At 44.8% G+C, this 72,089-nt stretch overlaps 1 protein-coding gene across 1 annotated transcript; it reads right to left on the bottom strand.

The window, feature by feature from the left end:
• Positions 1–35,536: 35,536 nt before the first annotated feature.
• LOC100384339 (uncharacterized) lies at positions 35,537–37,370 on the bottom strand. Its single transcript, NM_001176890.1, is given in 1 exon segment — positions 35,537–37,370. A coding segment is annotated over 1 exon segment (870 nt). The 5' UTR covers positions 36,495–37,370; the 3' UTR covers positions 35,537–35,624.
• Positions 37,371–72,089: the final 34,719 nt, after the last annotated feature.

Genomic DNA, 72,089 nt, shown 5'->3' with positions numbered 1-72,089 from the left:
ATATCCCGAAAATATCTCCCCCTCATGTTTTCAAGGTGACTTTGCCCGATAGTTGATTTCCCGAAGACTGAATGGCTTGGTCGCCATGGCCGATCTTCGGAATCTTCACCCCCACTATCTGCGTCATAACTGTCACTATCACCAGTATCTTCAGATAAACCTTCTAAAATCTCCCTTGTAATCTTCTCCATATTCGTCTTCGCTATTGACTCAAGAAAACCCAGATGCATCTCTTCAGAGAGGCTCAGCTTCATTTCGGCAGCAACCTTCTTCTCCTCAGACATCTCTTCGGAATTCTTGCCTCTCGTTTCCGAAGCTTAAAACTAAGGAGAAAACCAAATATTTGTGGGCAGAAAGCTTTTTGAGCAGGCAAAACAGATGGAAGGAGAGCGTGCCAAATAAATTGTGGCGAGCCCCTATTTATAAACCCATTATGTCGGAGACTGGAGGGTCCCATTTGCCAATGACTGTTGCTATTCTAGCAAGAGGAAGGTGTTTTTTCGGACCTTCGGTGTGGCAGAACCGCCCGAATTATTCCAGCTTAAGTGCCTAAGTCACGCCTCAGGGGCCGTAACACACTTAAATCGGAATAACCCGTCAGTCCCTCAGATCTAGTCTGATGAAGCCACTTAACCAGGATCAAATCCCACAATCTCACTCGAAGGTGAGTCACAGAAGAAATACAATAAAACAGGAAACCTCAAATTAAGTACTGAGTTATTACATAAATCGGAGTTTTTGAGTAGCGAATAAAGTTCATAAATTAAAGTGCAGCGGATAATCGATGTTGTCGGTAATGAGGAAATGGGCAAGGCCTAGCCCACTACTCCTCATGCTCCTCTCCTGCCGGAGCAACATCCCACTCGACCGTCCAACCCGGTGGCAGGGTGGTAGGCCAAGTCACACCATCAACCAATTCCTGCATGGTACCTGCAAAAATTGTGCCACAAGCAAGGCTAAGTATACTAATACTCAGCTAGACTTAACCGGTGTGAGGAGTCTACTCCTCTACCTCTAGACTATGCAGCTGTTTGGCTGAGGGGTTTGGTTTGCCAAAAGCACTAGCTGTTTCTAAAATCAATTTTTAGCTTTTTAAGTTCTACCATCATTAACTTAGCTAGATTTGCTCCTTCTAAGCATTCATGGTAACAATCAATTAGTTCAACCAACAAGTTATCTCATATAACCACATTTCACTTCTTACTCGATGTAGTACAAGGAATCAAGCAGTCTCATTTGCTGCGAGAAGCAGACGATTCGAATCGAGTTTTAAACCTTGCAAGGTAAACCTAAACACACGGCATGTCAGGGTACTCCGACCCCACACATGACAACCGTCCCCATCGATTCCCCGTTCGCGTCCAGGCCTCACCGCCTTGGCATACAATGCTCCACTGACCCCGGCTGCCGCCGTGCAGTGACCGCACTTGTACCCACCATAGCTAGCATGGGAGACCCTGTCTCAGGTCGCATGAGGGATAAAGTCCGCGCCCGGCTTCACTCAGGTACTAGGTTTACCGGTTACCATTTTTCCCGGCATGTGCTTAGTACGTTCAAAAGCTTGACTCAGGTATCCACACATTAATCCTTAATTCATTTTTCCCGTCTCCTGGACAAGGCATCCTCCCTGGATCCAAGTCCATAGACCAACATATATCCCATTATCAAGATGAATACAATCAATTCCTGACCTCGCGCGAGTGCTAGAAAAATCACTCGACTTCTACCGAGATCCTGATTAGCAAGTAGCTACTCGACCTAGCATACTAGTATTCATCTCAAAAGGAATCCTAAGTTCATGCAACTAGAGGTTTCAAGCAACTCCTACACTTAAGTGCACATTACAGTCCTACAAGCATTAAGTGTAGTAAAGTAGCATATATTAACATGGTTATGCATAAAACCGGGGCTTGCCTTCAATTGCTGGGGCTGCGGGGAGATCCTCAATAGCAGCCTCTGAAGCCTGCTCCTGGTCCTCCTCTTGGACAGGTCCTTGCTCGGGGATGAGCACGTACTCTCCGTCGGCAAGATTACAATCTAATGAATGCAATGCGTAAGATATATGCATGATATGATATGTGCTTTTAGAAATTACAACTTTAAAGGTGTATGATCTTTTGAGTTAAAACAAGTTAACTTTACTTATGTAAAACCCTTTAGTGGTATACTTGGTAAATTGGGTTAGTCTTATTGAGATGAGGTTTATTCCTTCTTCTCTTTTCTTTTATTCTCTTTAATGTTTTGGAATAGGTTTGAACTACAAGTTGCTTTTAGAAAATTCCAAAAATTCTGCAAAAATTACAGTGGCTTGTTACTGGTGTATGATTCTCTGTCACAAAATTTGGGGTTCAGAAAGTGAATGGTTTTCTCTGGACAAAATTACCATATTTTAGGGCAGAAGGGGTACTTTGAACTACAACTATTATTTAATAGTGGGTAATTCTCAAAAACTTATTTTTGCTGGCTTTTAGGTGTCATAACATGACTTGATACAAATTTCTAGTCATTAATACCCTTTAATTCTTTCCCTAAGATTTTCTTAAGGTTTGTAGCCAAAGGGGTGCTTTCTACTACCACTATACTTGAAAAACATCAAACAACAGAGTTCTTATTTTTCTTAGTTGGTATTTTGTGCAAGAGCAATCATTCTGAAGTTTGGCTTCCTTTTGCTTAAGGGAAGGGGTGGTTTGCATTATTTGAGCTAAATGGCCTTTCTCACAAATTACTAGCAAAAGGCATAGGTTCACCTCTTTTTCATGGGTTTGTATTTTTCTCTGGTGGTTTATCTCATCATGGACTTAGCAAATTTTTGGTTGCCCATTATCACATTATTTGGGGTTGCTCATGATTTAGTGGGAAAATGCCTTATTATCATTCTGTATTTATTTTCCCTACTTAAAAAGTTAGGCTGGGGTGCTCTGTATTTTTGTAGTGGGGCTCTAGTGGTTATAAGTCCACTAGATTTTTATTAACCACTCTGGTTATAGTTTTGCAATTCTAATAATTGATTTTCAGTCTATACGAGGCTAAACAAATTATCTTAATTTAAAACTGGTCCAAACTAAGGGTCTCTGTATTTTTCCTAGGTTCTCTGTTGCATAAGTAAACTAGGAAAAATATTATTAATCACTGTTCATTAATTTCTAAGGCCTTTCTGATTTTCTCTAAGTTTTGGACAAAATGGCTTTAAATGAATAACTACATCATAATCTCTAATGCTGGGGCTCCTACTATTTTTAAACAGTGTCTAATTAAGGTATAAGCATCTACAAATTTTCTTAAGCTCAGCACAAAAGAAAAACTAATTTTCCTTAATTAAACAAGGTTTATGGGGTTTCTGTTTTTAATTTTAAACTCTAAAATTTAGAACAGAAAGCATATGATTCACTATTTTTAAATGATAGGTCATAATATTCCAGAGCTAGCAAAATTGGTTTGACAGCTTTTCATTAAGATTTCATCAAGTTATGGATTTTCTAAGTTCTCTGGTCATTTAAAAAAGAATAACAAAATTGATTAAATGGAAATCCACTTTGCACTGGGGTCCCTGGCGGTTTTCTAAGTTTTCCTCGCGAATCAGTCCTTAGGTTACTATTCACATGAGTCGCTGGCGTTACAGAAAACCCCTCGGGTTCTACAGAACCTAACCCGAGGTCCTTCTTCTACCTTAAACAGTAGCCGCGGCGAAGAAAAGGGCGGAGGGGCTTACCGGCGGCGAGACTGTTCCGGTGAAGTGGTCGAGGGTGAAGGGGAGGTCGCGGGGATCACAACGGTGTGCGGAACGCCGTCGGAGATGGCCGGAGTTGGTCGGTCCACGCGCGCAGGCGGGGATGCTCGTCGGCGGCGAGGAGACCGGCCTGGTCACGGCGAGATAGTTCAATCAAATAGGTCAGGGAGGTCCACGGGATGCCAGAGAAGACATGAGCGAAAGGAATCGGGCGGAGACTCACTGGATAGCTCGGTCCACGCGCGGCGGCGGAAGACCGAAGTCCGGTGAGGTTGATCTCGGGCCTCCGGTGAAGTCCGGCCGGGTCCGAGGGCTTGGCAAGCTTCACGGGCTACTGGTGGAGCTAGCCGAAGCACTGGTTTGGGCTGGAGGGTGGCTGGAGTGGGCTGGCCACGGCGGCCGTAGCTCTGGCGGCAATGGCGGGCGGAAATGAGCTCGCCGGAGCTAAGGAACGGTGGCTGGCCGGTGAGGGTGAGTGCGGGGCGAAGAGAGGTGCGCCCGGGGAGGCTTTATAGGCGCGGGCGGGCACGGCCGAGGGCGTGGGCGCGCGGTGGACTTGACCGGACGCCGGGGCGAGCGCGCGCGCGGGTTGGGCGAGCTCTGGCGTGCCGACCAGGGTCGAACACGTGTGCCCGTGCGTTCTGCCCAAGTTCTGGCGCGTGTGGTCGCTCATCCGAGCCTGCTCTCGCCTTGGTCAGTGCACAAAACCTCTTCTCCTCCCTACAAGCTACCATTCTTGTGTGGGGGTCATAGGATTTTGCCTACTGGTTGTAGAGATATGGAGCCAGGAAATCTGGTCTGTCTCCCTGCCCAAACCCGAGGCAAATCCCAAGTTTTGTCGTGTCTAGGGCTCGCGTCCCAATGCCATCTTCTGGCACACGACAGAGGGGTTAGTTAGACACAATTTTGTCAATGGGGCCATTAGGATTCGAGTTAGGGATCAAGGTGAACATCCCTGATCTTTGGCTCAAGGTCTGAATTTCAGAATTCTGAAATTCAGAATTCCCAATGAGTCCCAACAAAAGAGGCTTGATTTGGGGTTTTATTTGGATTATTTTGGCTAAGCTTTCTCAATCTTTCTTGTTGCTTATCAAATATACTTTAACTTATATAATTGGCTCAACTCAAAATTTTAAACTTTTCATTCCCTTTTTCTTATTTTCTTGAATTTTGCTCATGGGGCTCACTTAGGGTTTTTAATTAGGGTTGAAAAATTTTATCTTTCAAGAGACTCAATTGTTTTGATCCTGACACTTTTAAGTATAAGCTTGGTGACTTCTTTATTACTTAAGTTATTTTGGTATTCATGCCTACTTTAGTTCACATAAAATAATGGTCCTTGGTTTGGCTTTTTTAAGAGAAACCCTAGGTGACACTGGGGTGTCACAGCCTTCCCCCCTTAAAGGAATCTCGTCCCGAGATTCGGGCCAGAGTCCTTCCGAGGTGAAGCGAAGGGTGAGACTGATAGGAAAAGGGTGGGGATTGTTATTATTAGGGCAAAACTGCTCTTCGAATGTCATTCTCTTTGCAACTTCAGAAGGAAGTCCTTTTAAGTTTTACTTTATAGTCACTTCATTCTGAATTAAGATCATATTTTTGGAAATTAGATTCGAAAGGCAGGAGGAGGGGTTGGGGGTGATTACATACCAGCTTCCTTAGGTAGGTAATCGGGAAAGTTGGATCTCAGGAATTCCTCGGTTTCCCAAGTAGCTTCCTCCTCTGAGTGATTACTCCACTGGACCTTGAACATCTTGATCGATTTAGCCCGAGTTGATCTTTCCTTGCAATCCAGAATCTTGGAGGGGTACTCTTGGTACGATAGATCTGGCTCTATTTCCAATTCTGGCTCTGCTATGATCTCGGTCGGCAATCGAACACACTTCTTCAGCTGAGATACATGGAATACGCTGTGAATGGCAGACATCGTCGAAGGTAACTTCAGCTTGTATGCCACGGGTCCACATGCTTCTATGATCTCATAAGGTCCAATGTAACAAGGGGCTAGCTTGCCTTTGATCCCAAACCTCTGCACTCCCTTGGTGGGTGATACCTTGAGGTATACAAAACTTCCCACCTCGAACTGGAGAGGTTTCCTTCTTCTATCATGATAGCTCTTCTGCCTGGCCTGAGCAGCTTCTAGATTCTTCCTGATTAGCTTGACCTTCCTTTCGGCTTCAGTCACTAAGTCAGGTCCAAAAACTTCTCTTTCACCAGGCTGAGACCAATTGAGTGGTGTCCTGCACCTTCTTCCATAGAGAGCTTCGAAAGGTGCCATCTTTAGGCTGGATTGATAACTATTGTTATAAGCAAACTCTGCCAAGGAGAGGTGCTTATCCCAGTTCTTGCCACAATCGATCGCACAAGCTCTCAGCATATCCTCCAGAATCTGGTTTACCCTTTCCGTCTGACCATCAGTCTGTGGGTGGTAAGCTGAACTCCTGATTAGCTTGGTTCCCAAAGACTCTTGCAATTGTTCCCAAAATCTGGCAACAAATTGGGCTCCTCGGTCAGAAACGATGGTCCGAGGTAATCCATGCAAACACACGATTCGGTCAATATACAATTCTGCATACTTCTGAGCCTTATCAGTGGTGTGCACAGGAAGAAAATGTGCCACTTTCGTCAATCGGTCCACAATAACCCAAATTGAATCATGATGACGAGAGGTGTTGGGTAGACCCACAATGAAATCCATGCTGATGTCGTCCCACTTCCACGAAGGTACGGACAGTGGTTGCAAAGCTCCAGCGGACTTCAAGTGGCTTGCCTTTATCCTCTGACAGGTGTCACACTCTGATACATACTGGGCTATCTCCCTCTTCATTCTGGTCCACCAGTACAAAAGCTTCAAATCATGGTACATCTTGGTGCTTCCCGGATGCATAGAGAATTTGGAGAGATGAGCCTCATCCAAAATTTTCTTCTTGAGATCCTGGTCCTTAGGAATTACCAATCTGCTTTTGAACCATAACACACCTTTCTCATCCTGGCGGAAACAATTATACTTCTCAACCTTCTGATGGAGATTCTTCTTGATAATCTGCACTCCCTTGTCACTGAGCTGGGCCATGATAATCTGGTCTTGCAAAGCTGGCTCAACAGCAATTTGAGACAAAGAACCAGAAGGAATCACTTCAATTTGCATCTTGCTCAACTCATCACACAAGGTGTTAACACGAGAATCCATCAGAATACAGTTGCACTGCAACTTCCGACTCAAGGCATCTGCTACCACATTAGCTTTCCCTGGGTGATAATGTACCTCCAGGTCATAATCCTTGATCAGCTCTAGCCATCTTCTCTGCCTCATGTTGAGATCAGCCTGAGTAAAAATGTACTTAAGGCTCTTATGATCAGTGAAGATGTTGCAGTGGGTTCCCATTAGATAGTGCCTCCACATCTTCAATGCATGAACCACTGCTGCTAACTCAAGGTCATGAGTAGGATAATTTTGCTCATGAGGCCTGAGTGCTCTTGAGGCATAAGCAATGACTCGGTTGTCTTGCATCAAGACACAACCTAGCCCGGTGCCAGAGGCATCACAATACACATCAAAAGGCTTGCTGCTGTCGGGTTGCGCCAATACTGGGGCTGTGGTCAGATGCTGCCTTAATGCATGGAAGGCATCTTCGCACTTCTGACTCCACACAAACTTGACTTCTTTCTTCAGCAACTCAGTAATAGGCTTCGCAATTCGAGAGAAGTCCGGAATAAATCTTCGGTAATAACCAGCCAATCCCAGAAAACTCCGAATTTGGCGAACAGTCGTTGGTGGCCTCCAGTTCATCACTTCTTGCACTTTATCAGGATCAACAGCTATTCCATCCTGAGAGATAGTGTGACCCAAGAATTTGATTTCCTTTAGCCAAAAATCACACTTGGATAACTTGGCATAAAGGTGGTGCTCTCGCAGACGTTGAAGTACTACATGCAAATGCCCGGCATGTTCTTCTTCGTTCTTTGAGTACACCAGAATATCATCGATGAAAACCACCACGAACTTGTCCAATTCCGGCATGAAAACAGAATTCATCAGATACATGAAATATGCTGGTGCATTTGTCAGCCCGAATGACATCACCAAGAATTCATATGACCCATATCTGGTTGAGAATGCCGTCTTCGAAATATCACTTGCTCGTATTTTGATCTGATGGTAGCCAGAGCGAAGGTCTATCTTGGAAAACACCTTGGCCCCGACCAACTGGTCAAAGAGAACATCAATACGAGGCAAAGGATACTTGTTCTTGATAGTTACCGCGTTAAGAGGGCGGTAATCTATACACAGCCTCAAGCTTTCATCCTTCTTCTTCACAAACAGTGCTGGACATCCCCAAGGCGAAGTGCTTGGGCGAATAAAACCCTTATCCAGCAACTCTTGCAACTGCTTCTTTAACTCTGCCAACTCAGCGGGTGGCATTCGGTAGGGCCTCTTGGAAATTGGGGCCGTTCCCGGTTGCAACTCGATGGCGAATTCAATATCCCGGTCCGGTGGCATTCCTGGCAATTCATCAGGAAAGACATCTGCATACTCACAGACCACTGGGATCTTCTTCAGGGGTAACTTCGTCATAGAGAAAGCACATGACTGAGAAGAACCTTGACTAGGCAGAATCAAAGTGAAATTCCCGCAGAAGGGAGAATTAACTTCCACGGTACGACTGGCTACATCAAGCACAACTTGGTGCAAGGTCATCCAATTTGCTCCTAGAATAATGTCCACATTTTCCAATCCCAACACAAGAAGTGTGGTTTTGATAATGTGGCTTCCCAGTTGAATAGGCACACTTTGGTTTAATTGATTAGTTGCAATTTTACCCCCAGGTGTGACTATCATGAATGACCCTTTTGAGTGAGAGAATGGCAGTTTGCAATTAGCACTGAACTTTTGGCTAATGAAACTATGAGATGCACCAGAATCAAACAGAATTAAGGCAGGTTGATTATAAACTGAAAAGGTACCGGTCATGATAGGAGCTCCTTCTGGCACTTCCTCTAGAGCAGTGAAGTTGAGCTTCCCTTGCCTGACTTGCACCTTCTGCTTTCTTCCCTTGTCTTGATTTGGTTCTGGCATCTGCCTCTGCTGGTTCCTGGGACAATTCTTGGCATAGTGGCCCACATTGCCACAAGTGAAACACTTGTTCCCATTGCCCTGGCGGAACTGCTGCTGCTGCGGAGGCTGATTGTTTCTTGGGGCGGGAGCTGGATAGCGGTTGGGTGCCGGCTGCTGCTGCTGCTGCTGAGGTGGCCTGATCACCCATCTGCCTGCCTGCTGCTGAAAACCCCTGCTCTGATTGTGAGAAACAATCCGGAACCTCTGAGCCTGAGCGGATGGTGCTGCCATTGGTGCCTTCCTCTTCTTCTCTGCCCGGTGAGCAACAATGCAATCCTCCTGAGAGATGGCCATGTTGACCAACTCATTGAAGCTATCAGCTCGGACAGTGTTGAGTCGTTCCCGCAGCTTGGTATTGAGACCCCTGCGGAAGCGATCCCTCTTCTTTTCATCAGAATCAGCATGATACCCTGCATACTGGCATAAGTCGTTGAAGGCTTGCGCATACTGCAGTACCGTGCGGGTTCCTTGATTGAGGGCCAGGAATTCGTTCAACTTCCGATCAAGAATGCCAGCTGGAATGTGGTGTCCTCTGAAGGCAGTCTTGAATTCCTCCCAAGATACCTCACGATCAGCGGGGAGCATAGCACGAAAGTGGTCCCACCAAGTCCGAGCAGGGCCGCGAAGCTGCTGTGCGGCGAAGCGAGCCTTGGCCTCATCAGGGCAGTCTCCTGTGAGGAGGGGAAACTTGGACTCGACGACGCGGAGCCACACGTCGGCGTCCAAAGGATCCTCTGCCTTGGTGAACAAGGGCGGCTGCGTGCTCAGAAACTCCTGGTATGTTGCCATAGCCGGAGGTCGCTGATGCTGGCCTCCACCATGATGCTGTTGGTGGGGCTGGCGCTGCAAGAGCTATCGCAGAATTTCATTCTGCTGGGCCATCAGCTCCTGCACCGTGGGAGCTGGAGGAGGTGGCGGGGGAGCTTGCTCATTTTGCCCGCGACGCTGCCTCGCTGCCATCTGAAAACAGAGATTGTCACCATTGTTATCCCAATTCACATTTCCGAACGACAAAATATCATCTCATATGGAAGGAAAATGCCATAATCATAATATTAGGTTCGAAATGAAGATAACATGGTGACAAAGATCCCACAGATATCAAAAGTTTACAGGGTTACATTAATCAGGGGAAAGTACCCACAAGCCTAGTCCAAAATGTGATACTACTAAGCTCGCATAGGTTTCTATCCGCCTAAAAATGTCAAAGCGACTGCTTAACCTTGAGCGGTGGAAGCGACACTGGATATGGGTGAAGGAGGTATCGCGGAGGTAGTCCCATTGGCACCAGGGGCTGGTCCTAGCTCCTCGGGAGCCTCTTCTCCCTCGCTTCCTGCTTCATTGGCCTCCATCTCCAGGTGGTGCATGTCCAAGTGGTCATTTGCTTCCTCGAGTTCCCTCTGCACGTCGTGAAGCTGGTTCTCCAAGACATCAATAGTGTTATCTCGGATCTCCACTTGCTGCTCCAGGGTGGTAATACGCTGGTTCAGCCTCTCCACCTGCAGATCCTTCTCCACCAACTCTGTGGATAGGTCGACCACAAAATCTTCCCGACTATCGAGAGTGAGCTTGGCAGCCTGAGCGGTGTTAGCAAGAAGTGTCATAGCATCGCTCTGAAGGGCCTGAAGGCGGTACAGCGCACTCATGCACTGAACAGTGACCCTCCCAACCAAGTCAGGATACATTGCCCACACATCCTTCACATGGCTCACGCGGTTACACCACATGGGATCATCCTTCTTCTCAGCAGGGAAGAGTCCCAAGGGGTGCATCACCATCTCCAGGGGATGGTAGCCACAGAAAGTCGTCAGAGTCTTCATGGCTGCTGCCTCAACGGTGTCGTCCGTCCTGAGTCCAATCGTCTCAGAGTCAAGAGAACGCCAACCCGGCTGAAGGGGATGAGCCTCCAAAGTTAGCCAGACCCGACAACGAGGTACCCAATGCTCCTCATACAACTGCACTGTGTACAAAGGGGGCGTAGGGTAACCGGCGGAGTTAAGCACTTCCCACAAGATGGAAGGAAAACCATCGCGAGAAAGGAAGTCAGAACTGAAACGAGAGTCTCCTCCACTGGCGGGGGTGGGTGAATTCATCTGCGGAAGGGAATCAAGGATAAAGATTATGGTGGAAGGAAAAAGAAAAAGAGAGCCGGATGGTTCGAAGAAAAGGGGTTAGCTCAAATTTTAATTCCTCCTTGTGTTTTATAATGCATGCATGCTGAAAGAAACGTTGCCTCTCAAAAGGAAAATAGGGTGCCTTTTTAGGGCATCCTAAAATATAAGTATTGGCCCACAGGGCCTAATTAGTTAGCCACCTATTTCTCCCTCTATGCCTAAGGCCTTTCGTCCTAGGTCTAGCGGTCTAGTCCTGACGATCCGTAGTAGCTTCTAGGCAAGTTTTAGATTTTGAAAATTGGTATTCATGGTTTATTGCCCTTCTCTGTGGTGGAATTTGCTCCGATACCAGCTGTGGCAGAACCGCCCGAATTATTCCAGCTTAAGTGCCTAAGTCACGCCTCAGGGACCGTAACACACTTAAATCGGAATAACCCGTCAGTCCCTCAGATCTAGTCTGATGAAGCCACTTAACCAGGATCAAATCCCACAATCTCACTCGAAGGTGAGTCACAGAAGAAATACAATAAAACAGGAAACCTCAAATTAAGTACTGAGTTATTACATAAATCGGAGTTTTTGAGTAGCGAATAAAGTTCATAAATTAAAGTGCAGCGGATAATTGATGTTGTCGGTAATGAGGAAATGGGCAAGGCCTAGCCCACTACTCCTCATGCTCCTCTCCTGCCGGAGCAACATCCCACTCGACCGTCCAACCCGGTGGCAGGGTGGTAGGCCAAGTCACACCATCAACCAATTCCTGCATGGTACCTGCAAAAATTGTGCCACAAGCAAGGCTGAGTATACTAATACTCAGCTAGACTTAACCGGTGTGAGGAGTCTACTCCTCTACCTCTAGACTATGAAGCTGTTTGGCTGAGGGGTTTGGTTTGCCAAAAGCACTAGCTGTTTCTAAAATCAATTTTTAGCTTTTTAAGTTCTACCATCATTAACTTAGCTAGATTTGCTCCTTCTAAGCATTCATGGTAACAATCAATTAGTTCAACCAACAAGTTATCTCATATAACCACATTTCACTTCTTACTCGATGTAGTACAAGGAATCAAGCAGTCTCATTTGCTGCGAGAAGCAGACGATTCGAATCGAGTTTTAAACCTTGCAAGGTAAACCTAAACACACGGCATGTCAGGGTACTCCGACCCCACACATGACAACCGTCCCCATCGATTCCCCGTTCGCGTCCAGGCCTCACCGCCTTGGCATACAATGCTCCACTGACCCCGGCTGCCGCCGTGCAGTGACCGCACTTGTACCCACCATAGCTAGCATGGGAGACCCTGTCTCAGGTCGCATGAGGGATAAAGTCCGCGCCCGGCTTCACTCAGGTACTAGGTTTACCGGTTACCATTTTTCCCGGCATGTGCTTAGTACGTTCAAAAGCTTGACTCAGGTATCCACACATTAATCCTTAATTCATTTTTCCCGTCTCCTGGACAAGGCATCCTCCCTGGATCCAAGTCCATAGACCAACATATATCCCATTATCAAGATGAATACAATCAATTCCTGACCTCGCGCGAGTGCTAGAAAAATCACTCGACTTCTACCGAGATCCTGATTAGCAAGCAGCTACTCGACCTAGCATACTAGTATTCATCTCAAAAGGAATCCTAAGTTCATGCAACTAGAGGTTTCAAGCAACTCCTACACTTAAGTGCACATTACAGTCCTACAAGCATTAAGTGTAGTAAAGTAGCATATATTAACATGGTTATGCATAAAACCGGGGCTTGCCTTCAATTGCTGGGGCTGCGGGGAGATCCTCAATAGCAGCCTCTGAAGCCTGCTCCTGGTCCTCCTCTTGGACAGGTCCTTGCTCGGGGATGAGCACGTACTCTCCGTCGGCAAGATTACAATCTAATGAATGCAATGCGTAAGATATATGCATGATATGATATGTGCTTTTAGAAATTACAACTTTAAAGGTGTATGATCTTTTGAGTTAAAACAAGTTAACTTTACTTATGTAAAACCCTTTAGTGGTATACTTGGTAAATTGGGTTAGTCTTATTGAGATGAGGTTTATTCCTTCTTCTCTTTTCTTTTATTCTCTTTAATGTTTTGGAATAGGTTTGAACTACAAGTTGCTTTTAGAAAATTCCAAAAATTCTGCAAAAATTACAGTGGCTTGTTACTGGTGTATGATTCTCTGTCACAAAATTTGGGGTTCAGAAAGTGAATGGTTTTCTCTGGACAAAATTACCAAATTTTAGGGCAGAAGGGGTACTTTGAACTACAACTATTATTTAATAGTGGGTAATTCTCAAAAACTTATTTTTGCTGGCTTTTAGGTGTCATAACATGACTTGATACAAATTTCTAGTCATTAATACCCTTTAATTCTTTCCCTAAGGTTTTCTTAAGGTTTCTAGCCAAAGGGGTGCTTTCTACTACCACTATACTTGAAAAACATCAAACAACAGAGTTCTTATTTTTCTTAGTTGGTATTTTGTGCAAGAGCAATCATTCTGAAGTTTGGCTTCCTTTTGCTTAAGGGAAGGGGTGGTTTGCATTATTTGAGCTAAATGGCATTTCTCACAAATTACTAGCAAAAGGCATAGGTTCACCTCTTTTTCATGGGTTTGTATTTTTCTCTGGTGGTTTATCTCATCATGGACTTAGCAAATTTTTGGTTGCCCATTATCACATTATTTGGGGTTGCTCATGATTTAGTGGGAAAATGCCTTATTATCATTCTGTATTTATTTTCCCTACTTAAAAAGTTAGGCTGGGGTGCTCTGTATTTTTGTAGTGGGGCTCTGGTGGTTATAAGTCCACTAGATTTTTATTAGCCACTCTGGTTATAGTTTTGCAATTCTAATAATTGATTTTTAGTCTATACGAGGCTAAACAAATTATCTTAATTTAAAACTGGTCCAAACTAAGGGTCTCTGTATTTTTCCTAGGTTCTCTGTTGCATAAGTAAACTAGGAAAAATATTATTAATCACTGTTCATTAATTTCTAAGGCCTTTCTGATTTTCTCTAAGTTTTGGACAAAATGGCTTTAAATGAATAACTACATCATAATCTCTAATGCTGGGGCTCCTACTATTTTTAAACAGTGTCTAATTAAGGTATAAGCATCTACAAATTTTCTTAAGCTCAGCACAAAAGAAAAACTAATTTTCCTTAATTAAACAAGGTTTAGGGGGTTTCTGTTTTTAATTTTAAACTCTAAAATTTAGAACAGAAAGCATATGGTTCACTATTTTTAAATGATAGGTCATAATATTCCAGAGCTAGCAAAATTGGTTTGACAGCTTTTCATTAAGATTTCATCAAGTTATGGATTTTCTAAGTTCTCTGGTCATTTAAAAAAGAATAACAAAATTGATTAAATGGAAATCCACTTTGCACTGGGGTCCCTGGCGGTTTTCTAAGTTTTCCTCGCGAATCAGTCCTTAGGTTACTATTCACATGAGTCGCTGGCGTTACAGAAAACCCCTCGGGTTCTACAGAACCTAACCCGAGGTCCTTCTTCTACCTTAAACAGTAGCCGCGGCGAAGAAAAGGGCGGAGGGGCTTACCGGCGGCGAGACTGTTCCGGTGAAGTGGTCGAGGGTGAAGGGGAGGTCGCGGGGATCACAACGGTGTGCGGAACGCCATCGGAGATGGCCGGAGTTGGTCGGTCCACGCGCGCAGACGGGGATGCTCGTCGGCGGCGAGGAGACCGGCCTGGTCACGGCGAGATAGTTCAATCAAATAGGTCAGGGAGGTCCACGGGATGCCAGAGAAGACATGAGCGAAAGGAATCGGGCGGAGACTCACTGGATAGCTCGGTCCACGCGCGGCGGCGGAAGACCGAAGTCCGGTGAGGTTGATCTCGGGCCTCCGGTGAAGTCCGGCCGGGTCCGAGGGCTTGGCAAGCTTCACGGGCTACTGGTGGAGCTAGCCGAAGCACTGGTTTGGGCTGGAGGGTGGCTGGAGTGGGCTGGCCACGGCGGCCGTAGCTCTAGCGGCAATGGCGGGCGGAAATGAGCTCGCCGGAGCTAAGGAACGGTGGCTGGCCGGTGAGGGTGAGTGCGGGGCGAAGAGAGGTGCGCCCGGGGAGGCTTTATAGGCGCGGGCGGGCACGGCCGAGGGCGTGGGCGCGCGGTGGACTTGACCGGACGCCGGGGCGAGCGCGCGCGCGGGTTGGGCGAGCTCTGGCGTGCCGACCAGGGTCGAACACGTGTGCCCGTGCGTTCTGCCCAAGTTCTGGCGCGTGTGGTCGCTCATCCGAGCCTGCTCTCGCCTTGGTCAGTGCACAAAACCTCTTCTCCTCCCTACAAGCTACCATTCTTGTGTGGGGGTCATAGGATTTTGCCTACTGGTTGTAGAGATATGGAGCCAGGAAATCTGGTCTGTCTCCCTGCCCAAACCCGAGGCAAATCCCAAGTTTTGTCGTGTCTAGGGCTCGCGTCCCAATGCCATCTTCTGGCACATGACAGAGGGGTTAGTTAGACACAATTTTGTCAATGGGGCCATTAGGATTCGAGTTAGGGATCAAGGTGAACATCCCTGATCTTTGGCTCAAGGTCTGAATTTCAGAATTCTGAAATTCAGAATTCCCAATGAGTCCCAACAAAAGAGGCTTGATTTGGGGTTTTATTTGGATTATTTTGGCTAAGCTTTCTCAATCTTTCTTGTTGCTTATCAAATATACTTTAACTTATATAATTGGCTCAACTCAAAATTTTAAACTTTTCATTCCCTTTTTCTTATTTTCTTGAATTTTTCTCATGGGGCTCACTTAGGGTTTTTAATTAGGGTTGAAAAATTTTATCTTTCAAGAGACTCAATTGTTTTGATCATGACACTTTTAAGTATAAGCTTGGTGACTTCTTTATTACTTAATTTATTTTGGTATTCATGCCTACTTTAGTTCACATAAAATAATGGTCCTTGGTTTGGCTTTTTTAAGAGAAACCCTAGGTGACACTGTGGTGTCACATTCGGCTCATAGCCTTCGTCCATTTCGCAATCTGAATTTATCATTCTAACAAATTAATATTGCGAGGGGCTACTGTTGGGGGCCTTCGGCTTCCGAAGGTCCTCAAAAACATGATTTAACAATGTTTCTGGAGTAAAGTACATTAACAGGTATCTTCGGACTCAGATCAGAGCCACAGTATGAAGAAGCACAAGGAACACGAAGGTTGGCGCAGAGCCGAAGCTGTGTGTAGAAGAGCTTCGGGAGAACGGCGGAAAAGGAAACCGACTTAAAGATGAAAAACCAGATTAGACCTCGAAGAATTATCATAGAGTTATTGATAAACATAAAGGGCATTAATGTAATTTTGCATGGGCTGCGACCCGTGCCTATAAATAGGTGAACAGTATCCCCGTACTGTTCACGCTGACTTGGCATTCACTTTTGCGCCACACTTGTATTTTCTCTCCTTCAAGCCGAAGGTACATTTGTAATTTATTTTTGTCTACATAAGTAATATAAATAGAAGTATATCAATAATAATAATGTTTACAGAAATCGTGTTACCTTCTGTATTTTGTTTGAATATTCTTCATTCTTTACTATAATCATGAAGGTACGTCTTTCATGACCTTCGCCCTCATAATCATTATATCCGAAGGGAAATAATAATTAGGAGGACGAAGGGCTTTTGATATTTAACATTTTATGTTGCCTTGTTCTTGATTCATAGCATTTGAGAACAAGTCATCAACAGAGAGTTCTGAGTCGCTCTTGACCGTGAGCACGGCTGATATACCAATTTTACACTCTGCAAAGGTTGCACCCTTTACCCACAAGTCGTTTTACCCATTTGCCAAGGGATCGTGACTTCCCATTTATCTCTGTCGAGGAGGCGAGGCAGGGTAGCACTACGAGGCCTTTACAAAGTTTCACTAGCTTTAGAAAACACACTATGGTTTCTGAGAAGGGCAATATAGGAACCCCTCGTCCGAAAAGCCATCGCAGCATGATCGACCCGAGAACCTTCCTATACCGCAGCTCCTCTACTGCCCTTGCAAGGAATCCAATTAATTCCCGTCGGCTTAGAACCGACAGGAATAAGCACTAAACTGACGGGGATTACTAATTCCTGTCGGTATATGGTTAATTCTCGTCGGCCCTAAGCCGACGGGCATCAGATGTCGGGGATAAGCTTATTCCCGTTGGGCGCTGACGGGAATTAGTAAGCCGACGGGAATTAGGGTTAATCCCCGTCGGCTACGGCTAGCCAACGGGGATCAACAATTAATGCACGTCGGCCCAATAATTCCCGTTGGCTAGGTCGGGCCGACGGGAGTTACTGGGCCGACGTCATTAATTGTTAATCCCCGTCGGTTTGACCATAGCCGACGGGGATTAACCTATACTGCTGCAGAACCAGCACCAAATGAGGTCATTATTTCTCCACAATTGCACACACACACACACACACACACACACACACATATATATATATATATATATATATATATATATATATATATATATATGTATATATATATATCATACCGAATAGACACATTACAAACACATATATTGATAATCAATTCACACATCACAAACTTCACATCACCAACATAGTTTACACAAACATTTCGAATAGGAACAACGAGATAAGTTAAAGTGTTTAGTTCACAAAAAACATAGCGTGCACAAGTTAAGAAACAAATACGACAAAACACCATATTTAGGGATGACCACCACTTGGATAGTTAGAGCTTTGACTGTTGCCGCCACTAGGAGGAGGGAACGCGAAGAGGGACTCAACAAATCCAGTCCCTGCTGTGGGATCAGACCCACTACCACCCGCTTTGGGCGTAACCTATGCAAGTTAGCAAATATCAACATTTTTAATGCAAATATCAACACGTTAAATACAAATATCAACAAGTATACAAGTGTATAAATTCATCGAGAGTTATCAAACGTACACTATCTCCAGGTGTAGGTATATGTTTCGGAGGGGTTTTGAATTGTTGAGTTCCCAATCCCTATTTAATGAATATTCAACAAGTTAAGTATACGGTTCATGTTTTGCTAACTAGATGAATTGCTAGTTTAGACAATGTTATTAACCGAATTTGCTAAGATTAACGTACCTAAGCTGGTGTGGATGCAAACTTGCTCCATTGTGGTGGCGGTGAAATATTTGGTGTGATGCCCTGTTGCTGCATTAACTGTTAAACATATGTGTTACTATTGAAGATATTGTATTGAAGTATAATAATTTAGAGTTCGGATTATGTATACTCACTTGATACATCGCTTGGTTATGTGCATTGCAAGCCTCCATAAATTCTCGTTGCTGTCTCATCTCCTCACGCATCCTTATAATCTCCAACTACTGCTTGTTCGGTCGATGAGAGCACGAGCTACGGGAAGACGAACCCGTCCTCTAAGATCTCACCGACGACGAGTCAATGAATCCATCGAAGAGTGCGTATCTATAAGTGATTCAAAAATTGTGATTACTGCATTATCAATTTAGTGTCAACCATGTAATTTCATAAGTTAGAGCATACCGTCCATGCACTTTTCCACCACCACTTGCGTACACCACCGAGGGATCCACTGGTTCATGTCGCTAGTCGAAGTCAGGGCCGTGGCAACAAACCATCTCCTCCCCATATGCCACTTGTACATCATTCACAACCTTACAAATGCAGGAATTTCTATACTTTGAACGTTTTTAATTTTGGGCCAAAACTCACCAGCCGATCCGTGGTTATCTGGCTGCAGAGCTGGTCAGGGTTGTTAGGGTCTGGTCCTTTGTGGCCCTCTTCGTAGACCTCAATGTCACTATGCTTTTGGCTACGCATAGCTTCCTGTACAAACAAAAAACATCCATAAGCAATTGTACTATTTGGTGATCGACATAGCTAGATCAAACTTACCATTCTTTTTACTTTTCAGAGCATGTCGTCACCGCCAAACTTGTGGTTTGGTTCCTCGACATTGCCTGTGATGCGCTGACGCTTTCTGGAAGCCTTCGGAAGCCCAATATCGACACCAAGCATAGTACGCATCAGGCACGGGTGCCATCCATGGAACCATCACCTGCACACACAATGTTACATATGATATCAATCACAACAATCAATAAAAAGGGTAAAACAAATTGAATACTAACCTCACGATATTGATCCTCATTCAAATATATCTTTGAGGACCCTTCCTTTTTGTTCAAGGGGCCTGCTTCTTCTGAATGATTTTGAAAATACAGGTTTGTAGCCTGAATTCTCGCATAGTATATGGTATCCTTCACTAGCTTCTTTGCATTGTTTTGGAACACACGTTCATCGTGCCCCATGTAATCCTCTCCGTCAGGCAACCGATATCGAAGCTACAACATAAAGAATACAAATACAATAGTATAAGTCATAGAATTACAATATTAAGAAACAAAACAAAAACAATAAAGAATTCATACCCAAAAGTCAGGACGCACAAGTCCCTGTCTGTCGGTGTAGTTTCGTTCCTTTTTAACTTGTACTCGTCCCAGGTACTGACGAGCACCTCATCCACGCTATCTCCATCTGACACCTTCACTATACCAGGGTAGTGAAGGCGGCAAAGAGAACCCAACATAAGGTTAACCTGAGTGTGGTGTCCCTTGCCGTCAAAGGACAGATCCTCCCAATTCCTGCATTACACAAAAACATTAATCATACTAATAATAGTTATATGAGACAAGTTAATATATTACACTCACCGATCTCCATGAGGCATGATCAAGATCCTATCAGCCTCTCGCTCTATCGCGTGACGAGGCTTTACCGAGTGGCTTTTTCTTGAGCGACGTGTGCGTGTCGCTAAAGAGCCTCCTCAGCCATCATCCATCAGGTTGTCAGCCAGTTGGGCCTGTTGGCCCCATTGGTCCCACACCTGTTGCTGCTCTCTCTGGTGGTCCCACTGGTCCCATGGCTGGTGCTGCTACGCGGCCTGGTCTCATGTCGCGTGCTGCACCTCCTCATTGTGCTGGTCATCCTCATTGTGCTCTTCCTCCTCATTGTGCTGCTCCTCATTGAGCTGCTCATCCTGGTACATACAACTCAAGATTTAGATACAGGTAAATATGTAAACAAATTTATTTGTACAAGATATGTTACCTCATATCCATGTACAGCGCTCAACAGCTCTCGACGTCTGCTACTGCTCGAAGAACTGCCCTGAAATAGGCCTAGGCCCTTGAACAGCCCCTTCACTGACTTCTTCAACTTTGGCGACATCCTGCATAAAAAATAAGAAATTATTCATTAGTGCATCAAAAATGACATAATCCTTAAAAAATAGAAACAAATGAAAGAACAAAATAATTTACTTGTTAAATATCAAAATATGTAGAAACAAATGAAAGAACAAAATAACTTGTTAAATATCATCAAAATCAGGATCTATTTGTTCTCTTCTATGTAGAGGTCGCCATGTAACTTTTCTCCTAACAGGTTGTCTTCTCCGTCTCTCGGGAAAAGTTAAGTCGTTAACATCTGCAACTAGTGAATCTAATGCCGGTGCAGGATCAATATGAAAACTAGTTCGCAACTCTTCTTCTTGAAACACCTCATCAACCTGCTCAAGGTGACCAAATTGATATTTGTTGGGGACTTGTTCTCAAATGCTAAGAATTAAGAACAAGGCAACATAAAAAGTGTTAAATATTAAAGTCCTTCGTCCTTCAAGACATTATGACCCTTCGGATATAATGAATTCCGGACGAAGGTTGTAAAGGAAAAACTTTCGTAAGCATAATAAATGATAAGGAAGAATTCATATACGAAATACGAAAAACAATATAAACATTACCATCAACTTATATTTATTTGCATCACTATATTCAGAATAACAAATTACAAATGTACCTTCGGTTTGACGAAAAGTAAGGGTACAGGCGTGATGCAAAAAGCGAATGCCAAGTCAGTGTGAACAGTACGAGGGTACTGTTCATCTATTTATAGGCAAGGGACGCAACCCATGTACAATTACATCCATGCCCTTTACATTTGCTAATAACTCTATAGTAATTCTTCGAGGTCTAATTTGTCTTTTCATCTTTAAGTCGGTTCCTCTTTTCTGCTATCATGCTGAAGCTTTTCTGCGCACAGCTTCGTGATCATCTAGACCTTCGTCATAGTCATCTTTCGTCTCGTTCAGGCTTCATCCTGACTGTGGTCTTGTATACTCATGATCCGATTCTGAAGATACCTGCTCACATATTTCACTTGGAAAACATTGTCAAATCATGTTTTTGAGGACCTTCAAAAGCCGAAGGCCCCCAACAGTAGCCCCTCGCAATATTAATTTGCTAGAATGATAAATTCATATTGCGACATGGACGAAGGCCTTAAGCCGAAGGTCCGAAAAAACACCTTCCCTTTGCTAGAATAGCAACAGTCATTGACAAGCGGGACCCTCCAGTTTTCAACGCACTAGGTGTATAAATAAGAGCTCACCACGAGTTTATTTGGCACGCTTTCTTGCCATCTGCCTTTGCTCACTCGACTCTTAGCCCTTGCGCAACAACACTTGCTTGGCTTTTTTAAATTTTTAAGCTTTGGTTTCGAGAGCACTTTCTCAGCATTTTCGAAGATGTCTGAAGATAAGAAAGTTGTTGCTGAATCGAAGCTGAGCCTTTCTGAGGAGATGCATCTCGGCTTTCTTCAATCAATAGCAAAGGCAAATACAGAGAAGATTACTAAGGAGATTTTAGAGGGTTTATCTGAAGATACTGGTGACAGTGACAGCTATGTTGTGGATAGTGGTGGTGAAGATTCCGAAGATCGACCTTGGCGACCAAGCCATGCGGTTTTTGGGAAATCAAGTATTAAACAAAGCCATCTTGTCAATATGAGGGGTAGGCGGGACTTATCTATTGTGAGGGCTGACGAAGGAGAGAAAACTTGTCCGACTCCCGAGGAGAATGAAGTTGTGATATTCCGAAGCTTCTTAAAGGCTGGACTGCGGTTTCCCTTGAGCAGTTTTATCGTGGAAATACTGAAGATATTTGAAATCTGCCTTCATCAACTTACTCCCGAAGCAATCATAAGGATGGGCATCTTCGTCTGGGCCGTGAGGAGCCAAGGTTTAGAACCAAATGCAAAAAGTTTTTGCAACATACATGAGCTACTTTATGAGACAAAACCCTGGGGTAAAGAGCAGTATCACAACAATTTTGGCTGCTACAGCTTCGGTGCCCGGTCTGGGTCAAGCTGTCCCGTGCCAACCTTTTGAAAGAGGTGGCCCGGCGACTGGATGACGGAATGGTTTTATGTAAAGAATGACTTGAAAATATGGGAAGATATTAAAGACATCATTATGAGACCAATCTGGCAACGCTTCGGCCTCCAGAGGCTGAAGGTGGAAATGGATGAAGCAGCCGAAGAATGCCAGAGAGCCTTCGGCGTGGTTTGTTATTTTATTGGTACAAGGGATTTGATCCAAGAACACATTGCCTTCAGAGTATGGCCACTTGCAGTAAAGTGGGAAATGCCGAAAAAAACCGTCAAGGAACCTGACGAAGGTGGACTAGTTAGGCTAAAATACACATTCAAATACGGAGATAAGTTTGTCAAGCCAGATGATGACTGGCTGAAGAGTATTGAGGCCATAAGTGATGAACTGCTTGGATCATACTCGAAGGCCGAAGATACTGCACTATCAGCTGCCTTCGGAGGCCGAAGGAAAAAGAGACTCAACCGAGTATTTGATGCAATTGGGTTTGTGTACCCTGACTACCGTTACCCAACACGGGGTCAGAAAAGAAAAAATATTGCTTCAGCAAAGGAAGTTGCTTCAGCCGCTCCCAGTGAGCCAGCGCCGGAGAGGAAAAAGATAAAGGTTCTTACTCACCGGCCACGGTATATTGAACCGGCCACAGTGCCTGAATATGCCGGTGAAACCTCTTCGGCCACCGAAGCCAAGGAGCCGACTCCCGTACCGAATGTTGAAGAGCCAATCATAATGCCGAAAATGAAGAAAATAGAAGAACCGAAGGCTACAAAAACAAGGACATATGAAATTTTAAGTCCTTCAGCAAAGATTGAAGCACCAAAGAGCCAAAAGGGTCCAGCAATGACCCCCAAAAGAAAAAGGATGGTTAATGTGCTGGATGTTTTGGAGACAATAAAATCTTCAAGCACTACTCCGAAGAAAATTGTTGAAACTTCCAAAGTGCAAATTGAAACTTTTGATGCCGAAGCTGCAAAGCACCAAGCTAAGACTGAAGCTGGGCTTTCAGAGCCCGCCAAGGTGAAATCCTTGGAAGCCGAAGAAACAGAAGCGGCAGAACAAATTTTGGCTGAGAAACTGGCACTGCCGCCCCCGAAGCATCTTCCGAAACTTTCGATTATATTTTACGACATGCTTCGGGGAAAAGGTTGACTGAAAAAGAGAAGCAAGAGGCTCAGTTTTATGCCCAAAAACTGAAATATCCAAAGGGGGCATTGATATTCAACGGCAGCGGAGAAGAAGACTTCTTGTATTGTCTCCCTGACAGCAAGGAGATTTCTGTCTATCGGGAGATGAGCAAGAGCTTCGGATTCCCAACATTAGAAGACGGGCTCTCGGTGTTATCAAAAGACGAGCTGGCCGACAGCTTGGCATACAATAGCTTAAAGGTGCGAAAGTGAGGTCTTTGTATTATTTCTTGAAATCAAAATTTTTCATTTGCTTAAACTTATTGACACACACACGATTTTTTTTTGCAGGGCCTTATACTTAGCAACGCCCTCAGGGCTCAAAAAGATGCTGAAGACGAAGGGTGTGTTATGGCCCTAAGCAACCTTCGTTCCGAAGTAATTGAACTAAGGAACGAAGGTCTCGAAAAAGATAAAATATTATATTCATTGATAAATAGAATAAAAGAAGACGAAGCTACTTTTAAAGCTCAAGTTGAGGCTCAGAACCGTGAAATTGAAGATCTTCGAAAACAACTAGCCAGAGCTAAAGAGGAGCGCACACTTGAAGAAACAAAACGAGAAATCAGTGAACAATGGGCAAATCATTTGGAGAAAAATGTTGAAGAGCTTCGTGCATCTAAGAAAAGATGCTATGAAAAATCTATGGAATGTGTTAAGACAATAAAAACCAGCTTTGCCAGCGTTGGCGCATTCTCAAGTGAGGAGAACTTCATAAGGGGTGACCCCGAAGGCCCAATTGGATGGATCAGCCACGAAGCTGAAGCTTTTGAAGAAATTTTAAATAGTCGAGGAGATATATGCGCCTTTTCGGGTGCCAGGGGGATTGCTACCATTTTGGAGAGGAAAGGCTGTGACCATGTAAAATTCTTAGCACAATCTGAAGCCGCCTTATCCTCTGAAGATATAAAAGACCCTTCAGCCGAAGCGAGCTTGGTCGGTGGAAAATTTTTCACCGACATCTGGGACAATGGTGGTTGGAAAATGGCCCAAGAAATTATACGAAAAAGCGAGAAAGGCATTCATGACGCTAGGAAAGTAGCAGAGGCCACTGAAAAAAGTGCGGATCCCGAAGGGCAATTAGGTATTGACTAGTGGTTTTCGACTCTTTGTTGTAATTTTTGATTTCGGACTTGTTTACGTTTTGTAATAAAGCCGTACTTTCTCCTCCCTCAGAGCCTACCGAGCCATCGGCGGACCCCCACACGAAGGGGGACGATGAAATTAGAAAAATGGCCGAAGCCATCATGGATAAAGTTGTTGATCAGCTACTAAACGAAGCTGCAGAAATAGTTCTAAGGGAAGATTAGATGTTATTGTAAAAACACTTAGAATGTAATGTTTGTTGAGAAACATGTGTAATATTTTATAACTTTGAATGTATTATATTAGCTATTTATGGTTCTATTCTTTACGATGCATGAAACTTCTTATACATACCGTTTTTGAGCCTTCGGTGAAAAACACCTTCCCTTCTTTTCATGCTTCGTAAATAATATCCGTGTTCTCATAAAATCAGTAACCAATCCTCGTAAAATCAATAACCAATAGATCTTTCCATTTTAGAGTTTGACGAAGGTATAACTCTTCAATAACTATTTTTGTGCCCTGGCACTATTTCTTCAAAACAACCTTCGAATGTCAATACTGAGACCCCCTTCTTGCGTCGTTGATGCAATATGATGTATGATGTTATGCTATGCAAATGATGTGATGATGTGATGTTATGCAAAATGATATTTGTCGAAGATCAACGTTTTTTCACTATAAGCCTCCCTTAGGAGCTTCTTCGCCTTTTACTTTCAGCGGAATCAGCGTTTATTTTTCGCTGTAAGCCTCCCTTAGGAGCTTCTTCGCCTTTTACTTTTAGCGGAATCAGCGTTTATTTTTCGCTGTAAGCCTCCCTTAGGAGCTTCTTCGCCTTTTACTTTCAGCGAAATCAGCGTTTATTTTTCGCTGTAAGCTCTGCATTCTCTTCGGAACGACTTTTGAGCAGAAAACTTACGCTGCGCTCCCTTAGGAACGAATTTTTGCTGCTTCGAAGAAATTATATTGCGTTCCTTAGAACAAATTTTTGATAATTTGAAGGTCCTCCTTGCCACCATAAATTCTTATGCTTCGGCAACTTAAGCCTATGGAGAAGATATATTTTCATTATGGTAAAAAGTGAAACTGTTACAAGAACATGAAAACGACAAAAAGCTCTTAAGGCTCCCATAATTGTTCCTTATTAAAAAGAAAATAATACTGAATGCGAAAAACTGCTGTTAGGGTAGGATATTTGTCAGTAAATATGCTTCGACTCTGGCACAATACTATTGATTGTGCGAGCTTCGGACTGTTCTCTGAAGTCCCGTTGGAGGTGAGTGTGCTGACTCCCTTCTGGCTGCTGGCCTCGTTGCATTGGTGGTGGAGGTGGAAGCTGTTGCCAAGATGCCTGAGGTTGGCTTGCCGAAGCAACAGAAGCTGCAGGGTGGTTGCCTACATACTCTAGAATGTAAGGCGAATGGTATGAAGCAGTATGCATGACTTGCTTCGGCTGACTCTGTTGTGCTGCAACTTCTGCTATCTCCTTTTGCTTCTGGATGGTAACATGGCACATCCTGGTGGTGTGGCCCTTGTCCTCACCACAGAATAGACAATAAATTTTCCTAGGCTGATCCCCAAACCTTCCTCCGAAGCCCCTGGCGCCTCTGCCCCTTGGAGCTGGCGGCCGGAAAGAGCTTTGCTGCTGCCCCGAAGCTTGCGAGGAATACTGTGGCCTCTGTTGTTGGCTTCCTCTGTCATCATTCTGAGTAGAGTTGTGAATTGACCTGACGTGCCTCGGGTGGATTCTTCCTCCGAAGCCCCTGGTCATTTCAGAGAACCTGTATGCTTCCTCCCTTCTTTGGCGGAAGTCATTGTCAGCTCGAATATACTCATCCATCTTCTGGAGCAGCTTCTCCAAAGTTTGAGGGGGTTTCCTGGCAAAATATTGGGCTGAAGGTCCCGGCCGAAGCCCCTTAATCAAGGCCTCAATGACAATTTCATTGGGCACCGTTGGTGCTTGTGCCCTCAGACGCAAGAACCTTCGGACATACGCCTGCAGGTATTCTTCGTGATCCTGGGTGCACTGGAACAAAGCTTGAGCAGTGACCGGCTTCGTTTGGAATCCTTGGAAACTGGTTATCAACATGTCCTTCAGCTTCTGCCATGAGGTGATTGTTCCTGGCCGAAGAGAGGAGTACCAGGTTTGTGCAACACTCTTGACAGCCATGACGAAAGACTTTGCCATAACTGCAGTATTGCCACCATACGAAGATATGGTTGCTTCATAACTCATCAAGAATTGCTTCGGGTCTGAATGTCTGTCGTACATGGGGAGCTGGGGTGGCTTGTAAGATTGGGGCCAAGGTGTAGCCTGCAGTTCTGTTGATAGAGGAGAGGTATCATCAAAAGCAAAATTTCCATGATGGAAATCTTCATACCAGTCGTCCTCATTGTAGAAGCCCTCCTGATGAAGCTCTCTGTGCGGAGGCCTTCGGTTCTGCTCATCTTGAGCAAGATGACAAACTTCTTCAGAGGCTTCGTCTATCTGCCTTTGCAGGTCAGCTAGACGAGATATCTTTTCCTTCTTCTGTTGGACCTGCTGATGGAGCATCTCCAAGTTTTGGATTTCTTGATCCAAGTCGTCCTCCTGTGGCGTTGGACTGGTGGCCTTCCTCTTCTGGTTTCGGGCCTCCCTAAGAGAAAGAGCATCCTAATTGGGATCCAGTTGCTGCAGAGCGACAGCCCCTATCGCTGAAGCTTTCTTCGGCGGCATGATGAAGGTTGATGCTTGCCGAAGGTGTTCAAAACTCAAAAAATGGAAGTGAGTTCACCGGAGGTGGGCGCCAATGTTGGGGACTTGTTCTCAAATGCTAAGAATTAAGAACAAGGCAACATAAAAAGTGTTAAATATTAAAGTCCTTCGTCCTTCAAGACATTATGACCCTTCGGATATAATGAATTCCGGACGAAGGTTGTAAAGGAAAAACTTTCGTAAGCATAATAAATGATAAGGAAGAATTCATATACGAAATACGAAAAACAATATAAACATTACCATCAACTTATATTTATTTGCATCACTATATTCAGAATAACAAATTACAAATGTACCTTCGGTTTGATGAAAAGTAAGGGTACAGGCGTGATGCAAAAAGCGAATGCCAAGTCAGCGTGAACAGTACGGGGGTACTGTTCATCTATTTATAGGCAAGGGACGCAGCCCATGTACAATTACATCCATGCCCTTTACATTTGCTAATAACTCTATAGTAATTCTTCGAGGTCTATTTTGCCTTTTCATCTTTAAGTCGGTTCCTCTTTTCTGCTATCATGCCGAAGCTTTTCTGCGCACAACTTCGTGATCATCTAGACCTTCGTCATAGTCATCTTTCGTCTCATTCAGGCTTCGTCCTGACTGTGCTCTTGTATACTCATGATCCGATTCCGAAGATACCTGCTCACATATTTCACATGGAAAACATTGTCAAATCATGTTTTTGAGGACCTTCGGAAGCCGAAGGCCCCCAACAATATTCATCCTCACCAGGAGTGTATAGGTGTTCGCGGGGATTTACATTGTACACAACTCTCCATCTAGACAACTTTTTGCATGGATATGTCGAGAAATAAACTTGGTCTGCTTGATGGGCAAGGATATACGTGTCGTGTCCTTGAAGCAAATTTTCAGGTTGGATCTGTGTCATCCCAAATTCGGTCCTATAATACTTTGGGTCATACCATTTACACTCAAAGAAAACTAGCGCTAAAGGCTTATTTCCAACAAATGTAATCTCGATTATATTTTTTATTTTCCCGTAATAGCAGGCTTCGTGTCCTTCCATGTCGGTTGCCCTAGTAACGACTCCACTATTTTGAGTGGCAGCCATAGGATGACTAGATTCGAAAATGTTTGAACGGAAGTGATGTCCATTGACGTCGTAACGTCCATAGCTTTTGGCAGTTACGCTTCTAATAGATAACTGACGTAAGTCATCATTCAAATTCATTTCCTCCCCAAACTGTCATTTATGCCACAAAGCATTAGCAAATTCTATAATATTAGTTAACTAAAATTAGGTCTCAGAGCCACATAATTGAGACTTACATGGTCCCAAAGCCATATAATGAAATTAGGTCGCCCATGCATTCCATCATGTCGCAATTTGTCTATGTCTCTCGTTGTTGGCCTATCGAGACACCTCATGTTTTGTTCATCAAACTCGCTGTCAAATATTATTGGATGACATGAGATATTTGATAACATAAACTAATTCACATATGAACAATTTAAGGAAATAAGTCTTACACAAAGTATTTCTCCACCTCAGGCATATTCGTGAACATGTAAAGTAAAGCAGACTTCTGTTCTTCCATAGTGAGGTGATATGCCTTGGGTGGACCAACGACTTTGTCGTTTGTCTAAAAATCGAAAGATCACTACATGGAGGCATCTCTCGTTCATCATCATGGTACCTTTTCTTTCGAGCAAATACATTATGTTCTTCTGCAAAGTAACAACTTGTGAAGTGTGCTACCTCATTCAGTTTAAATTGTTCCGCAATACATCCTTCAACTCTTGCCTTATTGCCCACCATTGCTCTAAGCTTCTTTAATGCTCTTTCTATATGAAACATCCACCTGTACTGAACAGGACCATCGACCTTAGCCTCATATGGAAGATGTATAAAGAGATGCTGCATAGGATTGAAAAAACCCGGTGGAAATTTTTTTTCCAATTTGCACAAAAGCACCGGTGCCTCTTTCTCCAGTTGTTCCATCACATCTCTTCGGATTTCTTTAGCACACAACTGTCTGTAGAAATAGCTAACTTCAGCTAATGTTTTCCACACAACATCAGAAATGTACCCATGAAACATTACATGCATGATCCTTTCCATAATTATGTGGAAGTCATGGCTCTCCAGTCCATTCATCTTCATTGTCTTCAAGTTCACAGATCTTCTAAAACCAGCAGCATAACCATCGGGTAATTTCATATCCTTCATCCACTTCATCACTTCTTTCCGTTGCTTAGGTTTCAGACAATAGTCAGCTTTTGGTTTGCCTCCGTTTTCTCTAAGCACTTGGGTTGGACGATCACATATCACGGCTAAGTCCATGCGTGCCTTGTCATTGTCTTTCATTTTATCAGGGAAATCCATGCATGTATTTATGAGGGCTTGGCAAAAGTTACTCTCTTGATGCATGACGTCGATGTTGTGCAACAAAATCAATGACTTACCATAAGGAAGCTCCCACAAGCCACATATGTGAGTCTAGTTATGCTCCTCACCAAAACCTTGATACCTTTTCCCACTCTTGTCTGGGACAAGTTTTCTATGCTCTTCTGTAATTTCTATCCCGCTACGTCGCTTGGGCGGTCCCTTCGTGACGATGGTGCCCTTCCTAACTCCTTTCTCTGCCTTCTGAAGGGGTGATTGAAGGGTGGAAAACATCTATGGCAATCAAAGTAACATATCTTACCACCAGCACTAAGACGAAAACAATCTGTATCTTTAGCACAATAAGGACACGTCAATCTACCATGCACACTCCATCCAGAGAAAATACCATACTCCATAAAAATCATGAATCGAGAACAAATATGCAACATGAAGATTGAATTTCTGCTTCTTGAAGCAGTCGTAGGCTTCCACTCCTTGCCATAGCTTCTTTAACTCTTCAATCAGTGGTTGAAGCATCACATTAAGGCGTACGCCAGGATGCTCAGGCCCAGGTATAACAAGACATAGGAACTTAAACTCATATTTCATGCAAAGAGCAGGTGGAAGGTTATACAGTATGGCAATGACAGGCCAACATGAATACGACACAATGGTCATATTGAAAGGCATGAAACCATTAGTTGCCAAGCCAATACGAATGTTTCTTGCATCGCTGGCAAACTTTGGATCAAAGTTGTCAAGAGCCTTCCATGCATCACCATCTGACGGGTGCACCATTAACCCATCTTGTCTATCCGTACAATCTCTATGCCACCTCATGTGCATTGCGGTCTTCCTCGAGAGAAACAAATGTTTCACTCTAGGAGTGAGAGGCATGTACCAAAGCTGTTTATGTGCAACCTTTATCACCACCTTCTCCCCATCTTCATTTACAAGCTCCACGCACCTCGACTTCCCACATTTTAAGCATTTCTGCTCTCTTCCATGTTCCTTCCAAAAAAGCATGCAGTTGTCCTAGCAAACATCAATCTTCTCACACTCCATACCAAGACCTTCAAGCAATTTCTTGGACTGGTACATGTCTTTGGACATCATGTGACCCGTAGGAAGAACCTCGCTAATCAAATCCATGAGCTCTTTGTAACAACGAATAGAGAATGCAAACTTGGACTTGATTGACATTAGTCGTGTCACGAATTCAAGAACGGTCACATCGGTGTGCCCATGAAGAGGCTCTTCTGATGCTTTGAGGAGGTCGAAGAACTTCTGAACCTCTGGTGTTGGTGAATCATGATGATCTGGGGCCAATTCAGGCTACAGATCCTCAAGCATATGGTCCATCCTATCAACATCGTCACTGCCATCAACTTCTACTTCTGCTACTCGTTCAAGGCGTGACTCCCCGTGGAGATACCAGACCTTATAGCCTGGCACAAAACCATGCAAGCATAGGTGTGGTGTGACCTGCCTCTTGGTGTGGCTTGTCATATTTCTACATTTATTGCATGGACACCTAATATTATCTATTTGTGACAAAGCAGCTGCATGGTCCAAAAACATCTGAGTCTTGGCAAATCATTCACTTGTGTGACACCCACCCTTCTTGAAACCTTCATACATCCAATCATGTCTATCACCCATTATTGTAGCTATGTACGTACGAGTAAGAGTGCGTGTGAGACATTCATGTTTCTATATGCCACACGTAACATATATGGTATATATATAGTTGCAACAATGAGGTAGTATAATCAATACGTACATACATGGCATTCATCAATTAACAATATTTACAACAATTAATATTTGCAATAATTATTATTTGTATAACACATCACATTCACCATCAAATTCATTAACTAATAACATCAAACCAAACAGTTTATATTTGCAACATAAAATTAAAAATATCAACTACAATGTATAAAGTCATATGAAGACTAACAACACTATCAATTAACAGATTTAAACTAACTCTAATCACATAAAAGTTAACTCCCGTCGGCCACAAAAAACCAACGAAAATAATCACATATTCATTTACATTTACGTATAGGATTATACCTCGACGAATCGAACGCGTACCGGATGGCGAGCCCTCGGGGGAGGCGGCGCTCGAGGGAGGCGGAGCTCGGGGGCTCGGGGGTGGCGGCGGTCGGGGGCGACGGCGCTCGAGCTCCTGGCCGGCGGCGGCGGTGTGAGTTTCTGTGAAGGAGACGAAATGAGCCCGCACGTGCGAGGCGCTGGTTCATAAAAGTTTAATCCCCCGTCGGCCAGAGTACGGGGCCGACGGGAGTTAATATAATCCCCATCGGCCCTAACACAGGCCGACGAGAATAAGTTAATTCCCGTCAGCCAAGGCACAGACTGACAGGAGTTAATATAATGCACATTGGCTGTTAGGTAGCCGACAGGAATTACCTTATCCCTGTTGGCCTTTGCCCTGACCGACGGGAGTTACCTTGGCCGACAGGAATCTTTAGAATTCCTGTAGTGAATTGCCCCTTTCGGGTAAGGTAGTCCTCCACTAGCTTTCCTAATTAGTTAGCCAAGAGCATCCCATTTCACCCTTGTGGTAGCACAGTTATCTCAAGTTAAGCTCCATGTTCCAATTACCACAATGATCCTATCATGAACAATAATTAAAACAACAGCATAATTGGAACATGATCATAATTCAATGTAACATTAATCCCAAAACCAGGTAGAGCAATAGCAAATCTACCCAATAGTTCATTTGTTTGGAAGGTGTAGGATAAACAATACTAGGGATACCTAGTTGGTCCCATCAAATTAACCTGAGCATGTCACATGATTACCAGGAACATTATTAGGTAAAGAAAAGTGATCAAGGGCACAACTTGCCTGTAACTTGAGATTCCAAGTATCACACCAAATTGCTCTTCAGGTTTCTCGTAACCTCGATGCTACTCGTAGCAATATATAGAAATAGACAAGAAGTACATAAAAATAACAGTACACCTAACATGAGAGCAAACAACGTAAAAATATTCTACGTGATGCTACGAGATCGTAGGTTCGAGAATCACTAAAATCGGAGTTACGGTTAAAAAGATATAGTTCTAGGAAGATGCACGTGTTTAATTATGAAAACTATGCTCTACGCGTATTAATATAACTCACATGAGAAAGATATTCTAAATAAATAACTTTTTCCATTTTGATCCAAGTTATAACTTTATTATAACACATATTTTAGTCAAATTATCACTAGGAACTTGATTAACTTTGATTAGAGAGGTTAGAACATAGATTAAACGAATATCTCATTATAAAAGTCTGTGATATGACATAAATAGTGTTATTACGGTGTAGGACATTTTATTATGGAGCTAACGCAACTTGAACGGGCTAAAATGGATTTAAAACGAGGAAGTTATGGGTCCTCTAAGAGTTGAGTATCATTTTATTCCTTAAAAGTCATTTTCTATATTCATTAATACTTTTCTGGAATCCCATGGACGATGGCTACTAATATTCAAAAACTCAGGGTCTGTTTTGTAATATTCTGGACTGGTCGGTAAGGGTTCCTGAGCTTAGGTGGACGGTGGGTTCATTACATCAAAGACGAGGAGCTCTTACGAAAAAAGTAACGGTCGAAGGGGTACGCAGCCACCTCATCCACCCGATCGAACCCGAATGGTCCAAATTAGATTTTAAACTCATGTGAACTGGTACACATTGATAGCCACAAGATTCGAGATCCATGGTCGGTATTTGATAACACATGTTCACATCTGGTCCATTGAATCTTAATTTGACGTCCATGATCAGATGGACCGAAGCAGTATAACTTAATCTAATCCGAGCCCTTCGTTTTCTATCCAAGGGTCACGGTTTCACCCCTACTTCTCTCCCTCTTTCGCTTATACCCCTGTTGGGGGCCTTCCTCTTCCGAAGGTCCTCAAAAACGTGACTAACCATATGTTTTCAGTATGATATAGACTATTACAGGAAGCTTCAGCTTTGGGATGAAGGCGTGTGATATGAGGATACAGCCCGAAGGCAACATGGATGGACGCCAAAGCTATGGCTAAAGGAGCTTCGGCTTGGTATGATAACGAAGATGAAGGACGAAACCGACCTAAGGGGGAAAGACTACTTAGTCCTTGATAGTCTGCGTTATGATTAAGAATAGATGTCAGGGGCATGAATGTAATCTTATCTAGGTTGTGTCCCGTGCCTATAAATAGATGAACAGTAACACCGTACTGTTCACGCTGGATTGTAATCGCTCCTACGTCACTCTCGCATCCTCACCTTCTGGCAAGCTGAAGGTATCAATGTAAGATAACTACCATAAATGTTTGTTTATGTTTATGGAATGAGAATATAAATAATCTACTGTTATATGATCATTATTCACACCCATTTGTACTCCATGTATTCTTACTTACGTTTATTTATTGAGATGATGAAGGTATGTCCTTCATGACCTTCGTCAGAAGATCATTATATCCCAAAGGAGATAATGCTTTGAAGGACGAAGGTCTTTAATTGTTAACAATTGTGTTGCATTGTTCTTGATGTATAGCATTCGAGAACAAGGACCAACATTGGCACCCACCTACGGTGAACTCAATCGACCACCTTCGGCAAGCATCGACTTTCGTAATGCCGCCGAAGAAGACAATAGTGCCAGGGGCTGCCCTGCGGCCACTGGACACTAATTAGGAAACACTGCGAGAAGCTAGGAGCTAGAAGAGGAAGGCTACTAGCCCAACACCTTAGGAGGAGGAGCTAGATCAGGAGATCAGGGATTTGAAGGCTATCCACCAGTAGGTATAAAGAAAAAGGGAAAAGATGCTTCGGCTCGCCGACCTTCAGAGAAAGATCGACGAAGCTGCTGAAGAAATGTGTCACCTTACCCAGGATGACCAAGACCGAAGGCCCCAACACAGGGAGCTTCGTCAAGAAAGCCCAATTAATGATGATGAGTGGTATGGTGACTTTCATCATGGCAATTTTGTTTTTGATGATGCTTCTCCGTTGGCAGCAGAATTGCAGGCTACCCTGTGGCCGCCGTCATACAAGCCACCTCAGCTCCCCATGTATGACGAGCACTCAGACCCAAAGCAATTTTTGATAAGCTACGAAGCAACCATTGTAACACCCCTGGTGTTTATATTCTGCTCGATAACGAGTATGGATTTAAGCACGCAATATCAGTGGATAAAACAGATGCTAAATTTTTAACATCTTCGCCTATCACGATTTTAATATCGCATCCGTTTCATCGGTCGCAAGTTCGACATCGTTTTTATCTATCCGGACTCTTCCAAAATTTTCGTGATGTTCGGAAGATAGTTATTTCGAAAATCGGTGCGTCTGGTGATTATTTAAAATATATCGCTCGCACAAATATAAATTTGGAAGCTCGATCCACCGTTGCTATCTGTTTCCCAAATAAATGTATTATAACTCAACGACTAAAATACTCAGTGCAAAATAACTAGGATCGCTCGTTTTCTGAGAGAAATCTTGCGCGAGGTTGATAATCATGAGTATTTAGTAGTAAATCATTCAAAACAGATAAAGATAATTAGAGCCGAACTCAAATAATTGCTAATCAGTTAGACTTCAACGAAATCAGTCGTAAATTAAAATACTGAAGCCGAAATTCGTGTAGTTCGGTCCATGTGTTTCTCGTCTCGATCTGAATCTCTAAATATAAATAACGGGTGAAAACTCATCTGGTTCCGAAGTATTCGCCAAATCAAATCATGTCCAATTGTTGCTGTCAATTCTAATTATTCGACCCTTTAATCATCGTTAAAAATCCCAACTCAAAATATCTATGAATTTCAAAAAAAGAAAAGAAAAGAGAAATAGCTTCTGTCGCTCTCGCCAGATTTTTTTCCTGCCCTGCTCATCTCCAGCGCGCGTCCCTAATTTTTTCACCCCACTAGAGCCGTTGGTCTTATCCCCGTCGTGGGATATTTTCTCCTCCGCTCACTCGGCTGCCTCCGTTCATCTCCCTCCAGCCCCAACGCCGAGCCGCCGCCCCTGGGTTCTTCAAAAAAAAATCTGCCGCCGCCGCCTCCCTTAAAGATTTTTCCACTGCATCTCTCTCTCCTTATCTTCTTCAGCACCACGGCTTCCTCTCCCAGCCTGCCCTCCACCTCCCTCTCTACTCGGCGGACCGCACAGCTCCGGCGCGCGCACAGCCGAGCGGCTTCCCGCGCACGCTGCTCCCTGCGCTCGCCTGGCTCGCCGCGCGCCCAAGCCCTCTTCTTCCTCCCTCCTCCCAGCGCGCGCTACTCCTCTTCCCCAGCCGCGAAGTTCCATGGCGCGCCGGCTCCCTGCTCGGCTCCTTCCTCTCTGCTCCCTGTTCACCGTCCACGCTCTATCGGTCTCCAGCTCGTCGCCATGGCACGTCTCTCTCCCAGCGTAAGCTCTTGGACGCCGCATCCTCCCGGTCATGGAGTTCACCGGTAGTCGCCGTCGTCGAAGCTCCCTGCGCGCGCGCATCTCCCTACTCCAGTCCAGCCGCTGCTCCTTGCTCGCCCGAATTCGATCTCCGCCCTGCCCATCACCCCTACGCGCGCTCTGCTTCCTCGTGCGGCTTTCTGCTCGCCTGGCCACGCCCTGCTTCCATGGTCGCGTGCCCATCTTCCTCCCTCTCTGCTTGCCGCGTGCGCAGCTCCCTGGCGCGTCTTCTTCCCTATTGGTGCCCGCCCAGCCGCTCCCTCCTCTCTCCCCTTGGCAAACCTCCCTCAATTTCCCGCGCCGTCCATCGCGCCCGGCTTTAGCTCGTCGGACCTCCGCGCAGCGAGCTCGCCCCATGGCGCCCGACCGAGCTCCTCCCTCGCCAAACCGCGCCCCTGCTGTCTGTCCGGCCTTGGCCGCCGTGCCGAGGCCTCCTTCCCTTCGCGTCGTGGTATTTCTTCCCTGCCCCTCCCGTGGCGGCTCCATCCAGCTCGACCTCTGCTCAGTGCCCAGCTCGCCCCTCGTCGCGCTTGGCCTCGGTAAATCATGGACAGCGCCTCCACCTGCTCAATCTCACCCCTGCGTTCGTCCATAGACTTGCTCACCGAGCCACCCACCTTTGTGCGCAATCGATCGATCCTGCTGTCGTCCGTCATGGATGCTCAGCTCGCCGGCGCTTGCGCTTTGCTGGCCGTTTATAATTTCAGCAAGCCACGTTATAAATGGGTCCCACATTGACTCTTACGAATCACTTTCATTGTTCGTTATTAAGCTCGGAGAAGGTGTTTTTCATACCTTCGGCACATGACCTTCATTTGTTTCGGGATCTGAGCTTGTTGCAAAAAAACGAACTAATACCGCAAGGGGCTACTTTTGGGGGTCTCTTTCTTTTGAAGGTCCTCAAAACACTAAGATAATGGTTGTCTTCTGAACTATTTCTAAGTATTATAGGTACCTCTGCCAAAAGCTTCTTTGGTGAATTGATTAAAGGCAAATGTACAAGCTTTGGGTTGCCATCACAAAGGGACCAGGGACAAAGCCAGAGAAAGCCAAAGCAAGTCTCCTCGGGTCCGTTCGCCAAGCTAACGAAAGGAATAGACATCCTTACCCCTGCCATGTTAAATAGTTGAAATATATAGGCTTAAGGATGCAAATGTAATTTTACCAAAGAATGTACTCTGCGCCTATAAATAGAGGAATAGTGCTATGCATTTAGGGATCTTCTCATCAGAGAAAGAGTTGATTGTTCCCATCTACGAAGCTACAATTCTTCCTTCGTATTATAAGCTTCGCAAAGCCAAAGGTACAAATGTAATCTCTGATTTAATACTGAAAAAATAGAAGGATGTAAGCATTCTTTATTGAGAGCACCTAGAGGGGGTGAATAGGTGATCATGCAAAACTTATTTCAAACAACACAAACTTGGTCTATAAAAGGTGTTAGTGTAAATTAAAACCAAGATTGAATGAGAAGAAGAGAGAAAAATAGAGTCTTCACTTGGTTGCTCTCTTGAGATGTGTATTAAACTAGGAGAAATATGTAAGTTAAGTATAAGCACCAAGGAAGACAGAAATCACAGTAAAGTAAAGTGGACAAGGGACACGACATTTTTCCCCGTGGTTCGGCCAAAGCCTACTCCACATTGTGATGACCTCCTTTGCTCAAGGGTTCCACTCAACCCCTCTCATGTGATCCAAAGATCAAATTTGAGTGACACGATATTCTTCCTTATATCTCAACCTGTTTGTGAGGAATCTACACAAGTTGGAGTCACTCACGCCTTACACAAGATGATCACAATCCAAAATCAAAGTAAGGGCGGGAGTAAGAACACACACACAAGTACATAATGCAACAACAACATGCACCAAAGCAAAGACATGAGCGCAACAACAAAACGACAAGGTAACAGCCCAAAAATGCGCTCAAATCTCTCTCAAATCATTGAACAACATGGTCGCGGAGTCTAGAAGTTGTAGTGTGCACTTGTGATGCTTGAGGTACCAGAAGAAGGCGCCTAGCGGCTCCTTTTATAGCCCAAGAGGCCTAGGAGTCGTTGCCTTCTCCACAAGGAAGCTGGAAAACTTCCCTATCTGTGGGCTCACCGGACACTCCGGTGCGCCACAGGATTTCTGACCAGCAACGGTAGCCCCACGATCTGATTGGTCGGTTTACTTTTCCAACATGTCACTAGATAGTCTGGTGTGCCACTAGACAGCGGCCACATCAGCTAGCCGTTGGCGACTGGCACCCGCCCTTGGAGAGAGTCGTTGGAGTTGATGTCTGGTGCACCGGACAGTGCACTTTTCACTGTCCAGAGAATTTTATAATTAAAATTCCCGGGACCTGCACCTTTTGTATGCTTCATCGAACAGTCTGGTGAGTCCTAGACTTGCCCATGTTTAGCTCTTTTGAGCCAAACTACTCAACTTCTTTTGGCTCTTCTTGAGAGGTTCCCTAGCACTTAGACAAACATAGTTAGCAACTAAAACAATTTGCTGTGACGGAACCTCCCAAGGTATTAGGCCCACCTACAGTTATCCTTGTCCTAAGGACCTTAGACAACCCTGTAGATGCAAATAATCACTCGACAAGTTCGGTAACTGTATCCTCATCATTTCGCCCAAGAGCGCTTCACCTGTCACGTAGATATTACATCACATCGGAGGAAAGGATAAGCAGAAGCAGATTACAATAACTTAATTTACATTCATAAAATATATAGAGACAGTATTATTATTACAATACCAGGGTATTAAGAGAGCATAAAGTATTATTACAAACTAGGGAGGCAAAACACCCTCCCGTACAAAAGTTTATTGTTTCAAGGTGGGAGGCAAACATCCTCCCGCGACCAACTTCACTATTGGAGCTCCTCCTTTGGTATCACCTTTGAATAGAAATAGCAAAACTCTGTTGTTTCCTCACCTACAATAACATGGGTTCGAAAACCCTGAGTACGGAGTGTACTTTCGCAAGTCTTACCCGACAAAATAAAAAGACTCTCAAGGATATGCTGGCTTGAGAGAGACAAGGTAAGGCTATTCAAGAATCAAAGACATTGTTTGTAGAAATGCTTACTAATAGTGGATCCTTAAAAATCCAGTTTTATTATTAGGTTAAGTCATTACCTGTATCTAGAGTTCTTTCTACCCTAGTTCAAGCACTTGGCCTACACTAGCCGTCTTTTATCAACCCTTCATTTCACTAGATTGCTACAAGTAGGGCAGTGACCAAGTCTTCATATCCGAGAAGTAACGGCGATCCGAATCGATTAATACCCAGCTGGGGATCTCCAACCACACGATATATGTAGCACTTAACCCTTGCATATGTCAACTCGCCACCGGGTTTCTCAAGACCAGACCGGGTTCACGCCAACCGAGAGCATAGATACACCACCGTCCAGCCTCTTGCCACGGAGGGTACACGCTACTCTCGCCATCTCTCCACTCCCATTGCGTGTTGGCCTTTCTGGTATTGGTCTGCCCGTGGCAAAGCTTACCCATGACGAGTCATGTGGCCAGTTAAAAGGTCCTCAATCAACAAGCCTACATATGTACGGTCCTTAATCGACTCAGACGGAGGCACTACACCAAGACTTCCTTCTCGTGCAAGTCACCCGCCCGGTCTCATCTTTATCATTTACAATCCCAAAGTTTGGTACCTGACAGAGGTACATCTTTTCCGATGTTGAACCCATCACGGCCATGATGGATTCACCATCAAGTTTTATTTTTGAAAACATCCCATTCCATCTGAAGCATCATCTTTTGTTTAAAACAAAACATTTTGTTTTCTAAAGCAGGACTAAGCATCAGAAAACTTTTTAGGTAAAACAGGTATCAAGGAATGGTAATCAATTTCAAGGTAGGAAATGCAGCAATTGTGTAGCACTCAACTCCTATCACTTAATGCATCATTTCAAGTGATAAAGAATTTAAAACAACAAGGAAGGGGTAAATGCACCGGGGCTTGCCTTGTGTCGTAGGGGACTCGGGATCTGTTCCACAAATGTCAAAGTAGAAACTGGCCCTGACAGGTGGAATTTCAGTCGGTGGTGCAACTTCCTCTTCAACTACTTCTTCGTTTTCTAAACATAACAATATACATACATAAATGCCCATGTGATGCTATGAACATGCAGTTATGATAGAACACAGTAAGTTATATCTTGAATATAACTTTCTTTCACGATACTCCTAAGTCACTAGGGTTTCCTGGGTTAATACTCTATCAGGGTTAAGCAAGTTCTATTCTAAGAAACTAGGGTTTTGGGTTTGTGATCAAACAATGTCCAAAACATACCAAACTTTACCCAAGAGCTTTGATTATTATATTAAACTTACCCAAAAAGTTTTATGATTTTTGGAACTAGTAATCAAATTCTAAAATTCTAAAATACTAGGTTTAAGCACCTTTAATTGCTAAATAATTTATGATTGAGACTAAAAATCTTGGAACTATTTTTATTAAATACTAGGGGAAATTAGGAGTCTAGTAAAATTGGTCCCATATTTTTATCACTTTTCTAGAATTTCTAATCGATTTCCAAACTTAATCATAAAAAGAAAAGGGAAAACTGTCAACAGTATTGGGCCGAAACCAGCCCGGCTGACCCAGGTTTGCACAAAATTCGGGCGCGCCCGCGACCACGCGGTAGATTTGCGCAAAGACCCTTACCGGTTTAAATATCAGAAAGGAAGTCCTTAACCAAATTCAATGAGTCACTGACACTTTACTCTCTGCCCCTCCTAAGTTCCTTGTCTTTTAAAATTGAGTCCCCGACGCCGGCCGACGGCGCAGACGAACCTCCCTGCCAAGCTACGGCGGCGGAGGGCTCGAGCACCCATTAGATACTTGCCAAACCTAATTCTAACCTAAACCGATCAGCTATGGGCATGGATGTAGCCTATAAACCCCCCGAACGATCCAATCGCGCCTACGACGGGATCCCCGTTCCGCGGCGTTTGCCCAAACAACATAAGCACTGGAGGACTCAAATTAAAGGCACAGATAGGACACGGGGACACGATGCTTCCAGGAATCGGTATCGGTCCAACAGAGTTTTGATGGGTTGACACCAGAGCAGTTCATGTGGCGTCAAACTCGTGTTCCAACTAAACTAGGACCATAAAGACCAAACGGATTCCTTGGTGAGCTTCACCAGCCTATAAGGACACTAGAACACTGATTCTTAGGTGCTGAGCCATACCGTAATCGCCTGGCCACGTGAGGTTGATGCGTCAGCGACGTGGTCACCAGACACGTTGAATAACTTGACCAAAGGAATTGAGCGCGTCCAGGGTATAATTTGGGGAAAGGAAATCAACACAACTACGTTGAAGCTACACACCGTGGTTATCGACAGAGGTAAGGATCTCTGCTTTTTCTCATGCCTTCTCCCCCCCATTACACTTAAATAGGCAGTGAAAAGATCAAGGAATGGCTCGGTTCTTGGAATCACAGCAAGGATAACTCCGAGCATGCCAGGGAGTGCATGGGTGTGTAGGCGTGGCTCAACCCTGAAGACCCACGCAGATTCTCAGAGCACAGCAAGGCAAGGGTGAAATTATCTTCGGAAAGGGGGGGGGGGGGGGGGGGGGGGGTAGAGATAAGATGGCACTGTAGTAGATATTTCCAACTGGTGATATTTCAGTGATGATCACAGTTTTTAACATCCCTGCCCTCTTCTCATCTTTATCTTCTCTCTATTCCAAAGTAAGACACGACAAGGGAGGAAAAGATCAGGGATAGATATTTCTGCACTTTTGAATCTACAACTCTTGATTGATCCTCCCTACTTCAGTCAGTCTTTTCTCCTTATTTTGATTAAGAACAAGTCAGTCACCATTAATAGAACTTGTTCACTAATCTAGGGTCTGCAAAGTTCCTATCGGTTTCTTGGACCCAAACCTCATAGATTACAAGTTATGGTATCCAAAAACCAGCTGCAATACACGGGTACCATTTCCACTCCCTGGACCCTAATCTTCAGTCTTTAGCTGATCCCTCCCTTTTCGACAGAGACAATTTGGGCGCCCTTATCTTCTAAATTGGTATAATGTCAAGTAAGGGTCTCTTAATAAACTTTGCTCATGAATACTAACTCTCCAACTTTGCTTTAACCATCCTGGCACCAAGTCACACAGAATAGATTCTACAAGGCCTCAAAGTGGAGCAGACAGGCAGAAATTCAGAATAGGTCTGCCTGATCGTCAGTTAGAATCCACCAGCCGGACAACCCGACTTTGAGCATCATTTTCCTTAATGTTTGCACAGGATCAAGCCTACTTGTCTTAAGAACACTTAATCCCCTTTTAATGGTCTCTATTTTGTCTACACAATTCACCACCTTAAATCCCCTAGATTGGGCACAACAGTACTTCAAACCTAGATCGATATACCGCATTACAGGTTTTCAGATCACTGTTCTCTGTCTGAAAATTCAGAGTTCTGTTAGCTCTACTTTGGGGTGTGTATTTCATTAGATTTAATAGGGTTTTAGGGTTAGGTTCCTCAATTGAACTTGTACCCCTATAGTAGGTCTACAAGTTTGATGCATTGACCTAGGGCAAAATCCTTATGAATTCAGAGATATAGAGCTCCAAAGATGGCCCAATTCTACTGAATTCAGACTTAACCATATAGTGTTCATGGGACCTTTTTGCAAATAAGTCCAAATTTCTCCATATTACTTGAAAATCCTCCAATGTGAAAGTTGCTTGGTTTTTGGTGTTCTATCATTTTGATATTTGCACTTTGGTCCAAAAGTGAATAGAATTTGAATTCAAACCCCCCATGGTTCCAATCAGGGGTTTCCTAGGGTTTCTTTTAGGGTTTGGGCACACTAGGGTTTTTGTGTCACAAAAGTTCACCAAATTTTATATCTTGTGAACATTTCTAATGACTCTTGAGACATTGCTCATCTTGGCTTCACCTTCATCCATAGGCCCTAATTCCAGGGTCAAGTACCCTACCCTAGTATTAAGTACACCTTGAGTCACATCATCACAACTTGTTTTGAAATTTTACCTAGTGAATGCATTCTAGGTGTAACAAACAACATGAAATGTCAATGCACTTGATGTTATGCTCAAGTTTTAGTGCCAGTAACACAAGGGGTGTTACATCCTTCCCCCCATAAAAGAATCTCGTCTCGAGATTTAAGGTCCTAGGGTAAGTAGTGGAAAAGGAAACACGTCACATCTTTATTTCCTTATTTGTCTTACAGGGCAGGGGATGATATGGAGTTCATTCTAACTTTACAATCCAATGCACATATCTTACATGTTACATGAAGCTAAAAACCTAGGAAATTTTTTCTCCAAGAAGTCTCGAGTCTCCCATGTAGCTTCATCTTCAATATGCTGGTTCCATTGTACCTTATAGAATTTAAGAGTCATTTTTCGGGTGACCCTGTCCTTCTGATCCAGAACTCGAATGGGATGTTCTAAATAAATTAAATCTGGTTCCAAAGCAACATCCACAACATCGATGGTTCGATCAGGAATCCAAAGGAACTTCTTTAATTGTGATACATGGAACACATTATGTACTGCGGACAATGTTTCTGGCAGTTGAAGTCTGTACGCCACTGGTCCGTACCGTTCAAGAATAAGAAACGAGCCCATGTACCGGGGTGCCAATTTCCCTTTTACCCCGAAACGGTTCACACCCTTCATTGGTGATACTTTGAGGTATACATGATCATTAACTTGAAAGGCTAAAGGTTGGCGTCGCTTATCCGCATAATTCTTTTGTCGAGCTTGTGCCTCTTTCAAGTTGTGTATTATTCGTTGGACTTTTTCTTCCATCTCCTTAACCATGTCAGGCCTGAAAACCCACCTTTCTCCGGGTTCTGACCAATTTAAGGGTGCCTGACACTGTCGCCCGTACAGTGCTTCAAATGGTGCCATCTTAATGCTTTCTTGATAGCTATTATTATATGAAAATTCTGCCAATGGCAGACAATCATCCCATTTCTGTGAGAATTCCAAGACACATTCCCGTAACATATCCTCAAGTATCTGATTTACCCTCTCAGTTTGTCCACTTGTTTGAGGATGATAGGCCGAACTATGGAGCAACTTAGTACCCAGAGACTAGTGGAGCTCTTCCCAAAACTTGGATACAAATTGCGGTCCACGATCCGATACTATTGTTTTTGGAACCCCGTGCAAACTAAGAATACGAGCAATATAAAGTTCTGCGTATGTGGCCACTGTATACTTTACTTTGACGGGAAGAAAGTGTGCAATCTTTGTAAGGCGATCAATTATGACCCATACAGAGTCAAAACCTTTAGCTATTTTGGGCAATCCCACAATGAAATCCATACTAATATCTTCCCATTTCCAAGTTGGGATGGGCAAGGATTGTAATGGTCCAGCGGTCTTCATATGCACTGCCTTGACACATCTACAGGTGTCACATCTTGCCACATAGCGTGCAATTTCAATCTTCATTTTTGTCCACCAATAGTGTTGATTGAAGTCTTGATACATCTTAGTACTCCTAGGATGAATGGAATATTGACTAAGATGAGCTTCATTCAAAATTTGTTGGCGGACTTCAGCATCTTTGGGCACAACTATGCGATCATTAAACCATATTATTCCTTGGTCATCTTTTCTGAAGCAATTTGCTTTGCTGGCTTCTATTTTCTCATGAATATGCTTCATACCCTTGTCGGTTATTTGGGCATCAATAATTCTCTGTAGAAGAATTGACTCAAGCTTTAATTGTGTCAAAGTTCCATGTTGTATCATACCTAGGTTCAACTTTTCCATTTCTTGACATAAGGTAATGTTAGGGGTCCTTATTGTAAGACAATGACAGGAAGCTTTGCGACTCAATGCATCTGCCACCACATTGGCTTTTCCTGGGTGATAATGGATTTCCAAGTCATAATCTTTAATTATCTCAAGCCATCTTCGTTGTCTCATATTCAGTTCTGACTGGGTAAAAATATATTTCAAACTTTTATGGTCTATATACACATGACATATATTCCCCAGCAGATAATGACGCCATATCTTGAGGGCATGAACGACTGCAGCTAGTTCCAAATCATGAGTTGGATAGTGCTCCTCATGCCGGCGTAGTTGTCTTGAAGCATAAGCTATGGCTCGGCCCTCTTGCATTAGGACACATCTGAGTCCACTGCCTGATGCGTCACAATACACATCAAAAGGCTTTTCTATATCCGGTTGAGCCAATACCGGAGCAGTGGTCGATAACACCTTCAGTTGCTCGAAGGCTTCATTGCATTTGGAGGACAAATCAAACTTTGTATCATTCTTCAATAAATTCGTAATATGTTTAACAATCTTGAAAAAATCTAGAATGAACCTGCAGTAATATCCAGCCAGTCCAAGGAAACTTCGAACTTGATGTACTGTAGCAGGTGGTTTTCATTCTAGAATATCCTTGACTTTGCTGGGATCAACGCAATTCCTTTTGCAGATAATACATGGCCAAGAAACTAAATTTCCTCCAGCCAGAACGTGCATTTGCTGAACTTGGCATACAACTGATGCTCCCTTAAGCGCGTTAGCACAATCTGTAAGTGATTAGCATGCTCCTCTTCATTTTTGGAATAGATCAGAATGTCATCAATGAAGACCACCACAAATCTATCTAACTCGGGCATAAACACCGAGTTCATTAAGTATGTGAAGTGGGTTGGAGCATTTGTCAATCCGAAAGACATGACCAAATATTCAAATAATCCATACTGCGTAGTGAATGCGGTCTTGGGTATATCTTCGGGTCGAATACGCTGATGATAACCTGACCTGAGGTCGATCTTGGAGAATACCCGAGCTCTAGTAAGTTGATCGAATAAGATATCGATACGGGGAAGAGGGTACTTGTTCTTGATGGTGACCTCATTAAGGGGTCTGTAGTCCACGCACATTCGAAGCGTCTGATCCTTCTTCTTGACAAAAATTGCGGGACATCCCCAAGGTGATGAACTGGGTCTAATGAACCCCTTCTCAAGCAAGTCTTGTAGTTGAATCTTGAGTTCTGCCAATTCATTAGGTGGCATTCGGTACGATCTTCTAGAAATAGGAGCCGTACCGGGCTTTAGTTCAATCACAAGTTCCACATCACTTTCTGAAGGCAACCCAGGCAAGTCTTCAGGAAAGACATCCAGGAATTCACATACCACCGGAATATCCTGGATTTCTTGTACTATAGCCTCATAAACTCGTCTAGATGCTTTAGCTGGGACAGCTACAGGGATGGACAATTGGATCTCTTCATGACCATGGCTCAATTTAATGGTTCTTAAGTCTATATTGATGATGGCCTTATGCTGGGCTAACCAGTTCATGCCTAGAATTACATCTCAGTCTTGCCCCTTTTATAACAATCATATTTGTAGGAAATTCCTGTCCTGTCAATGTTACTGGTATACGAAAGGCTACTTCTTGGTAAATATCCGGCCCCCATGTGAGTGGATAACAAATCCCTCCCTTGATTCAGTGCAAGGAATGCAATGTTTTTCCACAAAATTCTTGCTTATGAAGGTATGTGATGCACCAGAATCGAAGAGAATAACTGCTGGGTAATTGGCAACAAAGAACGTACCCATCATTACTGGTTCGCCCTCCGGTGATGTAGCCACCTGAGTATAATATATCCGTCCAGTTTTCTTGAAATTCTTGCTCATTGAAGTGTTGGCTGTGTTCCCCTTTCCTTGGTTTGAGTTCCCAGAATTCTGCTGAAAATTGGTTTTATATTGCTTCGGGTATGGGCAGTCATTGATGAAGTGTTCGGACTTTCCACAATTGAAGCAACTAGTGGAAGAACTGGGAAGAGCAGGGAAACGAGTGCCAGGGGCACTCGGCTGATTGGTAGGAGCAGGGCAGTAGTGTGACGAATAAAGACAGGCTGCTTGAATGGAAATGAAGGTGGGCGAGGCGAAGAATGATTTTGATTAAAAGGTCGGATCACCAACCTCGTTCTCTTCTCAGGTCCTTGATTTGATCTTTCCCTGCATATCCCTTGGATTTTCCATGTCCCACATTTTTGGCTTCCACTGCCAGTGCTGTACTGACAGCTCTATTGTAGGTAAGGTCCAAGCATGTTGCCATTTTCCGCTGAAGCCTGTCATTGAGTCCCCTCATAAAACAATTCTTCTTTTTCAGATCTATATTCACCTGGTCAATGGCATACTGGGAGAGGTGGTTAAATTTATTGAGATACTGCATTACAGTATCTCCTCCTTGCTTTAACCGAATAAACTCTTCTTGTTTCATACGGAGCACTCCCTCTAGAACATAATGCTCCCAGAACGCTAGCTTGAGTTCCTCCTAGGTAATCTGATGCCCAGCAGGTTGGATTGCTGAAAAATTTGCGCACCAGGTGCTGGCAGGCCCTCTTAACTGTTGTGCGGTGAACAGGGGCTTTTGCGTCTCTGTGCATCGAATTAACCCAAACTTCTGTTCTATCACTCTTACCCATTCATCGGCTTTTAAAGGTTCCTCTGCTTTAATGAAAAGCGGTGGTCGAGTCTCAGAGAATTCCAAATAAGTAGTATCATACGGTCCTTGTGGAGGAACTCTGCCTCCGTGTGGTTGGAACTGATTGCCCGCCATCTCGCGCAAGAAGCGTGTATTATCAGCGGTGGCATTGACCAGGGCAGCGATAGCCTCGGCCAAAGTCGGTGGTACTGGTGGCAGGTTAAGAGTATCCTCCCTACCGCGGGATGTCCCCGCACCATCATATGTGCGAGTCCGTGATGGCATCTGAGGCAAAAAAAAACATTTGGAAAAGAAATATAACAAGCCAACATACACCATCATATTACATTACTGAAATGTAATAATTATACAGACTTCACTGTACAACTTGACTTTATTACTTATTTTACATAAGTATAATATCTAAAATATACTACTCTAGTTTTTTTCATCCTTTGTTGCTCCATTTCCTGCTGCATGAGACCGTTCGTCGGCAAGGTTCATGGAAGGAGGGGGCCTAAAAAGGTCCAGCTCCCCATCAGGTCCTTCATTAGTTGTTCTCGATGGTCCAACTCCCATTGCAGCGACATTTGGTGGAACGTCCGGGTGCAGTCGAGCATATAATACATGCACTTCTTCATGTAAAGTATTACAATACACTTGAAGGCTTTCGAGGGATGCACTAAGCTCTGCCACATGAGCTAGAGCTTTCGCTTCGCAGTCCCAAGCGAAAGAGCGCGAGTTAACGGCTCAATCAATGGTCATATCACGTTCTGCAATTTCGTACTGCAGGCGACTCACTTCGGCTGACAGCTCCGCAATACGGTGACTATCCTGCTCACGTGCCCTATTCCTATGGCGTAGTTCTGATCGGAGTTGCTCCACCCTGGCTTCCAGGTCTCCAATTGGGTCTGGAAGCTAGCTGATGTCGTGATTACTTCCATTACTACTTCCTTCGTGTTTGGAAGCTAGCTGATGTCGTGGCACACCAAGAGGTCCAGTAGATTTGCACGTTGTTTTCCTAGTACGCGCCATATCTCCATAAGAGGGGAAGATTTATTAGTATATTCTTTAAACTAGATGCATGCATAATCAAATAATTATGGAATCAACCTTCGTTGATCCCCAACTTCCTATATATTGCACTCTGTTACCCAACTTCACAAGATAAGAGACTACCAGAAAGTGGTAAGGTAAGAATGAAAGAATATTTCTAGGTAAGTGTTTGAAAATTCTTTTGAAGTACTACGTAATATCTGAAGAGATGGGCTTTGCTCCGATACTAGCTGTGACAGAACCTCCCAAGGTATTAGGCCCACCTACAGTTGTCCTTGTCCTAAGGACCTTGGACAACCCTGTAGATGCACATAATCACTCGACAAGTTCGGTAACTGTATCCTCATCATTTCACCCAAGAGCGCTTCACCCGTCACGCAGATATTACATCACATCGGAGGAAAGGATAAGAGGAAGCAGATTACAATAACTTAATTTACATTCATAAAATATATAGAGAGAGTATTATTGTTACAATACCAGGGTATTAAGAGTGCATAAAGTATTATTATTAACTAGGGAGGCAAAACACCCTCCTATACAAAAGTTTATTGTTTTCAAGGTGGGAGGCAAACATCCTCCCATGACCAACTTCACTGCTGGGGCTCATCCTTTGGTACCACCTTTGAACAGAAACAACAAAACTCTGCTGTTTCCTCACCTATAACAACATGGGTTCGAAAATCCTGAGCACAGAGTGTACTTTCGCAAGTCTTACCTGACAAAAGAAAAAGTCTCTCAAGGATATGTTGGCTTGAGGGAGTCAAGGTAAGGCTATTCAAGAATCAAAGACTATGTTTGCAGAAATGCTTACTAATAGTGGATCCTTAAAAATCCAGTTTTATTATCAGGTTAAGTCATTACCTGTATCTAGAGTTCTAGGATCCATTGCCTTCTCCATAAGGAAGCTGGAAAACTTCCATCTTTGCGGTCTCAACGAACAGTCCGGTGTGCCACTGGATTTCCAGCCAGCAACGGTCGCCCAATGATCTGATTGGCTGGTTTCCTTTTTCGGCGTGACACCGGACAACAGCCATGTCAGCTAGCTGTTGGAGTTGATGTTCGGTGCACCAGACAGTGCACTGTTCACTGTCCGGTGAATTTTATAATTAAAATACATGAGAGTTGTGTCTTTGGTTGTACGCTTCATCGGACAGTCCAATGTACATCGGACAGTCCGGTGGGTCCCAGACTTGCCCAAGTTTGCCTCTTTTGAGCCAAACTACTTCAACTTCTTTTGGCTCTTCATGAGAGGTTCTCTAGAGCTTAGACAAACATAGTTAGCAACTAAAACAATTGACAAACATAGTTAGATACCTCTTTCATTCCTTTTCTCTAGGATCTGCAGTATGCTTACTACTAAGTCCAAAAGCCCTTTTTCTTGCACAAATGAGTTCGTAACCAAACAACGATGCAAGAAACATAGTACAATGTATGTGCAACTTATTCTTAAACCTCATGTTTTTGTAGCTTTACCCAAAGTTGCAGTTTTTGCCTTCTAATTCCACTCATTTGGACTTCTTGTCTTCAATTTGCTTTTGCTACTACTATGCTCATGCTCATATAAAGAGTGTTAGTTCAAAGTGGTGTGTTGGACACCTAATCACCAAAACAACTAGAAATGGCCCAAGGGCACATTTCCCTTTCATTTATAAGATTACATGATATATTTGATGTTAATGTTAAATACTCCAAATTATTGTTTTGTTAATACCGTCCTTATTAACTACCGACACAACTTCACCTTTAAATTCAACCTTCTCCTCAAAGAGGAGAATTTAAAGATGAAGGTAGAACTTCGATCTCATTGTGTTGCCTTGTTTTTTTGATACCTGTCACACCCGGTTTTAAGTGCAAAATCGAATGAATAGCATATGTGTGCCAGGATCAATTTCCACACATTGTTGACTTCACAAGTGTAATATATCAAAATAACAATACATAAAAGCGTAAATAAAGATTATATTAACATATTACACTTCGAATTGATATATTGTCTTAACCTTTGTTACTCATCAAAGTACAGCAGAACATGGATGTAACACCCCAGGTGTTTATTGTCTGCTCGACCACGAGTGCGGACTTTAACACGTAATATCAGTGGATAAAACGAATGTTAAATTTTAAACACCTTCGCCTATTGCGATCGCATCTGTTCCGTCTGTCGCGAGTGCGACATCGTTTTTATTTCTATCTATTCAGGCTCTTCCGAAATTTTCGTGATGTTCGGAACATCGTCGTTCTGAAAATCGGTGCGTCCGGTAATTATTTAAAATTCTTCACTCGCGCGAATACGAATTCGGAAGCCCGACTCACTCGGATGATTTTATACCGAACAGATTAAGAAGAACTCGACGGTTCAAATGTTTGAGGCAAAATAATCTGTATCGCACGTTGTCCGAGAAAAATCGTGCACAAGGAGATGATCCAATTTATCCTTTAGCACACTCGGTAAAATAATAAAATCAACTGTGCTTAGACAACGGATAATTTTTTATCCAAGTTCAACTAAACCAGTGCTGTCTCAAATAATGTGTCTAGTATCCAGTTTGTTTCCGTGTTGCCCGAAACAGTCACGAAAACTATCCAAACGAAATGTAGTTAGAATTGTAAACCTAGGACTTTCCGTTTTGTGATCCGAGAAAATAATGTGTATAGCCGTTTACCATATCGCGCATCGATTCTTTGCTCGTCGCTAAAAATCTTGATTGAAAAATATCCGCGATTTCCGGAATACAGAAAAATCTAAAAAAATAAATATCCTGGAGATCCTATCCCTTCCACCGCCCTCCCTCAGATTTTTTTAACGCGCGCGCTGCTCCTTCCTTATCCTCTTCTGACGCGCGCTCTCCTTATCTCCATCGCTCGCACGCTCCTCCAGCCAAGCGGCTGCGTGGCGGTCGAGCTCCTCCCCGGGTCTTCTTCCTCCGCTAGCTCGGCCGACCACATGCATCTCCCACGGCGCGCCCTTGAAAGTAGCCTAGAGGGGGGTGAATAGGCTAATCTGAAAATTTTCACAACAAACTTTGAAAGCTTGTTAAATACACAGTTCGACTGGTGCAGGCCGGTTCAACAGCTACGTGCGCAAGTTGAACCACTCTGAACCAATCCAACTGTTTTATAAACTTTAGACTAAAATCTACTCGAAAAAGTATTTCGCGAGTTCTTTTGAGAAGTAAGGTATAGCTAAGTTAGAATAAGAAGATGAATATGTAAAGGCTATTTCACTTCTAGATATACTCTACGGAAAAATCTATATGTCAATCTTGCAAGTAAAAATATCTTAAGTTAAAGACAAGCAAGAATACAAGACACAAGATTTAATCCGAGGTTCGACCACACCACAAAGGTGTCCTACTCCCCGTTGAGGAGCCCACAAAGGGCCGGGTCTTTTTCAACCCTAATCCTCCAAAAGCCGACCACAAAGGTCAAGGCAATCTCTTCTTATCTTAGCTCAAGGAGCGGGTGATACAAACTTCTTGGGGTCGTCCACAAATTTGGAGACTCCCAAGCAACCTCAAAAGATCTTGAAACCTAGGGTTTGAAGAACACCAAGAAAGCACAAGAGGGGTTTTCACAAGCTCAAGTCTTTTAAAATTAGATGGGAGAGGAAAGCCAAATCGTGAGCACAAGCACAAACCTCACACCCAAGAGCTCCTCCAACAAGGTTGAATCTTGAGGAAGATTTAAGTGTGAGAGAGATGGGAGAGAGAAGTGCTTTGTCTCAAGTTAGGTGAGCAATAAATGTGTAAGTGTCCAGCAGCATTGAAGAAGGGGAGAGAGGGTTCTATTTATAGCCACGGCTCAAAAACTAGCCGTTTGACCAGGAACCCCGCAGAAACCCGGTTGAGCTGCCCCCTAGGGCGGTTGAACCGCCCCCTAATAGGTCATTGGACTGTCTGCCAGTCTGACTGCCAGACTGACTGGCAGACTGACCTGCAGGCAGGTCAGACATGACAGGACCGGTTGAACCGCCCCCTAACAACCCTGGTGACCTGACTGCCAGTCTAACTGGCAGACTGCAGGTCAGAAGTCAGAGGGGTCAGAGACCAGTTGAACTGCCCCCCCAGGACCAGTTCAGCTGGTCTAGACCAGAGAGTTTAGGAGAGAAAACCCCAGCTTAGCTGCCCGGGGGCAAGTTCAGCTGGTGTATGGTCAAAGAGGTCCACAGCTGAAGTTGAAGTTCAGCTGGAGTTGAAAGCTCAACTCAGCTGAAGTCCAGCTCAGCTGAAAAGCTCATCTGCAGCTGAAGAAGCTCAACTCAGCTGAAGTTAAGTTCAGTTGGAAAGCTCAGCTGCAGTTGAAGAAGTTCAGCTGCTTTTCAGCAAGAACACTCTAGGTTTCTCAAACGTAACCATGGTCAACCAAATAATGTTAAAGTGATTTTTGGTTTTCAAAAATAGCTTTTGAATTTGGGGACTTGAGATATAGGAAACCCTTTACCTGTGCGGAAAAGAATAAGGAAGAATTACATCATGCAACACAAGATTTTACATAAAATTTTATACGTCCGTTGCATGAAGTCCTTGGTGCTTCCTTAAGTTCCTGTTTCTTTCTAATCATATATTGGGAACAAAAACTGTTAGTACCCTTATTTGTTTTGTCATTAAATCACCAAAACCCTCACTTGGGGTTGATTGCACTTACAATCTCCCCCTTTTTGGTGATTGATGCCAAAACAATTAAGGTCAAAAAGATAAACATTTGAAATAGAAAATTTCTTTTGAATGATTGTATGTAGATGGCTCCCCCTAAATGTGTGCACGATTGTGAATCCAATGTTTTGACATAATATGTCAAGTGAGCAACACATCTAGAGATAGTGACAAAAATCATACTAAATACAACCATCCGAGGGGTGCAAGAGTGTCATAACAGGAGTTGTGATGCATATGACTATCTCTAAACACACATTATTTTTACTTCATAGCAAAGCAATCATTACAAACTGATGGGACAAAAGATGATGGCCAGAAGACCATCATATCACATTGAATAATAACCCAACAATTTTATTTCATACAATAATAAGAGGATACAAGCCACAACAGTGGCCAAAACAAAAACAATAAAAAAAGAAATACATAACTGAAAGAACCACAAACAGAATGACTAGAAATTTTGGATTTTCTCCCCCTTTTTGGCAGCAAGTACCAAAAACAAAGAGAGTGGGAGAAGAAGACACATGAATCAATATCCTCCAGGAGGAGGATAGGATGGAGGATATGATGGAGGATATGATGTGTAGTCAGGGAAGAAAGTCCTCATCACGTCTTCCTCGAGTGAGGAGTCCCTAGGGGGCTCATCACCCGCAGAAAAACCGGATGCCAAAGATGTACGATGAGGAGGAGGAGGAGGGTGGTGATGGTAACCAGAGCCGGAAGGCCGCGGGTCACCAGGAATGGGTCCCGAACCCGGGTAGGGAGGAGGAGGATAGTGACCAGAGCCGGACGACCTAGGGTCACCGGGAGTGGGTCCCTGACCCGAGTAGGGAGGAGGAGGATGAGGAGGGTCCGAGGTGTAGAAAGGGTCATCATAGTCCTCGACCTCATCCTCCGGGGTAATGAATGGCACACCAAACTCCTGTTGGTGCCACTCATTAAGGTCTGCGGGGAAGGTAGGGGCTGGAGGTGGAGGGGACCTAGGAGGGAGAGGATGACCAGTCTCGGCTGCATAACGACGAAGATCCTCATGCAGCCGGTCGGTCCTGCGACGGTGCACAGACTCCTCGACCGCCCGGGTGCGACAAATGGTGAAGACGCCAAGAAGGCCCTTGGCCAGACGAATGAAAAGTCCCCGGCCTCGGCCCTGACCCTGGTCCGGACCACTTCCTCTCCCGTTGCGGTCCATCGGACGCGAGGCAGCGGCGGCGCGAGAGGAGCATGGGTGATGAGGAGGCTGAGGAGGTGGCTCATCAGAAGAGGCAGGGCCTCCAGACCCTGAGGGAGCCCGCTTCGTACGAGCAGCTGGGTTGGAGGAATCAACCCAGTAGGGTACGTAGCGGGAGTGTTTGACAGGTTTTTCGAAGTGAGTCTGGGTGACCACTTTGATCATCTTCATGATAAATGGTGCATGAAGACACCCTTTGAGAGGAGACCAGGAAGCACGGATGATCTCTTCCTAGATCATGTCAAACACATTAATACGGGCGAGACTGTTGGGAGCAAGGAGGAGAAGAAAAACCCGACTCTCCCCAAGGACGTTCATTTGATTCCCACCCTTCGGGAGAACGGTCGTCCTGGACAAAGAGTTAAGGTACCTGTAGTACCTATGCATGTTAGCGGTCGTCCAGAACTCCTGATCCATAGAGACATGAATAAATTCAGTCTCTTCCCACATGGGCAGCTTAATGTCATGGACTCGCATGTTGCTGCCCTGAATGTCAGCATCAGAGAAGCCTAGAATATGGGCAAAACGACGGTAACTGACTTTGTGCCAGTTCCCCCTGGATGAAGAAATACATGACAGGGTAATCATACCCATTGGCTTCCTCATCTACTTTCTTGACCCAGAGGGTGGCATAAAACTGAGCTACCACCTCGTCGTTCCAGGGGTATTCCATGGTCATAATATTTTTAACCCCTTTCTCTCCAAGTTGCGAAGAGCTGACGTCATGTCAGCATCTCCCATGTTCTCACATCCTTCCCAGTCAATAAACCTATGCCTAACGACTGGGTGTTTCTTGGATAAAATGACAGAATTGTAGAAATCAGCCTGGAAAAGATTCCAGAACCGAGGGTCCTGGACACCAGGATGACGAGGAGTGAGAGAAGGATTAGTAAACCTTAGGCGCTGAAGGGTGTCCACTCCATTCAGAGAGAAGTCGATGGGAGGTTCATTTGGTCCGTGGGTAACATTCGCCGGATGCAAGTGTAGACCGGTGATGTAGAGTGCATCAGGCGCCGGAAGATCAATGAAGTCGTCGAATGCCCCATCCTCCTCCTGGCAAGGAGCATATCCAGAGGAAGAAGTGTTGCGACAAGGTCGAGTGGCGCCAACCTTTTGGCGCCTCCCGTGAGCCAGCTGCGAGGGCATAGAGGAACCCTCTCCTTCCATCCTACCAGAGCCGCGTCCTCTCTTAGAGAGGGAACGACAAGGCGGAGGAGAGGGGATCGGAGATTCCTCCTGAATCTCATCCGAGTCGCTGCTGAACTCAATCACGGATGGGTTGCGGTGACGCACCATGTTTGGAGAGGCTTGGAACGATGGACCGGTTGAGGTGAGTGAGTGAGGAGGCTCAAAAAATGCTGAGAGACTAAGTCTTGAATGGTTGTGAGTGAGGGAAGAGAGAAGGGGGGACATATAAATAATCAGTTGAGCTGGTCACCCAGGATCGGTTCAACCGCCCCCCAGGACCGGTTCAACCGCTTATGAGCAGCGTGGTCTGAGGACCATAATCGGTCAAGAGGAAAACGCCAAAAAAAATTCTGACGCATCTGAAAAGTAAAAAGCAGATTCTGTAAAAAGTAAAAGCTGAAAAAGGTGTTGCACAAGTTTCTGAAAAAGTGCTCCAAAAAGTGACTGAAAAGACACTGAAGCGACCTGACAGGACATAAAATAAAGCTACAGATTCCAAAAGCCAAAAAAGTCAAAAAGGCGCTGCACAGATGTGACCTGACGTCTGTAAAAGCTGTTGCGCGGCGTGAAAAAGTGGTCTGAAAAGGTGCTGACACGGTCTGCAAAAGGACTGCGCAGACAGAAAAACTGGCAGGCTGACCAGTCAGAACCAGACCGGTTCAACCGGTCCCCCATACCGGTTCAACCGGTTTCGGCCAGGAAAGTCCTGGTTATTTCTGGTTAAAAGCAGCTGAGCTGAAGTTCAGCTCCGAAGTTCAGCTGGCCAAGCCAGTTGAGCTTCGAGAGAAAAAATTAAAAAGTTTTAGCACTAAAATTCATTTGAATTTTAACATTTTCACCAAGTTTTGAATGATCATCACTAAGCTTCAAACCTTTCAAACAAAGAATAGTGAATCAAGCAATCTTTGTGTCCGTTTTCAAGTTAAGTTGCGAGAATCAAGATATTTAATTCACTCCTAAGAAAGCAAAATCTAGTCTCATCGAGGGGTTTTGTGAAGATATCGGCTAGTTGATTTTCTGTGTTTACATGACATAATTCAATATCTCCTTTTGCTTCGTGGTCCCTCAGAAAATGGTGTCTTATGTCTATGTGTTTGGTTCTAGAGTGTTGCACGGGATTGTTGGTTGGCGCTCTCATTGTCACATAGTAGTGGGATTCTTTTAAAATCACAGCCTAAATCTCTCAAGGTTTGCTTCATCCATAGCAATTGAGCACAACAAGAACCAGCAGTTATGTATTCGGCCTCGGCAGTGGAAAGTGCAACACAGTTTTGCTTCTTAGAGCTCCAAGACACCAGGGACCGCCCAAGGAATTGGCAAGTCCCCGAGGTGCTTTTTCGATCTACTTTACAACCGGCATAGTCTGAATCAGAGTAGCCAAATAAATCGAAAAAGGAGCCCTTAGGATACCAAAGACCTAGATTTTGGGTGTGAACTAGATATCTCAAAATTCTCTTAACTGCCACTAAGTGACACTCTTTTGGGTTAGCTTGAAAACGGGCACACATGCACACACTAAGCATGATATCTGGCCTAGATGCACATAAATATAGTAGAGATCCTATCATTGATCTATAAAGCTTTTGATCTACAGTTTTACCTTCTTCATTTAAGTCGAGATGACCACTTGAAGCCATTGGTGTCTCGGCGTGCTTTGCCTTTTCCATGCCAAACTTTTTGAGCATGTCTTGTGTGTACTTGGTTTGGCACAGAAAGGTTCCTTCCTTGAGTTGTTTAACTTGAAAACCCAGGAAGTACTTGAGCTCACCCATCATGGACATCTCAAACCTATTTGTCATAACCCTACTAAATTCCTCACAGAAAGTTTCATCAGTACTGCCAAATATAATGTCGTCGACATATATTTGACAAACAAATAATTGATTGTCAACTTTACGAGTGAATAAAGTAGAGTCTACTTTTCCTATTTCAAAACCATTTTTAAGCAAGAAATCTTTAAGACATTCATACCATGCTCTAGGAGCTTGTTTAAGCCCATAGAGCGCTTTGTGAAGAAGGTAGACATGGTTTGGCTTCTTAGGATCTTCAAAGCCCGGTGGTTGCTCCACATAGACCAACTCTCGCAGTGGTCCATTTAGGAAAGCACTTTTGACATCCATTTGATACAATTTGAAATCATGGTTAGTAGCATAGGCAATTAATATTCTTATGGACTCTAACCTTGCTACTGGTGCATAGGTTTCACCAAAATCAAGTCCTTCCACTTGAGTGAAACCTTGAGCAACTAGCCTTGCCTTGTTTCTTGTAACCAAGCCATTTTCATCTTGTTTGTTGCGGAAGACCCATTTAGTTCCAATGACGTTTTGCTTGGGTCTTGCTACTAAGGACCAGACTTCATTTCTTGTGAAGTTGTTAAGCTCTTCTTGCATAGCAATGATCCAGTCTGGGTCACTTAGTGCTTCCTCCACCTTAAGGGGTTCAAGAGAGGAGACAAACGAGTAAAATTCACAAAAATTTGCTAAACGAGATCGAGTTGTTACCCCTCTCCTAATGCTACCCAGAATGTTGTCCACATGATGATCTCTCTAAATGCCCTGGTGCACTCGAGGGTGAGGCACCAGAGAATGTCTTTGAATTTGATCATCTTGTTCAATGGCTTCTTCTTCTTCTTCACTAGCAGCTTCTTCTTGTTCATTCTCCACAATGGTTGGCATATCTTGTGGTAGAAGCTCTTCTTCAAGAATTGGATGACTTGAGGTTGATGGGTTTGCTTGGATGGAAGGATTTTCACCAACCACTCTAGCACTCCCATCAACAACCCTATTTGTCATCCAAATTCTCCCTTCATCATCGTCCTTTTCTTGTGGCTTCACCTCACCTATTGCAAGCTTCTTGATGGCTACATTTGGTGGGATTTCATTTCCTGCAATATCTTTAGAAACATGCCCTTGCGAGCCATTAGATTCATCAAATGTCACGTCTATCGCTATTTCAACAAGACCGGTGGTATTGTTGAAAACACGATACCCATGCACATTTGATGCATAACCAAGCAAGAAACCCTCGTCCACTCTAGGAGCAAACTTTGAGCTCTTGACTTTCTTGTTAAGAATAAAGCACTTACAACCAAATACTCTAAAATAATCAACTTTAGGTTTGTTACCAGTGAGAAGCTCGTAGGCAGTCTTCTTGTAGATCTTGTGAAGATAAAGGCGGTTGATTGCATGACAGGAAGTGTTAACCGCCTCTGCCCAAAAGTTGTCAGGAGTCTTGTACTCATCCAACATTGTTCAAGCGGCTTCAATTAGAGTTCGGTTCTTCCTTTCCACAACACCATTTTGTTGTGGAGTGTAGGGAACCGAGAACTCATGCTTGATTCCTTCTTCGCCTAAGAATTCTTCGACACCTGTGTTCTTGAATTCTGTCCCATTATCACTTCTCACTTTCTTGATCTTGAGCTCAAACTCATTTTGAGCTCTTCTCATGAATTTCTTCAAGGTCTCTTGGGTTTCACCTTTGTCACTCAAAAAGAAAACCTAGGTGAAGCGAGAAAAATCATCAACAATAACTAAACCATACTTACTACCACCAATACTGATGTAGCCATAGGTCCGAAGAGGTCCATGTGAAGAAGCTCCAATGGCCTCTTTGTTGTGACCACATTGTTTGATTGATGTGGGACTCCATGTTGCTTTCCTGCTTGGCATGCGCCACAAACCCTATCTTTCTCAAATACAACATTTGTTAGTCCAATGATGTGACTATCCTTTTGAAGTTTGGCCAAATTCCTCATACCGACATGAGCTAGCCGGCGATGCCATAGCCAACCCTTGTCAGACTTTGCCACTAAACAAGTCTCAGGCGTCACTTTACTTGTTGTGAAATCAACAAGGTAAAGTTTGCCCTTCAAGCGACCCGTAAAGGCAACTGAGGAATCCTCCCTTCTAAGGATCTTCACATCCACATCAGAAAATAAGCAATTATAACCCATTCCACAAAGTTGTGAAACAGACATCAAATTGTAGCTTAAAGAATCTACCAATAAAACATTTGAAAGTGATTGTTGGTCAGCAATAGGAATTTTACCAATACCAATCACCTTACTCTTGCCACTATCTCCAAACACAATTTCTTGTGCTTCTTGAGTTAGTTGCAAGGAATGAAACATGTCTTCCTCCCTGGCCATGTGATTTGTACATCCACTGTCAAGCACCCAACTTGACCCACTAGAGGAGTAGACCTGCAAAACAAATTTAGGCTATGCTTTTAGGTACCCAAATTGAATTGGGTCCTACAGTGTTAGTTATAGCCTTAGGTACCCACACACTTCTTTTCATGACTTTTCTTTTAGTGTAGGCACCCACATATTTAACAACCAATTTCCCTAAATCCCAAGTCAACATATAATCACAAAGATAAGAGTGAGAAATGGGAGCATTAAATTTTTCTCCACTTGTTGATCCCGCTTCCTTCACCTTACTCTTTGTGGAACTCAAGTTTACCTTTACTTGAGTTGACTTGTCATTTGAGGAGTGAATCCTCCCCAAGGCATCATATAGGGTGGTTCCCTCTATGAACTTGGGGGATCTCCACCCCTTATGCACTATGCTAGGGTTTTCCTTGGATGAGTTGAACCCAAGCCCTCTTCTTCCATTGTTGGGCTTTAGGGACTTGTACTTGGGTTCAACTTTCTTTAACCCATCATTGCTAGAGCATCTTTTCAATATTTCTTTGACCTTCACCTGTGGGCTTTTCTTCCTTGCATGGTTAGTTAGACAACAAGAAGCATGATATTTGGCACAATGTTTGCAAAAGGTATCATTTGAGGAGCTAGACTTAGATTCAATCACTAAAGATGAGGCATTGATGTTCTTGCAATTTTCAAGTTGCACTTGAAGTTCTTGATTTTGGACATTCAAGCTTAACATGCTTGATTCAAGTGCATCCTTTTCATTTGCAAGATTAGCTATAGAGGTTTTCAGATTGGTTACTTCTTTTTCTTTATCCTCTATAGTTATCTTGACTAAAGATACTTCCTTAGTCATGGCATCTAGCATTTCATCTTTATTGAGTAGAAATTCTTGAAGCTCTAGGTTTCTTTCCTTTTCAAGGATAATCAAGTCTTCTTGAGCATCAAGAGTTGCTTTTCTTTTATCTAGCTTCTCCATTAATTTGGTGATAACATTATATCCATTTAAGCCAAATTCTTTAATCATTTTATTCTTCATGGCAATTTGTTCATCATCATCATCATTTGGAAAATCATTACTAAATAAAGTTACCTTATCTCCTTTTGTCATGAGGCAAGTTGGAGTGTAGGAGTCGTCTTGTAGGTTGGTGAAGAGTTGCGAGCTTGAAGTAGATTGGATGGCAACGTTTGCCACCACTTCCTCTTCATCGGAGCTAGAACTCTCTTCATCGAAGTTCCATTCTTCACCAATATGGGCTTGACCATATTTCTTCTTCTTGAAATATCCCTTGTTCTTGCCTCCCTTTTTGAACTTGTCCTTCTTGTATTCCTTCTTAGCTTCTTGTTCCTTTTTGTTAGGACAATCCGCTATGAAATGACCGGTTTGGCCACATTCATAGCATGCCCTCTTCTTTCCTTTCCTTTGAAACTTGTCATTTTTCCTTACAAATTTCTTGAATGTTTTGATGAACATAGCTGTGTCTTCATCACTTGAGCTATCTTCATCACTTGATGTCTCGACCACTTTCTTTGCCTTATGGTCTTTGTTCTTCTTGGGGGTGTCTTGTTCATTTGAGATCAAGGCATGAGAGTCTTTTGCCTTGGTTGGGGCTTCTTCAGATTCATGTTGTTGAATCTTTGTAATTGATGAGGCGTCATTTCCTCATAGTCATCACGATCCCTTATCATCCTTGCTAGACTCTTGTCCTTTTCTTTGTATGCTCTCATGAATAATCTTATGACCTTGGAGTCACTCCAATCTTCACTTCCAAGCACTCTTATTTTGTTTACTAACACCATCAACCGATCAAAGAGTGATTGAAGCGACTCACCCTTAGTCCAATCATAACTAGCAAGCTCACTCTCCAAAGCTTCAATTCTATGTCTCTTAGCTTTGGGATCTCCTTCATGTGACATTTTGAGAATATTCCAAATGTCACGAGCATCTTCTCTTCCTTGAACTTTCCGGTATTCTTTCGGACAAAGACTTCCTTTAATTATGCTCACCGCTTGAGCATTGCGGTGAACCTCTTGCATCATTTCTGGAGTCATCTCTTCTCCTTGGGCGGGCTTATACATACCTACATTGACAATCTCCCAAAGACTAGGATGTACACCGATTAAATGCGACTTCATCTTATCAGCCCACTCGTCATAGTTCAACTCACTAAGAGTTGGTAACTTTCCAAGTGGGGCGGAAGAGAAGTTGGGAATAAAATTTCTAGAATAATCAAATTGAACTTTATTGAATTCGTTACCTTTACTTTTGGTAGATGATCCTTCGGTGTTGAGACTTACCTTGCTCATCACCTTCGACACCAAAAGTTCCACTAGTTCGTCATTGTATTCAAATTTTCCCTTACCTTTATCTTCTTCGGCCTTTCTTCTTGATTCTTCTTCTTCAGCCCTTTTCTTAGCATCTTCCTCTTTCATTTTGAAGAACATCTTCTCGGCAATCTTCATGGCGAGGTCGAGGATCTTGGGATCCACTTCCTCACCGGAAGATGTGATGGGGATTTCCTCGAGGAGAGGATCCACATGGTCCCTTTGAGTAGACATGATCGTTTCCTCACGCGGTTAAGCGTAAAATGAGGTACGACGCTCTGATACCAATTGAAAGTAGCCTAGAGGGGGGTGAATAGGCTAATCTAAAAATTTTCACAACAAACTTCGAAAGATTGTTAAATACACAGTTCGACTGGTGCAGGCCGGTTCAACAGCTACGTGCGCATGTTGAACCACTCTGAACCAATTCAACTGTTTTATAAACTTTAGACTAAAACCTACTCGAAAAAGTATTTCGCGAGTTCTTTTGAGAAGTAAGGTATAGCTAAGTCAGAATAATAAGATGAATATGTAAAGGCTATTTCACTTCTAGATATACTCTACGGAAAAATCTATATGTCAATCTTGCAAGTAAAAATATCTTAAGTTAAAGACAAGCAAGAATACAAGACACAAGATTTAATCCAAGGTTCGGCCACACCACAAAGGTGTCCTACTCCCCGTTGAGGAGCCCACAAAGGGTCGGGTCTTTTTCAACCCTAATCCTCCAAAAGCCGACCACAAAGGTCAAGGCAATCTCTTCTTATCTCAGCTCAAGGAGCGGGTGATACAAACTTCTTGGGGTCGTCCACAAATTTAGAGACTCCCAAGCAACCTCAAAAGATCTTGAAACCTAGGGTTTCAAGAACACCAAGAAAGCACAAGAGGGGTTTGCACAAGCTCAAGTCTTTTAAAATTAGATGGGAGAGGAAAGCCAAATCGTGAGCACAAGCACAAACCTCACACCCAAGAGCTCCTCCAACAAGGTTGAATCTTGAGGAAGATTTAAGTGTGAGAGAGATGGGAGAGAGAAGTGTGTTGTCTCAAGTTAGGTGAGCAATAAATGTGTAAGTGTCCAGCAGCATTGAAGAAGGGGAGAGAGGGTTCTATTTATAGTCACGGCTCAAAAACTAGCCGTTTGACCAGGATCCCTGCAGAATACCGGTTGAGCCGCCCCCTAGGGCGGTTGAACCGCCCCCTGACAGGTCATTGGACTGTCTGCCAGTCTAACTGCCATACTGACTGGCAGACTGACCTGCAGGCGGGTCAGACATGACAGGACCGGTTGAACCGTCCCCTGACAACCCTGGTGACCTGACTGCCAGTCTGACTGGCAGACTGCAGGTCAGAAGTCAGAGGGGTCAAAGACCAGTTGAACTGTCCCCCAGGACCAGTTCAGCTGGTCTAGACCAAAGAGTTTAGGAGAGAAAACCCCAACTCAGCTGCCCAGGGGCAAGTTCAGCTGGTGTATGGTCAAAGAGGTCCACAGCTGAAGTTGAAGTTCAGCTGGAGTTGAAAGCTCAACTCAACTGAAGTCTAGCTCAGCTGAAAAGCTCATCTGCAGCTGAATAAGCTCAACTCAGCTGAAGTTAAGTTCAGCTGGAAAGCTCAGCTGCAGTTGAAGAAGTTCAGTTGCTTTTCAGCAAGAACACTCTAGGTTTCTCAAACCTAACCATGGTCAACCAAATAATGTTAAAGTGATTTTTGGTTTTCAAAAATAGCTTTTGAATTTGGGGACTTGAGCTATAGCAAACCCTTTACCTGTGCGGAAAAGAATAAGGAAGAATTACAACATGCAACACAAGATTTTACATAAAATTTTATACGTCCGTTGCATGAAGTCCTTGGTGCTTCCTTAAGTTCTTGTTTCTTTCTAATCATACATTGGGAACAAAAACTGTTAGTACCCTTATTTGTTTTGTCATTAAATCACCAAAACCCTCACTTGGGGTTGATTGCACTTACAGCCCTAGCTTTCTCTCTGTCCCTCCACGCCGCGCCTCCTCAGCTCGTCCGCTCCATCTCCCTCCGCTCTCTGCTCGCCGTCGGCCCTTGTTTCCATGGCCGCGCCCCTGCACTCGTCGCGGTAGACTCTAGCTCCCTCTACCGGCCGCTAGGAGCATAGATTGGCCTCCAGCTCGCCGAGTCCCTTCCCATGCTGCGCCTGGCTTGCCCCAATGCTCTTGCTCCAGCTCGCGTGGAGTTCTCTTCTCTGCTCCCATGGCTGTTGTGGCGCTCGGTCTCCAGTCTTGCCGCGAGTTCCAGCCTGGCTCTGCTCGCCCCTATGTCGCGCACCCATCTCCACGCCCTTCCTGCTCGCCGCGTCTCGCCCCAGCTCCCAGGCGTGCTGAGCTCGCTCTGCACGCGCTACAAGCTTCCTTCTCCAATTGTCGCACCCAACTGCAGCTCGTCGTGCCCTCGCCGCTCCCTTCACCATGCGTCATCTCCTCTGCTCAGATTGAGTCCAATTCCCAGCCGCGTCCCTGTTCCTCTGCTCGCGGCGCCCATGTCGAAGCTCCCTGGCTCGACTCTACCAGTTCGCGTCCTGCTCGCCTTTGTGTTGTGCGCGCAGCGTTCCGTCATTCTCTGCCTGTGGACCTTTGGCCGTGTTGGTCGTGGTTGCTATTATCAGCTCACTGGCATGTTGCCAGGACTCACGTGCGCGTCAAGCTCCCGCGCTGAATTCTTGTCTAGCTCGCCGGGATGCCCGGCGTCCTACCTGCTTTGCTCACCCACGTCGGCTACTCGCTGGTGCTCCAACTCATCAGCTGTCGTTATCCTATCCGCGCCAACACGCGACTGTGGTCGTGTTCATCGTATCCGCCAACGCTCTGTTGCCGATTCGACTGTCGTCGCTGGTGATAGCTTCGCGTGTTGTCGAGCCAGTCGTTTTCCCTGTCCTGTGCTCGCGCGGTTTCCTGTTCGCCAGCGCGCCCTCTCGGCTCTCTTGGCCTTAATTCTCATCGTGTCGTCGATTCTGCCGGTTAGCGTCGTTCGTCGTCGCGTCGCTTGTGCAGCTCTATATATGCCACCCTCCTATATCGTCGTCGAAGCTGTCATCCCCTGCACGACTCCCACCTCACCAGCTCGCTCCAAACACGATCTCGTCGTTGTTCCGCGCGTTAGCAAGAAATCCCAAGAATCGGGTGAAGACGAAGCCAGCAGCGTGGTATTCACCAAGTGCGCGACAAAAGCTCGGACATCCTGCGCGACTCAAGTTCGATTCGTCAAAATTATTCAGTCGAGGAAAAGATCTTCAGCAATTAATTACCAAAGAAAAGAAGGCCCCTGGATGACATCAACTGGAACACGTAGTCGTGCTTCTGACTATCTCGTCAAATTAGTCAGGGTAAGCAAATTTTGTTATTCGTGCGAGTGGATTAATGAATGATCTGACTAGGTCTAATATTTATTAGATTACCTGAGTCGTTTTAGTAATTTGGTCGATGGCGTAGGAGAAAAAGATCTCAATAGGTCTCAGTGTCTGCGGGATTGTAGGTGTTAAAAATGGGAAGTTATATTAATATATATATATATATATATATATATATATATATATATATATATATATATATATATATATATATATATATATATATGATACACAGATTAATCGGTAAATCAAGTAATTAAGATACACAGTTTAAAGGGTTAATAAAAAGCTAGGAATAAAAATAGATGTTCTAGTGTTAATATGTCAATTTGGTTAATGGATGTAGTCGATGCCCTGCTGTGATATCCATAATGCTTAATGCTTGGTTTTAAGTGTTTCATCCTTTTTAGTATAGATTATTTATATTATACGCGTATTACTTGTGCTCATACATATGCATCGTGCATCTCATGAGGTACGATAAATAATCACGTGATGCGGAAGACAAGCCAAGTCGACCCCAAGCGTGGGCTAATCCGCAGGATGATGTTGATGGACAAACCTAAAGATGGTCGCCAAGTGGACGTCGTCTAACAACACTAACCTAGTGTTATTCAGGCAAGCCCCGGTGCATTCGCCACCTCCTTGTGTTTTAAAAACTTTATCAACTTGTTTGATGCATTAGGTGATAGGAGTTGTGTGCTAAAACAATTGATGCATTTCCTTCCTTGGAAATTGATTACCCTTCCTTGATACCCCTTTTTGAAAAGGATTTTATGATTCTTAGCTTTGCTTTAGCAAACAAAAATGTTTTGTTTTAAAACAAAGGTGATGCTTCGGTGGGTGGGAATGTTTTCAAAAATAAAACTTGATGGTGAATCCATCATGGCCGTGACGGGTTCAGCATCGGATAAGATGTACCTCTGCCAGGTACCAAACTTTGGGTTGAAAATAATAAAGCTGAGACCGGGCGGTTGACTTGCACGAGAAGGGAGTCTCGGTGTAGTGTCTCCTTCTAAGTCGATTAAGGACCGTGCCGATGTAGGCTTGATGATCGAGGACCCTTTAACTGGTCACATGCCTCGTCATGGGTAAGCTTTGCCTCGGACAGACTAATACCAGAATAAGATAACACGCAATGGGAGTGGAGAGATGGCGAGAGTAGCATGTACCCTCCGTGGCAAGAGGCTGGACGGTGGTGTATCTGTGCTCTCGGTTGGCGTGAACCTGATCTGGTCTTAAGAACCCCGGTGGCGAGTTTACATATGCAAGGGTTAAGTGCTACATATGTCGTGTGATTGGAGATCCTCAGCTGAGTATAATCGATTCGGATCGCCGTAACTTCACGAACATGAAGACTTGGTCACTGCCCTACACGTAGCAATCCAGTGAACTGAAGGGATGATAAAAGACGGCTAGTGCAGGCCAAGTGCTTGAACTAGGGTAGAAAGAACTCTAGATGTAGGTAATTTTACTTAACCGGACAATAAAACTGGATTTTTAAGGATCCACTCATAGTGAGCTTTTCTGCAAAACAGAGTCTTTGATTCTTGATAAGCCATACCTTGAATCCCTCTAGCCAGCATACCCTTGAGAGTCTTTTCTTTTGTCGGGTAAGTCTTGCTGAGTAATTCCATACTCAGGGTTTTATTCCCTGTTGTTTTTCAGGTTATAGTTTTATGCTGCTTATGATGGTGTTAAGTGCCGGTGGGCTCGGCCTTCTTATAAGTCTAAGTAACCCTTCTATACTACTTAATGAGGATGGTCACTTGAGCTAGCATATATTTCAAACTTATACTTTTGCAATCACTCCGATAAAATAATGTAAAATTTTTGTAACTTGTAAAATTTGGTAATAAGATTTCCGCTGCAAAAATGTTGGTGTGTGTGATTTATATTACTTAATTCCGCAGTTCTGGTTGTAAGTGGTTTATCCGATGTCCTTGGGGCAATCGGACGGATCCTTTTAAGTTATCTGGTGCACATGCATAGCCGTCTGAGGTCTTGGAGACAAGGACACGTGCATGTGGGCCCAATAACTTTGGAGGTTCTGCCATAGGCTGGTATCGGAGCAAGATTAAGTATATACGGTCACATACGTATTTTCAAAACAAAACTTTTGGTTTTAGAAAACCTATTTTCAACTAAACACATTGTTTTGCTTTGAAAAACAGTTTTGAAAAACTATAATGCTAGCGACATCCTCTATTAAGCCTTAAGTTAAGGACTATCAGGTGGCTTAGTTCAAAACCACTAACCCACAACCGGGTGGGTATTGCATACATGTTGTCGGTGTTTTGGACCCGCGAGGACCCTCAACCGACTAGTGAATTTGATGCTGCGTGTCCCTGCCCAGATGGGTTGATGCAAGATGAAACACGAGAGGGGGGATGAGGCTTATATTATCTTGCATCGAGGTGCTCGTAGTAGGGGTTACAAGCTTCGCGGGAGAGGTTTGGCCTTGGAGTGAGCCGTCTGAGTTGGCCTCCTTCGCCCTTGCCCTCCTCCCCTGGGAAGGTCCTGGTCATCCCCTTTTATAGATACAAGGAGATGACCCAACTGTACATATGGGGGTGTAGCTATGTGCTAATGTGGCAGGCAGAGAAGTGCTTGAGCCCCGTAGAAACGTAGCTGACGGTGCGGCCCGGGGTCCTGCTGACGTTTCTTTGCCTTCGTAGAGAGTTGAGAACAATCGACGTCATGGACGCATGCGGGGAACCATCATTAGCTATTGCTGGAGTAACCTAGATGGGACACTGGTCTTGTTCCTTCGTAGCCTGAGGCAGCTAGCTAGGGGCAGGGTAATGATGTATCCCCTATGGCGTAGTCGGTCCGAGGCCAAGGTCGAGCGAGGCAGTGACTTCTCCTGAGGCCGAGGCTGAGGTCGGGCAATGTTGTGACTCCTCCCGAGGCCGTGGCTGAGGCCGAGGCCTGGGGTCGGGCGAGGCGGAGACCTTCTCCCGAGGCCGAGGCTGAGGCCGAGGCCAGGGGTCAGGCTAGGCAGAGCTCCCTGTTGCGCCCGAGGCTGAACTCGGGGGAGATCGTGACTTACTGTCGTTAGTTTTACCCTGGTGGTTGGCACAGTAGTCGGAACGGGGTGAATAGTGTTTTTTTCTTGTCAGAACGATCAGTAAAGGGGCGAAGTGACTGCGGTCATTTCGACCTTGCCAACTGAGGCGCACGTGTCAGGATAAGGTGTCAGGTGATCCCCGCATTAAATGCGCATGCGATGCGGTCGGTGGTAAGGCGATTCGGCCGAGGTTGCTGTACGACAAAGTTTGCCCGAGCTTGACCTCGGGCGAGCCGGGGGTGCGCCCACTGCCTGAGGAGGCCCTCTGGCGAGGCGTGAATCTGTCCGGGACTACTGTTCTTGCCCGAGGACGGGCTCGGGCGAGACGAGATCGCGTCCCTTGGTAGACGAGGCTTTAACTTTGAGCTGTGCTTACCAGTCTTTACGGTCTGTTTTGAAGATGCTTTTTAGCCATGCTTAGGAGTATTGGGGGTACCCCTAATTACGGTACCCGACAGTAGCCCCCGAGCCTCGAAGGGAGTGTAGGCACTCGCTTGGAGGTTCTGCCAGATTTTTTGCAAGGGGACCAGCCCTTCTCGGTTATATTTTGTTCCGATGGGTGCGCGCGAGCGCACCCGTCGGGTGTAGCCCCCGAGGCCTCGGAGGAGTGGTTTGACTCCTCTGAGGTTTTAATTCTTTTTGTGATTTCTCGGTCGGCCTTGTTGTTCCCTCATGCGGCCTGGCCGCAGCCCGGGTGCATGGTCAGGCTCCGAGTTTTTAAGCTGGTTTGTCGACGTGGTCAACAATTTGGCCGTAGCCTGGTGCGAGAGCAGCCTCCGAGCCTCTGCACGAAGCGAGAGGACGATCGAGGACCGTCTCGGCTTTTTATTGTACGCCCCTTCGTCGCCTTTCCACAAGGAGGAGGGGGGGAACGCGCCATGTTACCCTCGGTGGGCGCTAAACATGGTGTTTCCAGTGAGTTGCTATTGGGTAATCCGAGCGGACGCCCGAGCCCTGTTCGGTAAGGGTCGGCTAGTGGCCTAGAGGCGCGCTCCAAAAGTACCTGCAGGTGGTTTGCTGGACCCGGACCCATTTGATAGGGTCCGAGGGCTCGGTGCCTCCCTTCGGTGGGATTCCATTACAAACCGTTCCCGCTGGTCTCGGAAATGTCCTAGGGTACCTCGGGAGCGTAGCCCGAGCCTCGGCCATGTAACGGACGTACCCAGGGTCATCCCTGACTCTGCATGCTCTGGGGCGGCTGTCGAACCCTTCTGAGGGTCCAGCCTTCGACCCCCTGATTAGTAAAGGGCTCGGAGCCCGAGTGCTCTGGGGCGGTTGCCGAACCCCACAGGGTGCAACCTTCGAACCCCTGATCAGTAGGAGGGCTCGGGGCCCATTTCCTTCGCTGAGAAGGATCCTCTAGAAATATCCCCTTTTCCGATCCATGTGGCAAGAGAGAGAGAGGAAAAAGGAAAAAGGATATAAATTTAAACAATGTGGCACACCTTTTTATAGGCGGTCATTATGACGGAGGCAAAACGGCGCCCGCTTCGCCTGCCAGAGGTGTCGCGTGCCCTGCTAGGGAGTTAATGCGACGGGACGGACGATTCGTGGGGTATCAGTTGCGCGTGCGCGAGTCGTTCGAGGAATGGAACACGGGTGCGTCGTCTTTATGCTGTAGATGTTGTAGGAGAGGGCTCCCCTGCCGCCTCAGAGGAGGATGCGAGCCTATAGGCGTGATCAGGGCCTGGTTGGTGGTTGGACCGCTGCTTCCATACGTCTGTGGTTGCAATTACTGCCGGTCCGCCTATGGTCATACCAACCGTCGTGTCTATCCCCACAACTGGCTGACCCGTGACCGTCGCACTTAATTGGCACTGTTGGGTCATGCACGGGGCTGCCTCGAGTCGCTGCACTGGTTCTTTAGTCCCGAGAAGACGCGGCATTGGCGCAAGTGGCGGTGCGGTTTCTTTGCACGTAGTAACCGGTGCGCCGGTTACATGACATGCGGACCCGGGCCTCCATGCTGGACCACCGGTTGCAACGAAGCCAAAAGAGTGCACAACCGCGATGCGGTTGCACGCTTCTTGCGTGGTGATCCGCCTTTTCGACCGCTAGTTTCGGCGAGGATGAGAGAGCGCTTGACCGCGGGGTGGTTGCATGCTTTGTGTGCGGCGGTCCGCCATCTTCGCGTTTCGGGTCAGTTTGTATGACATGTGGGACCTAGCCCTCATGTCATAGGTTGGGAACCCTGGAGCACGTCGGAGGGAGACTTTGCCTGTGATGCTTTGGGGCGCGAGTGGGGAGATCTGCCTTTAAATAGGCATCAATCTCCTGGGCAGTAGCCATGCCTTTGCTCTTCTCGCATTCATCGTGTCTTTCCATCTTCCGGGCCTCCAGATGGGGTGCACCGGTGTTGCCTTCTTCTTGCTGCTGTTGGAGGAGCACGACCTCGTGGGGGTTGGCGCTCTCTAGTCATCGCTCGGCTTCAAGGATTTTCATCATGCAGCCCGGCTGCAGTCCCCTGTCGGCGGTCACCCAGGATGATGACCGTCAGCCTTGTGGTGGAGAAGAGCGAGTCGGGCTGTGGCCTCCCCCTGCCCTCAGCTTCAATGATGTTCATCATCCGTGCTGGGGGGGAGGGCAAGCCGAGTCGCGGTCCTGCCCTCCGCATGGGCTGACGACCCGCTTCTTCCTTCAGCATTTGGGGGAGAAGGGCGTTCACCAGCCTTGCGGAGGAGGTGAACTGCCACCTGCTGTCTGGTCGGGGTGTGGCTGTCTGTCCACCGCACGGGCGACGGTCGCGCCGTGCGTAGGTCGGCCACGTCCACGGCCCTTCCTGCGCCCTCGGCCGCACCGGGGGATCGTACAAGACGTCGTACACCGTAGGGGCGGTGTCCGCGTCCCTGGATGGTCTTGTCCTCACTCCCGTAGCAAGGACGGGAGTGAGGACCTCCTTGTGCGCGCTGGGGCGGCCGCCGTCTGCCGGTGCAGCGTTGGTGCGCAGGTGGTCGCTGTCGTCGGTGCTGAGGTGGTGGCCGCCACAGGTGAGGCTTCCCACTACAGAGGTGGTTGCCTCCGCCGACGAGACCGTCAGTGGCACCTGTGGCCGGACCTCTGACTCTTTGGCTTTAATGGTTTGCCCTAGGGCGATCGCTGCTGTTGTCTAGCTGCCCGAGGCGGAGGTTGTTGTCGCTGCTGGTGCCGTGGTCGCCCGTGAGCCGCTTGGAGTTTGTTGTCTCGCAGCCCTTCTGGTGTGGAGGTAGTTCATTCCTGCGGGAATGGAGCTGGGGTCCCGTTCGTGAGGGAATGTAATGGTATTTGCCTAAGAGCAAAATGTAATTGCTTTAGGTACTAAGACATCTGCCGCATGTTGGGAAAACCGCCGAGGATGCTGCCGACGTCTAAGTCTAGGTAGCATAGTTACCATAAGTATGTGTGTTTGTTCTCTGTGGCTGCTGAGGCCTGAACATTTGGGTATTTGAGTATAAAACTGTGCTTCTTTCCTCTTATTTCGAGCATTAGGACTTGTTCGTCGGTAGCGGAATCACTTATCTGAGCGTGAGCTACCTTTCGCGGAAGGTGATGAGTAAGGTATCCGTATCCCGGAGGCGT

The sequence above is a fragment of the Zea mays genome, chromosome 9 (assembly GCF_902167145.1).
Source record: "Zea mays cultivar B73 chromosome 9, Zm-B73-REFERENCE-NAM-5.0, whole genome shotgun sequence".
NCBI lineage: Eukaryota > Viridiplantae > Streptophyta > Magnoliopsida > Poales > Poaceae > Zea > Zea mays.
This window is presented reverse-complemented; position numbering and strand designations above follow the sequence as displayed.